We start from the raw sequence: 61,796 nt of genomic DNA on the forward strand, positions 1-61,796 counted from the left end.
TTTAGTCTCCAGTCCCCTAATCATCTTTGTTGCTCTTCTCTGCACTCTTTCTAGAGTCTCCACATCTTTTTTACATCGTGGCGACCAGAACTGAATGCAGTATTCCAAGTGTGGCCTTACCAAGGCATTATAAAGTGGTATTAACACTTCACGTGATCTTGATTCTATCCCTCTGTTGATGCAGCCTAGAACTGTGTTGGCTTTTTTGGCAGCTGCTGCACACTGCTGGCTCATATTTAAATGGTTGTCCACTAGGACTCCAAGATCCCTTTCACAGTTACTACTACTGAGTATGGTATCACCTATACTGTACCTGTGCATTCCGTTTTTGTTGCCTAAATGTAGAACCTTACTCTTTTCACCATTGAATTTCATTTTATTAGATAGTGCCCAATGTTCAAGTTTGTCAAGATCCTTCTGTATCTTAAGCCTATCTTCTGGAGTGTTGGCTATTCCTGCCAGCTTGGTATCATCTGCAAATTTGATGAGTTCCCCATTTATTCCCTCATCCAAATCATTGATGAAGATGTTGAAGAGTACTGGGCCTAAAACAGAGCCTTGGGGTACTCCACTGCATACTTCCCTCCATGTAGATGCAGTTCCATTGAGAACTACACGTTGAGTGCGGTTGGTCAGCCAGTTACCAATCCATCTGGTGGTGATGCTGTCTAACCCACATTCTTCTACTTTATCTAGTAGTAGGTTATGGTCTACCTTATCAAAAGCCTTACTGAAGTCCAAGTAAACTATATCAACGGCATTCCTCTGGTCCACTAATTTTGTCACATTATCAAAGAATGCAATAAGATTAGTCTGGCATGATCTGTTTTTGACAAATCCATGTTGGCTTTTGGCTATTACTTTGTTTGCTTCTAATCTCATCTCATCCTTGCCGTTTTTTAATCCCTGGCTGTCTCAGAGCCAGAATCTTCTGGAATAAATTTAGACCCAGCTGGAAAGATCTCCTCTGGGTATCCCTGGTGGGCGCACTGGAGCAGAGACTAGAAATAGTCTTGATAAATGACCCTAAAAACCGAAGAGCCGGATTTTTTGCAGAAGGAGAAGCACTCAAATTCCCTGCAATTGCCTCGTCTTGAAAGAGGACGCTTAGAAGAAATCCACCCTTTTAAGGCCGAATAATAGGAAACTTTGCTCCAACTGCGGGAGGGAAATTTTAAAGGTTATTTCCTGCATCCTGTCTCTTTGCCCTGGGAGGACATCCAGAGATCCCACTCATGATAAGTGAAAGAAGAAAATAAGCAAGGGCAACAACGGAAGGAGGGAGAAAAAGGAGGGAAAAGAAGAAAGGGTAAAGGAGAGGAAGTAAGGGAGGGGTAGTAAGTAGGAGACAGAGCAAGAAGGAGAAGAAGAGAGGAGGAGTGGGGGGAGAAGGAGGGGAAGAAGAAAAGAGGAAGGAGAGGAGGAAAGAAGAAGGCAGAGAAAGGAGGTCGGGAAGAAAGGTGGAGGGTTGTTGCAAAATAAGATGGATCTACGGGGTGGCAAGAAAACAATTGTGCTTTTTATATTCTTAAAAAATGCTAGAAGCCAACAGGTAAATGTTAATGGTACCTATGAGAATGGAAAGGAAAAATAAAACTTTTCACAAAGATCCAATTCGGCTCCTTTTGCGGGTAATCCTCAACGTACGACCCCAATTGAGCCCAAAAATTTCTTGTTGCAAACATTTGTTAACTGGGTTTTTGGCCCCGTTTTACGACTTTTCCTTGCCACAGTTGTTAAACGAATCCCTGCACTTGTTAAGGTAGTAACCCCGTTGTTAAGTGAATCTGGCTTTTTAATGGGCTTTGCTCATCCGAATCAGGGGATCATCACTTGACCCCAGACACGGTGCGACCGTCGTTAAATATGTTACCAGGCGTCTGAATTTGGATCATGTGGCCTTGGGATGCAGTGACGGTCATAAGTATGAAGCACGGTTCTAAGTCAGTCACTTTTTTCAGTGCCGTTGTAACCTTGGACAGTCACTAAACGAACGGCCGCTAATGCAGGACTGCTTATATGGCTATTTATTTATTTACTTGTATCGTTTATTAAACGTCTATCTTGCCACACAGTAACTCGGGGCAGCTTGCAGTATTAAGAGATAAAAGTTTTCTTTTTTTTTTAGTAATAATATAAATGCAAGGCTATAAAAATCAACCTAGCTCGAAAGATTTTGTTTTGTGTTTGTACATATGTTTTATGTTTTATATGTTCTATTGTACGCCGCCCCGAGTCCTATCTGGAAAGGGAGCGGCTAATAAATTCAAATTTATTAAATTTATTATTATTATTTTGCTTGTGGGTTGGCTTTGGAGGGTGCAATTGCAGGCCGTAAGCATAAAATGCTATTTCCTAGAGAGCAAGCAGGGAGTGTGTTTGTGTGTGTGTGTTTGTGTGTGTGTGTCTGCCTGATGTGAATGTGCTTCGGGGGTTTGGGCCAGATCAACTTGGGTTCTGGGTGATTGCCGTATATCTCCAGCCTTGCGCAGAGGACTTAGGGGGGTATGGAGACAGAAGGGGACTGAGGTGGGGTGGGGTCTTTGCAGATGCTGCCAAGGGGTGCTGAGTGACCCAAGTATTGTTCTGGCACCGCCCCCACTGAGCGGGTGGGAAGGAGGGGAGACCCCCTGGTTAAGCAGGTCTGGCCGAGACAAGAGAGAAACCGTCTTTGGTCAGGAAAAGTGGCAGCCTTCCCAAGTAGCCCCTGAATCCCCTGGAAGGGACGGCCGGAGCGGATATTATGGGCTTCTTGATCCTCTTTGTCTCGTTCATGGCCCTGCGGTGATGTCGTTGCAGGATTAGAATGGAGGTCGGTGCGGGCTGAGTGGAGAAGCTCCCAGGGCCAAAATAGGTTTGACCACCAGTGGTGTGTTCTACCAAGAGCTGGCTTGGGGGGGAGGAGAAGTGAGGTCCAGCTCTAAAGCCCGGCCCCAGATAGCTGACCGCCAGGCAGGGCGTGGGAGACGCCTCTGCTGAAACGGTGGTGGTACGCTGGTCTCATCTCAGCCAGTTCTTGGCTGTGCCGTCAATGGGAGGACTTGGAAGGTGGTCTTAAGGCGCAGCGTCCTCTCCGGCGTGAAGGTGGGGGGCATCTGGAATGGATCTTCAAGAAAACAAGATGGGAAACCCAGGGAGAAGAAAGAAATAACCTCCAAGAAAAGGTAACCCATCTTCAGAAGAGGACCAACCAAACCAATGTTTGTCTTGCCAGGGAGAATCGCGGCTTGTCTTCTCTCCCCAAAGTGCCCGGATTAAACTGAGATTTCACCGCTGAGATGAGCTTGGCCAAGGAGAGGATTTCAAGGTTTATCGAGCTGAGCTGGTCAGTTTCCTGGAATGGCAAAGTTAAAATCTCACTTCGCGGGAGAAGACGGGAGCTGCTCTGTTTGCTGTTCTGGATTAAGGGTTGGTCTTATGTCCTGTGGCTTCTTTCCAGCAGCCGTTTAGGTGGCAACTGGGACACACTCGAAGTGGCCCTCCGGCATCAGAGAATCAGAGGTAGACTTCATTTGAGTTAGGAGGTTCCATTTACTTGTCACCAGATTAATGCTACTGCCAGACAGATGGACCATGGATCAAAGCCAACCCTTTTTCCACTCGTTATTGTCCACCTCCATGAAGTTATGTCGTTTGCTCTTAGACTCCAAGGAGGTGCGCATAAATATTTTTTCTCCTTCCGTCCTCCCCTTGTGTTAAATAATCTTTTAAAGTTATGCCAGAGAAGGAATGATGGTTTGCCCCCTTTCCTCGTTCCGAGCACGGATCTCGTCCAACTCTGCTTGGTTGGGTTTTGTTTCATTTTATTTGGTTTTGTAAAGAGGGCTAAAACATATGAAGAACAGTTGCAGGAACTGGGTATGTTTAGCTTAAGAGAAAGAAGGACTAAGGGAGACATGATAGCAGTCTTCCAATATCTCAGGGGTTGCCACAAAGAAGAGGGAGTCTAGCTATTATCCAAGGCACCTGAGGGTAGAACAAGAAGCAATGGGTGGAAACTAATCAAGGAGAGAAGCAACTTAGGAGAAGTTTCCTGACAGTTAGAACAATTAATCCGTGGAACAGAAGTTGCCTCCAGAAGTTGTGAATGCCCCAACACTGGGAGTCTTTAAGAAGATGTTGGATAACCATTTGTCTGAAACGGTGTAGGGTTTCCTGCCTAGGCAGGGGGTTAGACTAGAAGACCTTCAAGGTCCCTTCCAAATCTACTATTGTATTGTATTGTATTGTTTTATTGTTATATATTTTATTTTATTATTTATTTATTTTATTATTTATTTTATTATTTATTTTATTTATTTTATTTATTTTATTTATTTTATTTATTTTATTTATTTTATTTATTTTATTTATTTTATTTATCATTTATTTCATTTATTTCATTTATTTCATTTATTTCATTTATTTCATTTATTTCATTTATTTCATTTTATTTATTTATTTTATTTATTTATTTTATATTTATTTTATTATTTGTTATAAATCCATTTAAAGCAGCAACAGTCATGCGAGGATCTGCTTTTGGCTTCGGAGGAAATCTTTTCCCAGACCGGATTTTATCTTCGCTGCATTTTCAAAGCTCGGAGGACGAGAGGAGGCTGGCAGATAGAGGACGATTGTGAGTTTTCCGCTTGGCGAATTTTATTTTCTTCTTCTCCAGAATTGCTTCACCGTTTGGGGATGGAAGGTGTTCCTTCCATTCTGTGGGCTGCTGGTTAAAGCTACAGAATAACAGAGATGGGGGGGACCTTGGAGGTCTTCTAGTCCAACCCTCTGCTCAAGCAGGAAACCTTATACCATTTCAGACAAATGTTTTCCAATCTCTTCTTAAAAAGCTCCAGTGATTGAGTGCCCACAACTTCTGTTCCACTGATTAATTGTTCTAACTGTCAGGAAATTTCTCCTCAGTTCTAAGTTGCTTCTCTCCTTGATTAGTTTCCACCCATTGCTTCTTGTTCTACCCTCAGGTGCCTTGGAGAATAGTTTGACTCCTTCTTCTTTGTGGCAACCCCTGAGATATTGGAAGACTGCTATCATGTCTCCCCTAGTCCTTCTTTCTCTTAAACTGGACATACCCAGTTCCTGCAACCATTCTTCATATGTTTTAATCTCCAGTCCCCTAATCCTCTTTCTTGCTCTTCTCTGCACTCTTTCCAGAGTCTCCACATCTTTTCTACATTGTGGCGGCCAAAACTGAATGCTGTATTCCAAGTGTGGCCTTACCAAGGCCTTATAAAGTGGTATTAACACTTCACGTGATCTTGATTCTATCCCTCTGTTGATGCAGCCTAGAACTGTGTTGGCTTTTTTGGCAGCTGCTGCACACGGCTGGCTCATATTTGGTGTTCTTAAAGGGTGTTGGGCAATTCCTATTGTGGCTAATGGCATCCTGTGTTGGATCTTGGGTGAGGGGCTGCTTTCTAATCCTACCAATTTGCCCAGGAGGTTTGAAATATCCTGCCTTGAATGGGCCTGCAGCATTTGCGCTGCTTAATATGAATAGAGCCATCTAGATAGTTGGCGCCTTCTTTCAATAAGCTCTTTATCTCCTTAAGTGCTGGCATCTCCTGTGGGCTCTTAAGAAAAAGTGGGGGATGCTTTCTGCCTCTAAAAACGTATTTCTCCTTTAGGGAAATATAATATTCCGCCTTTTTTAATATTCCTCAAAATATTTCATTCTTACAGGAGTGGGGGGAAGGCTTCCCACACTTGGTCCTTCTCAAGAGGATTCCTGAGCTCCTGGATGGATATGAGGGCTGTGAAACCCCAGGGTGACTTTCCTTCCCCTGCTCTGGCCTGCATGGGACCCATACAACATGGACCGAGGGGGTTTCCCGACTGCGCTGGTTGCCCAGCTCTTATCCCGACCCTCCAACTTTCCACCTGCAGCATTGTCTTTCCTGGATTCCTCTCTTCCCCCCTTTCCAGTTTTTGACCCGTCCTCCGTCTGCAACCAAACTCAGGTAAGTGGTGCTCTGGTGGGGAAGAGGGCTGGGTAGCTCCCCGTAGCTTTAGTGGGAAATTAGGAAAGTCACAGGCGGGGGGGGGGGGGGCAGTTAAATGGCCCAGATTAGAGCTTATTCCAGATGGTGCCAGACGGAGAAGTAGACAAAGAGGCTGTGATGTGGGACCTTTGGGAGAAGTTGCTTCTCTGCCCTCAGGGTGGCGTCTGCCTAGAGCAATGTTTCCCCCCCCCCCACCTTCGGCATGTTAAGATAGGTGGACTCCAACTCCCAGAATTGGACTCCAATTCCCAGAATTCCCCAGCCAGCAAAAGAATTCTGGGAATTGAAGTCCACTCATAGTCACCAAGATAGAGAAATACTGACTCACTGTGGGATAGAGAAGGTTGGCACTTGAAAACACACACACATACACACACGCACACACACACACACACACGCACACTTGTGCATCCTGCACAATCCGATCCTAGCAGGGTTCCCCCCGAAAGAACTCTGGCGCCACCGTGTGGCTCCACAGGGGCTGTGCAACCAAGGAGAAGGGACTGCAGGAGCCAAGGGAGGTAAGGCAAGAGGTGTGTGTGTGTGTGTGTGTCCCTCTCTCTCTCCCACACACACACCCCCTCGGTCCATGTTGTACGGTGTGGGATGGACTTGACCTCTCCTCTCATGCACCCTACCTGTTGGACTGCTGCCTGAACGCTGGGTCTGGATCCTTGGCCCATGCAATCCAGGGTGGCCGGAGAAAGAAGGTGTTGGCTCTCCAGGAGCCTCGCGAAGGATTGGCGCCGTCCTCTGTGGTCTCAGAGTGGCAAAAGCCCCTTTTTCCTCTCCGCCTCTGGAGACCCCGCTCGGCCAATTCCGTCCAGCCGGCACGAAGGAAGGCGGATTTCGGGATTTGGGGATGCTTCCTGATGTAACAGCTGCAACGATTGGGTTCACAACTGTGGCCAGCGAGGAGGCAGGGCTGACTGAAGGACTGCCGTGTTTAGCAACAGGCGTTTTGGGTTCCCTTGTGGTCGTAAGTCGAGGACTGCCTGTGTTTGGCTGAGAGCCAATGGCTTAGATTAGAATCACTTCCCTTTCTATCTTGACTTGCTCTCTCCGTTTCTCCTCCTTGGGCTGCTGTCCTTGCTGGAAATGGCCCCTTGGTTTAATTTTAATTTAGTTCCCAGTTTGTTTTCTTTCCCAGAGGGGAATTATATCCCTCTGGGGTGGGAAGGGAGGGTTCCTGCCCCGTCCCCCCCATCCCCTGCCCCAGGAGCCCTCTTGCAAGGGGCAGGCAATTAGTTATTTGCTGCTGGCAGCTCAGGAGCCTTGAGATATGCCCGACTTTCTAAGACAGAAAGAGACCGTGGCCACATTTCAGGGCAACGCAGCTTGCATTGGTAGCGTGATGCAGCATGGCAGGCTAACTCACTGCCCGCTGCCTGCAGTTCGATCCTGACCGGTCCATGGTTGACTCAGCCTTCTGTCCTTGTGAGGTCGGTCAAACGAGGACCCAGATTGTTGGGGGCAAGAGGCTGACTCTGTAAACCGCTGAGAGAGGGCTGTACAAGCACCATAAAGTGGTATATATGTCTTAAGTGCTATTGATAGAGCGGTATATAAGTTTAAGAGCTTACATATACATACATGCATACACACACACACAAACTCCCTCCCTCCCTCCCTCTTTCTGTCTGTCTGTCTGTCTATCTATCTATCTCCATCCATCCATCCATCCATCCATCCATCCATCCATCCATCCATCCATCCTATCATCTGTATCATCAATCATAGTTGATAGATAAGCTATGGTAGTGCAGCATTAAAGGCTAATTCTGCCCACTGCCAGGAGTTCAATCCTAACCGGCTCAAGGTTGACTTGTCCTTCCGTCCTTCCAAGGTCAGTAAAACGAGGACCCAGATTGTTGGGGCAAGAGGCTGATTCTGTAAACCGCTGAGAGAGGGCCATGAAGCCCTGTGAAGCGGTATATAAGTCTAAGTGCTGTTACTTTTTGTATCAGGGTTTGGAATCCAGGGCAAGCACCGTGTTTGATGCAAGACAAATGCAAAACCAGCTGGTGGGAGAACAACTTTGTTTTTCAGTTGGGTGCATCGTAGATCCCGCAAGGTTTTTGCAAAAGCCGAGGTAGGCGGGTGTGTGTGTGTGTGTGTTAGAGACTCTTTCACATCTGCATTCAACCAACTGAAAGACTGCACAGGTAGTCCTTCAGTTACAACCATGCTCCTGAGTCGGAGGAGAAGGGTTGGTGGGGATACTTGGGGATGGGGTGGGTGGGCTGTACTGAACCTTTGGGGGAGGGGAGGGCCTCCGCTGTAGCCAGTGCGTAAAAGTGCATTTCCAAGCAAAACAGCATCCTTGCTGTGACACCCCCCCCACCCCCACCCCCTGTCTGGAAGCAAACCCAAGGCAGAATAACAGAATTGGGAGGTACCTTGGAGGTCATCTAGTCCAACCCCCTGCCTGAGCAAGAAACCCCTATGCCATTTCAGACAAATGGTTGTCCAATCTGTTCTTAAAAACCTCTAATTTGGGATTACCCGCAATTTCTAGTGGCAAGCAGTTCCACTGATTAATTGTCCTCACTGTCAGGAAATTCTTCTTTATTCCCAGGTTGATTCTCTCCTTGATTGGTTTCCATCCATTGCTTCTTGTCTTACCTTCGGGTGCTTTGGAGAATAATTTGACCCCCTCCTCTTCTTTGGGGCAGCCCCTCCAATACTGGAAGGCTGCTCTCGTGTCTCTCCTGGTCCTTCTTCTCCTTTTCTCTTTTAAGAAAGCCTTAAAGTGGAGCAGAAATCCCTTTTAGATCTCCAGTATTTTCAAGGTTCCCTGGGTGAAGCTCTCCATCTATCGCACGGGGTAAGTGGTGAAGGAGGGGGGGACATCGCCCCAGGCACCTGCGCAATGGGCAGGCCCTCCCTCTGCCTCATTTCACCAGGAGCAGCTCCATCTTATCAGCCACATTTCAGTGGCAGGAGAACCCAGAAGAATAAATGAACAGGGCAGGACTCAACCGTAAACTCCATCAAGGCTGAAACCCTTTGCAGACTTTCTCCATCTTCGCACCCTGCGTGTGGATTTTGGATGACAGAATCCTCCCCCAGATTTGAGAGTGTCGCAGACCGTCCCCCTCCTCCTACATGGCAAAACTGGTGGAGCCCCCCCCCCCGGCTTCTGTGGGCAGGTGGGATTCGGTGCTCCCTCCCCCCCTCGTGGGGCAGGTGGGGGCAGCACCTCCCTCGCCCACTGTGGGCTCTGGCCGCAGCCTCCATCCCCATGCATTATTCATCCCGGGAGCAATTCCAGGGGAAGCCATTGGGGTCGCTGAGCTCTCCGGGGAAGGAGCTCCGCCTTGTGGCAGGCTGGCCGAAGTGAGGACGTGGGAAGCGTGTCCTCCCTGCCTCGCTGTCTGAGTCCTGACCTTTCGGAAGGGGGTGTGGGTGTGCAAGGGGGTGACAACTTCAACTTGTCTAGGGTGGGATGTGAAGGCGGCTGGCCTTTCCTTCTGGCAGGGAGGGAGGCGGGCAAAGGGGCAGTGCCACCCCGGGTGGGGTTTCTTGGAAGAAGGAAATCTGCTGATTTCTTTATGGCTTCATTAATCAAATTTATACGGCTGCCCATCTCGGGGAAGTGGCTTTGGGCAGCGTCCTGCAGTCCCGGCCACGCTCTGCGTTGACTTCCCTGGGCTTCTGTGTGGCCCAACTTCCTGGCAGCCTGGGTCCTTTTCTGCCTGCCTCCCTGCAAATAAATTAAAATTGAGTTAAAGATTAGATGGAAGATTAAAAATGAAATAAATGAAACATTAAAAACCAAATTAAATTGAATTAGGTTAAGGTTAGGTTAAAAATTAAAAATGAAATGAAATGAAATATGAAAAAATTAAATTAAATAAATTAAATTAAATTAATTAAATTAAATTAAAAATAAAAATAAAAATAAAATAAAATAAAATAAAATAAAATTAAATTAAATATTAAATTAAATTAAATTAAATTAAATTAAATTAAATTAAATTAAATTAAATAATTAAATTAATTAAATTAAATTAATTAAATTAAATTAAATTAAATTAAATTAAATTAAATTAAATGACTGGGAGCAGGGGAGGGGACGAGGTGCCCGGGCTGGGTCCCTCGCCCATTCACCCAGCCTGCCTTGTGGGCACCGAGGGCAGAGACCCCAGTATCATCTTACCCAGCTGGTGCCCTTCTTGGTGACCCTGAAGTCATCAAGTGAGAAGCCCCCTGCCAGGCAGGAGCCCTCACTTGCCCCATCTTTGCTGGCTTTGGAATTCTGGGAGTTGAAGTCCACCAGTCTTAAAGTTGCCAAGGTTGGAGGCTTCTATCTTGGACAACAAGTAAGCGAGGACCCTGGTAATATAAGGGAAGGGTCTTCAGGGAGAGGGAGAGCCTGGTTGGAGAGCATCTTAAGGAGCATCTGCCTGGCCCCCTGGACCTTCTTCATCCTATCCAGATAGGTTGGACTACAGTTCCCATCCTCCAAAGGCTGAGTAGCAGGACTGTCCCTTGGCCTCTGCCAAGGCAAGGAGGGCCAAGGTCTCCTTCAACAGAAAAGCCAAGAACATCTTAGGTTGCATCAACAGAGGGATAGAATCAAGATCACGTGAAGGGTTAATGCCACTTTATAAGGCCTTGGTAAGGCCACACTTGGAATACTGCATTCAGTTCTGGTCGCCACGATGTAGAAAAGATGTGGAGACTCTGGAAAGAGTGCAGAGAAGAGCAACAAAGATGATTAGGGGACTGGAGACTAAAACATATGAAGAACGGTTGCAGGAACTGGGTATGTTTAGCTTAAGAGAAAGAAGGACCAGGGGAGACATGATAGCATTGTTCCAATATCTCAGGGGTTGCCACAAAGAAGAGGGAGTCAAACTATTCTCCAAGGCACCTGAGGGTAGAACAAGAAGCAATGGGTGGAAACTAACCAAGGAGAGAAGCAAATCTGGAACTAAGGAGAAAGAGAGAACGGTGAGAACAATTAACCATGGGAACAACTTGCCACCAGGAGTTGTGGTTGCCCCATCACCAGAGGTTTTCAAGAAGAGATTGGATAATGAGAGGGATCTTGGAGTCTTAGTGGACAACCAGATAAATATGAGCCAGCCGTGTGCAGCGGCAGTCAAATAAGCCAACGCAATCCTAAATTGTGTTAACAGAGGGATGCAATCAGGAACAAAGGAGGTACTAATACCACTCTATAAAGCCTTAGTAAAGGCCACACCTAGAGTACTGCATCAGGTTTTGGTCTCCACACTATAAAAAAGACATCGAGACTCTGGAAAGAGTGCAGAGAAGAGCAACCAAGAGGATGAGGGGATTGGAGGTTAAAACATACGACGAACGGTTGCAGGAACTGGGCCTGGCTAGTCGAGGGAAGAGAAGGACCAGGGGAGACACAATAGCAGCCTTCCAATATTGGAGGGGCTGCCAGAGAGAGGAGAGGAGGGGGTCAAGCTATTCTCCAAAGCACCCCAAGGCCAGACAAGGAACAATGGATGGAAACTGAACAAGGAGAGATTCAAGCTAGAAATAAGGAGGCATTTTCTGAAGGTGAGAACATGGAACAGAAGTTGTGGGAGCTTCATCCCTGGAGGATTTCAAGAAGAGACTGGACTGCCATTTGCAGAAATGTTGTAGGGTCTCCAGCTTGAGCAGGGAGTTGGACTGGATGACCTCCAAGGTCCCTTCCAACTCTTATTCTGGGCTTTTCAGTGCTGGATTTAGCAAAGATTCCTTTCCTCCTTGGCTGGAGCATGATTACACCCCCTCCCCGTCTGTTCCAGGCTGCAGCCGCCTCACGTGTCCCCAACCGTGGTGCATTCATGGTTCATGGAGTCCGGCAAGGCTGATCCGAACTGACAGAGAAACCTTTAGCGGAACAAACGGGAATATAGTATCAGGCGAGGCTGACCGAGCCACGAACCGTGGCAACCACCGAGCAAATTAGCATCAACGAAAATAGCAGGCCGTTCAGATCACTTATGTGAGAGGTAACAAATGCAGCTCCCGTGTCAGCCGGCATCAGGGCAGGGATGCAGAAGGAAAGGGTGCCTGGCCCCCGCCCTGCCAAACTCTTGGCCCACGGAAGGGAAAGTTTGCTCCGGTGCCACACCCAACGCTGCCCATTGGCCAGCAGTGGGCAGACCCCCCCCCCCCGTTCCAGAGTGTCCCATTGGAAGGGTTTTTTTTTTCCAGGAAATCCAAAGGTTCACACCGAAGACGTGAAAAAATGTTGGGCTTTGATTTTCTTTTCTTTTTCTTTTTGAAAAGTTTTTTTTTACTTTTTATTCTCTTACATACCATTATAGGAATACATTCACACAGTTAATTCTTCTTCTTCTTTACATTTGTCATCCTTATACGTTTGTTATTCCATTTAAATGGTTATAATATACAGTTTGGGTTGCTTTATTTCCCATCCCTTCCGCCTGTTGTAATCCCACCTTCTTTTCCCTTTCTTTTCTCCCTCCCTCCTTTCTCTCCTTCCTTCCTTCCTCCTCCCCTTCCCCTTCCTTCTTCCCTTACCTCTCCCCTTCCCCTTCCTCCTCCTCCCTTCCACCCTCCTCTCCTTCCCTCTTCCTTCCTTCCCCTCCTCTTCCTCTCCTCCTCTCTCCCTTTCTTTTTCTGTTGTTATAGGTGTCGCTTTCAGATCTCAGTTTCCGTTTTCTTGGGATGGTATTTCCGCAAACCCAAATATAGTTGAGGGTCATTTCTTATTCCCTTCCCTTCGCTAATCTATCCTATGTTTGTTTTCCCCCCTTTATATCTCGCTCTTGAATATATACTTGTATATTTAGTATTTTCTTTTCTGTTTCTCCCCCCCCCCTTCCCATTTAATAGTGTATCTTCTGGGTTCTGTATCTTCCCCTTACTTCTAGATTCCTTTCTCTAGCCAGTCATAAAATCTTCCCCATGTCTTGAAGTAAACTGACTTTGATTTTCTTAAGGGAGTCAACCTGTTCTCCAAAGCACCTGAAGGCAGGATTAGAAGCAACGGATGGAAAGGAGAGAAACTTCCTGACAGTAAGAACAATTAACCAGTGGAACAGCTTGCCACCAGAAGTTGTGGGTGCTTCAACACTGGAGATTTTTAAGAAGAGGTTGGACAGTCATTTGTTAGAAATGTTCTATGGTCTCCTGCTTGAGCAGGGGGTTGGACTAGATGACTTCCAAGGTCCCTTCCAGCTCTGTTATTCTGTCTAGCCTAGAACGGGTTAAAAATCCCATTGGAGGGACATAACTGTCTCCCAATATTTGAGTGAAGGGCTGCCACAAAGAAGAGAGGGTCCACCTATTTTGCAAAGCGCCAAAAGGCAGGACAAGAAATGGATGGAAACTAATCCAGGAGAGAAGTAACCTAATTAAGGAGAAACCTCCTAACAGTGAGGAGAATTAACCAGGGGAACAGGAGTTGTGGGGGCTCCAACCTGGACAGCCTCTTGTCTGCAATGGTAGAGGGTCTCTTGCTCGAGCAGGCGTTGGACTAGATGACCTCAAAAGTCCCTTCCAGTTATTCTGTGGACCTTTTCTGCACGCCCATGTCCCTTGAAGAAGACCACCTCTTGGGCCAGCTGTGAATAAAGCCACCTTGGATAGGATCCGCTGGATTGGAGTCTTCTGCATTGGGGTAGTTCATGACCCGGGGGGGGGGGGACAGGCCTTGGTGTCCCCCCAGAAGTGGCAGCTTCCGTTCCTGACATTCCCAGCTAAAAGCAGAAGAAGAGACAGAAGAAGAAGGGAGTTGGAAACCAGGCAGTGCTAGCTGGAAACACGAGAGGCTGCAACCGAGCACATCTGGAAAACATCTGGTTGGGGGAAAGAGGCTTTCTAGCAGAAATGAAGCCAGAGCTTTTTTTAGGGGAGGGAGGGGGCTGGACTTGGGGATTCCTGTGGGTTCTTCTTCCTCTGGCTCTATTTGGGAGGGATCTTGTCAAGATGGATCCGATGTCCAGCTCTCTCCACCCGTTAACATGAAAAGCACAGCTGATGTCCTCTCTTCTCTCCACTAGGCATCTGCGCTCAAAGCAAGCGGAGGAATCCATCGTACCGCTATTCCTAGACTTGCCCCAGAACGTTTAGTGACCGCTCCCAAGTTACAACAGCACCGGGAAAGTGGGTCTTAATGACCGTTTGGCATGCTTGCAACCACGCGTGGCACCCCCAAAGTCGTGCAATCGGGGCACGTCTGGTTTTTTATTTTTCCCCGTCTCCACCAAGAGTCGTTTTGTTTCTCTGTCTTCTTTCTTGGTTTTGTATTTTAACTTTGGGGGATTGAAAAAGGAAAGCTCCCCCCTCTCATAATCAGGAGGTTGTGAGTTCGATCCTAGGCAGAGGCCGATGTGTGGGGTCTACTGCTTGGGCAGGGGTTTGGACTGGATGGCCTTCAAGGCCCCTTCCAACTGTTAATCTGTTACTTCTCATCCGCTCAGAAGGGACTGTCGATAGGTTTGGGGTGGGCCCTCCTTCCCCCTTTGGCCTCGTCCCTCCTGGACCCCAACAGGGGGTAGCCCTGCCCCACAGTCACCCCCTAACCGAGTTCCCCCCCCCCCCCACTGCCTGACTTTGCTGCAAGAGGCCCAGCCTTGACTTCGGCTGGAGTTCTCCCACCCCTCCTGGACCATCCCTGGGGGGCAGGCTTCTCCACTTCCCTGCACATGTTCTCCTCTGGAGCAGTTTCCGCTCGACTTCCTCCTCCTCCTCCTCCTCCTCCTCTTCTCGAGGCAGAGGGAGGGGGGCGCCCGCCAAGAGCTGCCCTGGGACCACTCCCAGCCTCAATTTCTCGGAGGCGAGAAGAGAAGCAAATATCCCTGCAGATGGAGATGTGCTGTTTCCCGGGCGAACTTCACACTTCCCTTTGATTTCAGCCTCACTCCCCTCCTGATTGGCACAATGGGGTGAGGGGTCTCTGGGGAGGCCCCCTCCCTCCTTCACCCTCCCATCAGCAGAGAAGATGATCGGCGATCTTCCAGCTCAGAAAAAGGGAAGCTGGCAAGAGCAGCCCATACCCTAGAAGATGGGCTCAAGATCCAGATGGATCTGGATCCAGACTTGAATCCTGGGCCTTGTCTAACAACCTGAAATTCAACGTAGAGAAAAGTAGAGTCCTACACTTAGTTAAGAAAAGCCCAAAGGACACATGGAGACCGGGTGAAACCAGGCTTCATAGCAGTGACTGGGAGAGGGATCTTGGGGTCTTAGTGGACAACCAGCTAAATAGGAGCCAGCAGCCAAAAAAGCCAATCCTCAGTTGCATGAACAGAGGGATACAATCAAGATCAAGGGAGGTCCTGATATCACCCTATAAAGCCTTAGAAAGGCCACACCTGGAGTCCTGCATCCAGCTTTGGTCACCACACTATAAAAACAATGCTGAGACTCTAGAAAGAGAGCGGAGAAGATGATTAGGGGACTGAAGGCTAAAACGGATGCAGGCTAGTTTAATCAAAAGAAGGACGACTAGTGACACGATGACAGTCTTACGATATTTGTGGGGCTGCCATAAAGAAGAGGAGGGGGTCCACCTATTCTCCAAAGCCCCTGAAGGCAGGACGAGAAGCAATGGATGGAAAGTCATCAAGGAGAGAAGCAACCTGGAACTCAGGAGAAACTTCCTGATGGTGAGGACAATTAACCAGTGGAACAGCCTGCCACCAGAAGTTGTGGGTGCTCCATCCCTGGAGGTTTTTATAAAGAGAGAGGACAAGGGCCAGAGAGCTCCCTGGGAGGAGAGATTTATCCTCTGGTCAAATGAATTAAATAAATTAATGGCAATAAGGAGATTTACTCTCCCCTGGGCCTTTTTAAGGAGCCTGAAATGGTCTGGGGTTGGACTAGAAGACCTCCAAGGTCCCTTCCACCTCCGTTATTCTGAAGGGAGGACCTTCCAGAGCTGAGGGCGGAGAAGCGGTGGCTCAGGGTGAGAAAATGTGCCATTTGTGCCCTGCACCAAAGGCAACTGCCAGGAATTCTCCAAAGCCCGGAGCACAAACGTACTTTCCTCCGTGTCCCTGGCAGTGTGCGAGAAGGTGCAACGGGTGTGCCCTTGTGGCTCCCTCCACACACAGCCTGAAGGTCAGCCCAGCATCCGTGCGCATGAAGAGGGAGGGGCCGGCGGATGCTTCAGACGCGTCTCCTGGCTTGGCTTCAGTGGCTTCTTCCGATGCCCCAGCGCTGCCTGTGGGGCTGAGAATGTGGTCCCTTCTTGGCCGGCCGTCTGCCGCGCAGGCACGAAGGTCAGCAGGTTCAGCGCACGGTCAGTGAGCAGGAGGGTCGGGCCGGCCTGAGTGCGGGAAGTGCCAGACTGCATTAGTGGAAGAGAAGATCAGGGACAGGGCGACAATCCTCACCCAGGCTTCTTCGCAACTCTCTCACCCATCCATGGGGGGCTTCAGTTGCGACCTCCTTCTCCAGCCCCCCTCTTGCCTCGGGGCTGCCCCACTGAGGCTCGAGGCCAGGCACATCCTTCCCGCAACCCAAGGCACACAGGTAACCAAGGCCCCTTTGGGACCCCCGGAGTGAGTGGCCCAGGGTACAGCACCGGTTGCTGGGGTGCAAGTCAAGGTTTAACAAATTAACAGAGTCGGAAGGGACCTTGGAGGTCATCTAGTCCAACCCCCCTGCTTGAGCAGGTGACCCTATACCTGTGATGGCGAACCTATGGTGCCCGTGCCAGAGGAGGTACCCAGGGCCCCCTCTGTGCACACGGGTGCTGTCGACAGATGCTCTTCTGGTTTCCAGCTGCATGTCAGCTGCTCTTTGTGGGTACCGGAGCGCCTGAAAACAGCCCCCCAAATGGCCTGAAAACCGGCCTGAAAACAGGCGTGCACACCCCAGCCAGCTGGTCTCCAGGTTTCGGTCACTCCAGTGTGCAGACATGCACGGACAATGCACACATGTGTTCCGGTTTGGGCAGTTGGTGCCGAAAAGGTTTGCCATGACTGCCTTATCCGATGTCCAGTCTCTTCTGAAAGGCCTCCAGTGGTGGAGCCCCCACAACTTCCACTGAATAAGAGAAAGCTCTGGGATTCGTGCTGGAGCCCCCGTCCTCAGGGGAGTTCCCCCTACCGGAATATTTATGGTTTCCTTTCAATGTTGTCATCCACCCAGAGTCACCCTGAGGCAAGATGGACGGCAGACGAATTTAATAAATAAAATAAATAAAATGCTTTGATCTTTAATCTTGATCATCTGTGTTTTTATGGTTGTTTTTATAGTATTTTTTTTACCACATTTGTTTGTATAAAAATGTTTATTTGATTGCTGTACACCAGCTGGAATCAATTCTGGTGAGGGCAGATGTGGTATTTTGACTGATAAATCTATCTATACAGTATATAAAAAAGGCAAGTACCGCTCACTAATCACAAAATCTCCACAAGTGCAAAGCCTACAAACCTGAAATTTGGCAGGTATGTTCCTCTTGGCTTCTAGGTGCTGGCTAAAAAAGGATTTTCCGAAATGATCATCAGGTCATTAGTATTTCTTATATAGTAATTAACACACTAATGCTAAGGAGTGAGACGTTCTACTCCCCCTCCCCACCTAAAAGGAACTCTGTTCCAACGGCCAGTTGCCTCACATTCTGCTACCTCAGTTCAAAGTGGCAGACGTTACACTCCTTCACTCAGGAGCCACTGGGGCTCCTTACAGTACTAATCGTCGTACCTCACCAAAATGTCTATGACTCAAGGTGGCAGACCGGATTCCTCCTTCCCCCCGCCACCCCCTCCCCCCCAAACATACACCGGGGCCTTCTTCTTGCAAACGATTCTGGATTTTCTCTCTTAATGGAAGTGGTTCCATGAACCTCTAAGAGAGAGAGGTGGAGAAATATGCCCCCTTGGTGACTTGTGGACCTCAACTCCCAGAATTCCTGAGGCAACCATGCTGGTTTAAGAATTCTGGGAGTTGAAGTCCAGTGATTGGTAGACTTCAACTCCCAGAATGGTATGGCTGGTTCAGGAATTCTGGGAGTTGAGGTCCACAAGCCACAATTCCTCTCCCTCTGAGGGCTCCCATCTCTGCCTGGACCCCTCCCCCCCCCCTTGTCTCTTATGCAGGAGAAGCTCTTTTCCACAGGGCGCCCGTGGGCGCCGGGATGGCAGAGCGGTGCCAGCACCGTCTTGCCGTGCCACCTCCGACCGCCGGGGGCCGCTGTGGGGGAGGGGGGGGAGAGGCGGAGGGTGGCGGCGTTGGCGTTCCAACCGCTTCCGCCTGTGCCGGAAGTGCTGGGCGGGGCCATCGCTGCCAGCCGCCGGGTGAGGCGCGGGAGGGGGGAGGGGGCGACGATGTGGTTCATGTACGCGCTGAGCTGGCTCGCGCTCCTCATCCAGGCCGCCTTCGTCACCCTCGGCATCGGTGAGAGCCCCCCCCGCCCCGAGCGCGATGGTCCCGCCCGCCCCACGTGGCCTCGGTCGCCCCCTCCTGGCCGGAGCCTCCGCCTCCAAGCGCAGTCTACCTCTTCCGCCCCCCCCTCGCCCTTTCACGCCCCCCCCCGGGACGGTTCATGGGTGGGGAGGGGGGCCCTTTGGAGGCGGCTACGCCCGGGCATAGAAGGCAGGCAGGGTGGTTGTTGTAAGGGAGAGAGAAGGAAGGAGGATTATCTGGGTTCTCTCTCTCTTTCTCTCCTTCTCTTTCTTTTACTTTCTTCCTTTTACTTTCTCTCTCTCTCTCTCTCTCTCTCTCTCTCCCTTTACTTCCTTCCTTACTTCTTTCCTTCTTTTACTTTCTTTTACTTTCTTTCCTGACTTTACTTCCTTCCTTCTTTCTTTCTCTCTCTCTCCTTCCTTCCTTACTTTTCTTTCTTGCTTTCTTTCTTTCCTTTTACTTTCTTTTACTTTCTTTCCTGACTTTACTTCCTTCTTTCTTTTCCCTTTCTTCCATTCTTTGCTTCCTCTCACTCTCCTTCTCTTTCTTTCCTTCTTTTACTTTCTTTCTTTCCTGACTTTACTTCCTTACTTCTTTATTTATTTATTTATTTATTTCTCTCTCTCTTTCCTTCCTTCCTTTCCTTCCTTCTTTACTTTTCTTTCTTTCTCTTTCTTTCCTTCTTCCCTTTGCTTCCTCTCTCTCTCCCTTTCTCTTTCTTTCCTTCTTTTACTTTCTTTCCTGAGTTTAATTCCTTTCTTCTCTTTTTCTTTCCTTCCTTCCTTTACTTCTATTCTTTACTTCCATTCTTTAATTCTCTTTCTTTTTTCTTTTTTTCTTTCTTTCTTCCCTCCCTCCCTTACCTCTCTCTCTCTCCTTCCTTCCTTTACTTTCTTCCTTCCTTCCCTTCTTTGCTTCCTCTCTCTCTCACACCACAAACACACACACACACCCCAACCTACACTTATTTATGTATTCAATTTAAATGCCGCCAGTCTTTTTCTCCAGAGAGACGCTGGGTGGCTTACATCAGAAATAGAAATATACATTTAAAAAATTACAAGTGTAGGAACAGTTAAAGTTAACAGGAATTTTTTTCCGGATTTTTGTAATATTATAGATACAGAGCTATAGTTATGTAACAAGAGGTGCTCTTTCTCGTTCCTTCTCTAAATCAGCCATTTATATAACCTATCATCTGTCTATCAAACTATCAGTCTATATCAATCGATCAATCAATATAAAATCTATCAATCAGGGTTTCTCAACCACGACAACTTTAAGACTTCAACTCCCAGAATTCCCCAGCCAACATACCTTGAGCATCCCTTATCTACCTATGTCTCCTATCTTATCTTGTCCCTACCTACGTCAGGGTTTCTTAACAACTTTACGATGGGTGGGCTTCAACTCCCAGAATTCAGAGCATTGAAGTGAACCATCTTAAAATTCCCAAGGTTGACAACACACCTGTCCATCTCTCTCTCATTCTCTCTCTCATTCTCTCTCTCATTCTCTGTCCGTCCGTCCATCCGTCCATCCGTCCATCCATCCATCCATCCATCTATCTATCTGATCTACCTCTCTGTCTCTCCATCACTCCGTCCACCCTCTCTCCCCTGCCAATATCCAGGTGGGGAGAGAGGCGTCAGGCCACCCGTAGCTGCCTGGGTTTTGTGCCTGGGGAGAGGGTCCCAGGGCCCCGCTCTCCTCCACTGGCTCCTGCCTCCCGTCCTGCGGCTGAGATGGGCGCCTGGAGGGAGAGGTGGGCCCTGTCGGAGGCTGCCCTCCCTGCCGGCCCAACCAGGGCTGTGGGAGGAATTGGGCCTTCAGGGACGCTGGTTGTGTTTAGGCAACGTGGCAGGATGGCCTAATGGTTGGGTGTTTCTCCTCTTCCTCCCCCTCCCTCCTCCTCAGCGGCCGGATTGTACTACCTGGCGGAGTTGATAGAAGAGTACACGGTGGCCACAAGTCGGATCATCAAGTACATGATCTGGGTAAGCCTCCCCCTGCCCCTTGAGCTGGGCTTTCTGCAGCTCCCTCTGGCCTGGGAAAGAACCCCCTTTCCCGGCTGCTTTCAGCCGCCCCGTCTCCCCCTCTTCCGTGGAAAGAACCTCTTCTGGTAGTTCTCAACTTACAACCCTTCCTTTAGGCACTGAAAAAAGTGACTTATGACCAATTTTCACACTTGCGGCCATTGCAACATCAAAATTCAGACCCTTGGCAACTGACTCACATTTATGACGGTCGCAGCGTCCCTGGGGGTCACGCAATCCCCTTTGGCCACCTTTGGACGAGCAGAATCTGCGGGGAAGCCAGGCTGACTTCACAACCGCAGTGGTTCCCTTAGCAACTGCGGCCGTAGTGAGGTCGTAGAACGGGGCAAAAAAGTTCAGTGAAGCACCGCCTTGCTTAGCGATGGAAATTTTGGGATCGATGGTGGTCGTACGTCGAGGGCTGGGGGTATAGTGGGGGGACCTCCAGGGCAGCGTTTCTCAACCCCATTAAGTTTGAGGTGGGGGGAATCTTTGGTGGGCAGAATTTGCTGTGGTTGAGAAGCTGAGATGTATTGTGAAGCTTTTCTTCTCCTTTTTGGCTTTCCATGGGGTCACTTTTCCCACCTCCCGTGTGGGCAGAGGTGGTGGTGAGAGCGGCAGGCGCTGGGCAAGGAGGCTGACCTTCCTCTCCCCCCCCCCCCCCCCGCGGGCACCTGATCTGAAGGCTGGATCATGACATTTGGGCTCATTTGGGGCAATTTGAGACATTTCACTCCTCACCATACAAGCAGCTTCAACACTCAGAGCAAGCTAGCTGGGCCGGCGGTCATGGGGGGGGGGGTACCAGCTCCTGTCCACACCCTCCCCAAAACACACTGCGGTATGTGGATTCTCAGTCCTTCCCTGCAAAGGAATTGCTCCATTCCCACAAAGCTTTGCCTGACGAGCTTTCTGTGGCTGAGGAAGCAGCTTGGATGAGAAGGGGACATGATAGGGACATGATAGCGTCTTCCAATATTTGAGGGGCTGCCCCAAAGAAAAGGGGGTCCACCTATTCTCCAAAGCCCCTGAAGGCAGGACGAGAAGAAACGGATGGAAACTAATCAAGGAGAGAAGCAACCTAGAACCAAGGAGGAATTTTCCAACACTGAGGACAATTAGCCAGTGGAACTGCTTGCCACCAGAAAATGTGGGTGCTCCAACAACTGGAGGATTTTAAGAAGAGACTGGACAGCCATTTGTTTGAAATGGTAGAGGGTCTCCTGCTTGAGCAGAGGGTTGGACTAGAAGACCTCCAAGCTCCCCCTTCCCACTCTATTCTGATTGATTAATCAGAGAAGGAGAGTTATGAAGGTTCTGTGGAGATTCTCCGTCATCCAGTCATGGTTGTCCCAAAGGTGCTTTTTCCAAGAGGCCACTGGTTTTTCTTGGAAGACGTTTCCCTCCTCCTCCAAGAAGCTTCTTCGGTTCAACTCTAACCCAGAGCTGAAGAAGCTTCTTGGATGAGGAGCAAAACCTCTTCAAAGAAAACCCAGAAAGTCCAGGGGCCTCTTGAAAAGGAAAAAAGCACCTTTGGGTGAAGAGAGATTGAGTCACCTGATGGCAGGTGAGAATGGCCTTGGGAGGCAGGGAGAGGAGGAGGCACGGAGAGTCCCCGTCCAGCTCTCTTCTGGTGGAAGGACCTTCCCCTCACAAGGAGAAAAGGATGCCGCCTTCCGGGGCCTTTGCCCGGGTGACCTTGACCCCGTTCTCTCTCTCTCTCCTAGTTCTCCACCGCTGTGCTGGTCGGCCTCTACCTCTTTGAGCACTTCCCGGGTCTCGTGGTGGGCGTGGGGCTCTTCACCAACCTGGTCTACTTCGGACTGCTGCAAACTTTCCCTTTCATCATGCTGACCTCTCCAAATTTCATCCTCTCCTGTGGTGAGTGCCCCCTTCCCCCCACCCACCCCTGGCCCTGGAGGGCCACGGCGTCTTCCGCTCGGACAGTGACTTTGTCCTACTCTGCGGCCGTGTCCCCTGCGGCCTTGCCTGAAAGAGATTTCCCCACCCCCACTCATCCCCCCCCTCCCCCGGAAACAGGTCTCCCACTACAGTTCTGATGTTGCTGGTTTATGTCGGGGGTCTCCAAAGTTGGCCTCTGGAAGACCTGTGGACTTCGACTCCCATAATTCCCAGCCAGCATGGGATTCTGGGAGTTGAAGTCCACAGGTCTTCAAGAGGTGGGACACGCTTGAGGTGGGACACAGTGCTGGCTGGGGGATTCTGGGAGTTGAAGTCCAGGAGTCTTCAAGTGGCCAGGCTTGGAGACCCCGGCTTTAGATGACGAGAGGAAATGGGCTCTTGATTAATCCTGCAGCCTCTTGCTTGAGCCATAAAGCATTGAGAGCCTGAATGTTTTGGGGTGTGTCTCTGTCCCCATAAGATATATATAACTATTCTGAAATACCGATCACTCAAAGGCCACCTGCGTTCCCTTCCTTTTCCCCCTCCCATCCAAATCTATCCCCCTATCTACTGTACCTAAGTACCTATCTACCTACCTGCGTATCTCTCTCTCCCCCTCCCTCCTTTTCTTCCTACCTGCCCCTCTCAAGAGCCATGGTGATTGAGTGGTTAGAGTGCAGTACTGCAGGGCTAACTCACTGCCCACTGCCAGGAGTTCGATCCTGACCGGCTGACGGTGGACTCAGCCTTCCGTCCTTCCCAGGTGGGTCCAATGAGGACCCGGATGGTTGAGGAAAGGGGCTGACTCCATAGACCGCCTAGAGAGGGCTGGGAAGCGGCATGGAAGGGCCTTAGGGCTGGTGCTCCCTCTCCCTTCGTTTGGGAAATCTCAGCCCGAGTGACGTGAATCTGAGTGATTCTTGGCTTTAGTTTGGGCCTCGGTTTCCTTTTCCTTCCCCCCTTTCTCAATCCTCTTTCAGGGATTTTGTAATCTTTCGTAACTCTGGCCTTGTTTTGTAAGGTTTCTGGGGTTGGTCCAAGACACGGGATTAACAGGGAAAGGCTGGGAAGGTGGATTGGGCCCAAATTGCATGCTGAGACTTGAAGCCCAGGAGTCTTAAAGTGGCCAAATGTTTTGTTGCAATGAGGACTAGGGACACACTTTAAAAAAAAAAAACATGAGAGCAGGAACCCCTTAAAATCTGAAAATTGAGAGGACCTTGAAGCCCCTTTTCCCACAAACAAACTTCATTGCGAGGCTTAAGCGTTTGGGAGCTGCTGATTTTCTGCCATTGCTGACGGCTTTCCCTCCCTGCGGTGTTTGGGTTCTGAGGGGGGTCTCGGGGTCTGCGCTTGCTGACCGAAGCCCCTTCTCTCTTTCCCCCACCCCATTTTGGCAGTGCTGGTTGTGCTGAACCATTACCTGGCCTTTCAGTACTTTGCAGAAGAATATTATCCCTTCTCAGAGGTAAGAGGGCTCCAGAGAGGGGGGGAGGGGGGAGGGAGGGGGGGGCGGCTGTAAAGCCACGAGACCCTGCTGTGTTTTCCTCCCTGTGTGTGTGTGTGTGGTCCTCGTCTTAATGGCCACAAGCAAGCCCAAAATTTCCACCGCTAAGCAAGACAGTTACTCATTGAGTCATAATAGCTGATGTCAGGAGCTTTTTTTTGGCGCCAGGGTTGTTAAGCGGATCGCTGAGGTTGTTAAGTGAATCACCTGGTCGTTAAGTGCAACCTGGCTTCCCCTGCTGGCTTTGCTGGTCAGAAGGCAAAACTCAGCTGAGAAATACTTTGCTTCGCCACAGAAATGTTGGGCTGAAGGGCAGTCGTAAGCCGAGGACTGCCGGTAGACGTGGGGGGGGGGGAGGGAAGTAGGCTTGGAAGGCAGTCTGGGCTTCCGGCTCCCCCCCCCCAATCTTTTGCTGGCCAGATTAAGCCACTCGGACGCCCCACGCCCATGGTCTGGTTCCTGACTGTGGCCCTGGTGGGATGAACTGGTCCCGGATTCTTTGGGCCTGCAGGGGGCGCTCTGGGGTGGCCTTGGGGGAGGGGGCAGGAACTGGGGCTTGTCTCATGCTCTTTCTCCCCCCCCCCCCCTTCTTTCAGGTCCTGGCCTATTTCACCTTCTGCCTCTGGCTCATCCCCTTCGCCTTCTTCGTCTCCTTGTCGGCTGGCGAAAACGTCCTGCCTTCCACCGTGCAGCCTGGAGGTCAGTTCTCCAGCCAGACTCCCCACCCCACCCCCCTTGTGCCCACAGAAGGGGTCAAGGCGGCCCCCACGCAGAATTCACACCCAGCACAAAATCTGCACAGAATCTTACTTGTCGCTCAGTTCGTGCTGGGTCTCTCCATAAAGAGTGGGGGGGGGGGAGTAGGGGGGCCGTGATGGCTGACATCGAGGAACTCTTGAGGTGGGGTCCTTGGAGCTCTCTGAGCTGGGCTGCTTTCTCGCAGACGTCTCCTGGCCCAACTAGGTAGCCTATTCAATGTGAAAGGGAGTGGGGTTTGCATGGAGGAGGGGAAGAGGAGGGGGAGAACTGTGGGGTCCTTGGGGCTCGCTGAGCTGGGCTGCTTTCTCGCAGACATCTGTGGAGAGGAGGAAGAGGAGGACTTGGTGCTCCTCGAGACGTTTCATTACCCAGCAAAGGGACATCATCAGTGTTAGAAGGGGGCAGGATTTGCTCTCTGTTTATAGGCAGCGTTGGTGGGAATCTGGGGTGGTAGTCGCTCCCCTTCCCTACTGGTTCGCAAATGGGAAAGTGTGTGCGTGTGTGCTCACTTCGCTCCCATGCGCCACCTCCATGCGTGCACACAGCCTCCCACGCATGCGCATTTGGCAAAACAAGGGGCCCAAATGGCATGTCGTGGAGCCGGGGCGAGTGGGTGGGGCCACCCAGGATTTCCGCTACCTGTTCGTGGAACCTTTCCAAACCAGTAGAATACCACCTCTGGTGGGACTGTTCCCAGTATTTCCTCCGTGGGGTTTCTGTTTACTGTTTGATTGAATGGAAAAGAATAATAACAGAGTTGGAAGGGACCTTGGAGGTCTTCTAGTCCAAACTCCTTCTCAGGAGATTGTAGTTAGTCGTTCCTTGATTGGGGTACCGTTTGCTTGTCGGTTGTTGGTCCAGTATTAATCTCTGGATAGCGATTGCTGATATTTTGGTCTTTTTGCTCCCTTTTTGGCTTTGGAATGGTGTGTAAACGTTGCTTACCTCCACGTGCCTGTGGATGGCCGGTTTGTCAGGAGTGCCAGGCTCCCAGGAATTCCCTGCTGGGCTTGGTCTAGGATGGTCACCGTTTCCCAGTTGAAACTCTGGCTGCCTGTGTGTGTTGTGCAGTTGTGAAAATCAAGGGGTTTTCATCACAACGCACGGAGGAGCCAACGGCCTATTCAAGGAACCGGCAACAACATCCCTCCCCTATTCGGCAGGACAATCTGGTCTATCAACAGAGAGCAAAGCCCACTCCCCTGTCCAGCCCCCAGCTACAAATACAGCCCTCAACTTACAGCAGTTTGCTTAGTGACCATCCGAAGGGACTTATGGCCATTGGTCACACTTAACAACCGTTGGCCACGTGGTTTCCATTTGGGTGCTTGACAAACTGACTCGTATTTATGTCCTGAGGTCACGTCATCACCTGACAAGTGAAGTCAAGGGAGGGAAGCCAGATTCACTTAACAAATGTGAAGCCAAGGAAATTCGTCAGGTGGGGGGGGGGGGAAAGCTCCACAAATTCCTCACTTGGCAGCCACAAGTTTGGCCTCAATTGGGGGCCGTAAGTCCGAGGACCCCCTGTATAGAAAGAAGGAGCAAAGCCCACTCCCCCATTCAGCCCTGTGCAGGTGTTTTCCCTTAAGGGTGATCGAGGGGCGTTCCCAGGCCTCCCTGGAGCCGGCAGTGGGTGGGATGGGTGGGGGGGCTGGGGGAGGAGGTCTTTCTCCACAGGTGGGCCCTGGGGGGGGAGGGGCGGTGGTTTTGAACCCCCCTGGCTGACTCTCTCTCTGACCGGCCTCCTTTGCCTCCGCAGACGACGTGGTCTCCAGCTACTTCACCAAAGGCAAGCGAGGGAAACGCTCCGGCATCCTCCTGGTCTTCTCCTTCATCAAGGAAGCCATCTTGCCCAGCCGACAGAAGATGTACTGAGCGCCTCCCCTCCAGAAAACCCCCAGATGCTCTTCTTCCCCCCTTCCTCCTCTTCTGGCCACACGCCTACCTTCCTCCCCGAAAAGGGGGACCGTTCTGAGCCTCCGCATCCCCCTTTTTTCCTTACCCCGGGGTGGAAAAAATGGGGAAGAGCCCCCAGGCGCGTGTGGGGGAGAGCTGGGCCTCCCAAGATCCCCCTCTTTCCTGGGGTGGCTGGGCAAGGGGACGAGGATGGGGACCCCCCTCACCCGCCCTTCTCAGTGGGGTCCCCGATGAGCTCTTAGTGCGCTTTTAAGCCGGGTAGGAAGGGGGGGGGCAACGTTTCCCAAGCTCTCCGCTGCCGGACTTCTTCCGAAGTTTTTGGAAGGAATCTGCCCAGGGCGGAAGGGCCAAGTGGACTTCTTCAGATGCCGCCTTCTTCCGTACCAGACTGTCCGGCTGTCTGGCCAGGAATGAGCCGGAGTCTTCGTTCTCCTTCCTTCCCCGCACTGGGAGGTTCCCATCCGGGAGGCTGACTCAACTTTCGGTTTCGGTTCTTGTTTTTTAAAAAAAGGAAATCGGGAAGGATGGTTCTACGCAAACTTCCCAGGGTCGCGTGAGGTGTGTGTGAAAAGGAAAGCTGCACTTAGCCCAGAAGACTGCTGGCGTCTCCCCCTCTCCCCCACCCCAAAAGCATCCAGGACTTCAACTGTGGGGGTGAAAATCGAACTGTACCAATACCCCGAGGTTGGGGAAGGAACCAAGGTGGCGTGGGGGGAAAAATTGCGAGGTTGTGCTTGGAATGCGGGACACCACGAGGGTCGACTCTGTTCCTTGAGCTAGGCGGCCCCCTGGCTCTCCCTTGGTAGTTGCCTGGCTGCCTGGCCCGTCTAGAGGACCTCCGGAGGCCCCCAGCTGCCTCAATGTTCTGGGCGTCTCTTTTAGCACGGAGTCTGCGTTCAATAAAGGTGTTCATTGACTACACAACAAGGAGACAAACTCTCTTCTCCCCTTTTTTCTTCCCGGGTTTCATTTGGCATCTTTTTGATCGGGGGACAACACAGGTAATCCTTGACTTACGTCCATTCATTTAGTGACCCTTCAAAATTACAACGGTAATAAAAACCCACGGCCCTTTTTCACCCTTAGGACCGTCGCAGCTTCCCTGTGGTCATGTGATCAAAATTCATGTGCTTGGCAACTGACTCAGACTTATGACGGTCACAGCATCCGGGGGTGGGTGGGTGGGTCACATGATCCATTTTGCCCACCTTTTGACAAGGAGGGAAGTCAGGTTCACTTAACGACAGTGTTACTAATTGAACCTCTGCAGCCATTCACTTAATCACGTTGGCGAGAAAGGAGGTGAAACGGGGCAAAACTCGCTTAGGAACTGTCTCGCTTAGCAGCAGAAATTTTGGGCTCGATTGTGGCCGTAAGTCGAGGATTACCTGTATTCGGGAGCCCTCAATTCCTGCTGTGAATGAAGGACTGACGGACGCAGGAGAGAGACTGTCCTTACTGCGCTTTTATTATTAATATTAATTATGAAGTGTTTCTGAGCGTTGAAGCGTTAACCCTGTCAAATGCCTTATATAGAGATGGGGCATTTGAGGGGAAGGGCCTTCCTGCCCCTTTGCTCTCTGGGGCTTCCTCCTACGGGCTGGACGACGTGGACAATTCGCTCTGTGAGGAGAGGGTCTCTTTTGGGGACCCCAAGCTCCCCATCCTTGGGGGGCTCAGAACTTCAGTGCTGCAGTAGGTCGAGACGTGGCTCTGCAGGCTGCGGAGGAACATGGGATCCAGGGTGACCCGGAGGCTGAGGGCCATTTGGTCGGTCCACCAGTGCTCCGGCCCCGGGGCCCGCCGGTGCTTCAGGTTGAAGATGGGCACCGTCTGGAGATCCTGGGGCACCTCCATGCGGGGCGTCCAGGAGCGGGGATAGAGGCTCCGGTGAAGGACCTCGTAGGGCAGGTCTGGCATGGAGGAGACCCGGCCGATGTTGTCGATCTGGATCACTGGCTCCCCAAAAGGATCCTTGAAGAGGAAGAGGAAGGAGGTGAAGTCGTGCTGCGGCAGCTTCTCGGGCTCCACGCCCAGCCGGATGACTTGCGGCCGGAAGATGGACGTGGCCGGCTCCGACTCCAGGTTGGTGCTGAGGTTCCAGGGCTTCTGACGCCGGAACCTGTGTTGCATGCTGAGGACCGAGTCGTCGCCCATGAACAGGGCGCTGAGGGAGGGGATGGGGCTGGCGATCTGGCCGGCCAGTTTGCGGAGGGTCAGCGAGCAGCGCTTGACTTGCGACAGGCCCAGGACGGTCTGCGTGGGCAATGGCAGGCCCTTTTTCAGCAGCCAGCTTTCGAAGGCCATCACGTTGCAGAGGTTGAGCTCCCACTGTGAGGAGAAAGGCAAAGGAGGAGCTGACCCCGGGCGCCTGGCCTTGGGCGTAACAGCCCCCTCCCTGACATGAGGTGACCCCTACCCTCTTGGCCCTCGGGCCCCAAAGACCGGGCCTGGCCACCCAGAGGCATTCACTTGAGACGGGTGGCCATAGGAATGGAACGAAAGGAATCCCTGTAGAATAGTCAATTATTCTCATTATCTCTTGTTCATTAAACATTTAACTTGGTCAAGTGAACATTTAAAAATTTATCACAAATATCAGTGGCTTTTAATAACATACGTGTGTGTGTGTGTGATTGTTGTTATTGTTATATAATTAATCAGAGTAGACCTGGAAGGGACCTTGGAGGTCTTCTAGCCCAACCCCCTCCTACACAAGCAGGAGACCCTCTACCATTCCAGGCAAATGGCTATCTAATCTCTTCTTAAAAACCTCCAGTGATGAAGCAGCACCCACAACTTCTGGTGGCAAGCTGTTCCGCTGGTTAATTGTCCTCACTATCATGAAATTTCTCCTTAATTCCAGGTGGCTTCTCTCTTTGGTGATTTTCCCTCCACTGTTTCCTGTCTGGCCCTCGGGGGCTTTGGAGAACAGGATGCCCCCCTCTTCTTTGGGGCAACCCCTGAGATATTGGAAGGCTGCTAGGGTGTCCGTCACCCCCCCCCCCCGGTCCTTCTTTCCGTTGGATTGGCCGTGCCCAGTTCCTGCGATGGCCCTTGGTGCGTTTCCTATCCATGCCGTCCCATCTGTGAAGGCAGAGGTGGGAGAGCTACCTGTTCTCTTTGAAGGAACTGCCTTTGCTTCATCTCACACTCGGCTTTGATGGACTCCAGTTTGCACATCTGCTGCAGCTGGTGCTTCTTGTCAGCCTTCCACATGGCATGGGAGAGACGCCTGGGGGGGGGGAGGGAAGGGGACGACAGCAGAGCGGTCAGGCAGCCTCATCCGCCCCTCCCTCCCCCCCCATATGACCCTCCCAAGGGTGCTTTTTTCAAGAGGCAACTGGGCTTTCTGGTTTTTCTTTGAAGACGTTTCCCTTCTCCTCCAAGGAGCTTCTTCAGCTCTGACCGGACGGGGGGGAATGGGAGGATTTATACTCCTTGCAGACAGCTGGTCCTTTGCATCCTTTGAGAGGGTCATTGAGGCCACTTGGAGGCTTACCTGTGTCCTCAGGGTCACCTGAGTGGTGCAAGGGGGGGTGGAGCCACCTTGGGACTGCTGAAAGGACTCCTGTGTTGTAGAGTGGAGGTGGATGATTCCCCCCCCCCTCTGTTTAGAGAGGCCCATTTTAATTTGGGCCTAGATGGACTTTTTGACCCCCCTGTTCAAAGCAGCCATTCCTCTAAGGTGGACTTTGCTCTCTTCCAAAGGCAGGTGGGCTGCAGGTAGCTTTGTCCTCCTATGTTGTGCCATGTGTTTGTGAAGTGGCTGTTGTGTTTCCCTCTCTCAAAGGATGCCAAGGACCAGCTGCCTGCAAGGAGTATCCATCCTCCCATTCCCCCCCCCCCCACCCTCCAGTCAGAGCTGAAGAAGCTTCTGGGATGGGAAGCGAAACAACTTCAAAGAAATACCAAGAAAGTCCAGTTGCCCCTTGAAAAAAAAAAAGCACCTTTGGGAGAAGCAGGATCTGGATGACGACGGGGAATCTCCATGGACGTTTAACCAGGGGACCTGCCTCTATGTATGGGGGGGCAGGGGGGGGTTACGTTTTACAGCTGGGATTGTCCTCCATTTTAAAGTGAAACCCCCTGTCTGACGTGCTATAGGGTCTCTTGCTTGAGCAGGGGGTTGGACTAGAAGACCTCCAAGGTCCCTTCCGACTCGGTTGTTCTGTTATGGATAGTCCTTGACTTACTACAGTTTGTTTAGTGACCGTTTTCCACACTTATGACCATTTTGGTCACTTGATCAAAATTGGGACATTCGGCAATGGACTCATCTTTATGTCCTTTATGCACTGTCCTTGGGTGATGTGATGCCCCTTTGGAGACCCTCTAAGGGGCAAAGTCAGTGGGGAAGCCAGCTTCATTTAACGACTGACTCACTTAACAACTGGCTAGGACGGTCATAAAATGAGGCCCAACTCATGTAACTGTCTCGCTGAGCAACACCAATTTTGGGCTCAGTTCTGTTCGTACGTTGAGGACTACCTGTATGCTTATAAATAACTGAAGGGGCTGAGCTCATCCAACATACCTTCCTCCTTTTATTATCCTCACCACAACGACCCTGTGAGGTGGGATGGGCTGAGGGAGGGAGGGAGGGACTGGGCCAAAGTCACCCAGCTGCCTTTCGTAGCTAAGGTGGGATTTGAACTCACAGTCTCTTGCTTTCTAGCCTGGTGCCTTAAACCACTAAGCCTCTAAACTGTCAAGTTCTGGATTCCAGCCCTGGGGCCAGGGTTGGACTAGATGACCTCCAAGGACCTTTCGAACCTGGACATGCCGTGGTTTCCCTCCCTCCCCCCCCCGGCGCTGACTAACTTGGCACACGCTCTGTGGCCCCACGTCCTGCAGAGATCGATGGGCTTCTGTCCCTCATTGTCGTGGGCGTGGACGTTTGCCCCGGCGTCAATCAAAACCTGGAGGCACTTTTCACGCCCCTCACTGGCCGCCTTGTGGAGGGGAGAGACCCCGTTGTAATTCTGCCTGAGAAACGAGAACGGGGGTGGGGGTGGGGGTGGGGGTGGGGGGGTTAGGGAAGCCCCAGAGATTGCTGAAAAGTCCTCCAGAGAGACTGGACAGGACGCGGGTCAAGCGAGACCCTCAGACCAGCATGGCAGGCCAAGAGGCTGCTGGACATTCAGAGTTCAGCCAAAGCTTCCCAGGCCCAGGGATGATATTACTGGGGGGGGGGGGCAGGGGATGTTGGGTGATGGATTTCTTCTTTTGCAGTTGTCTCATGAGCCAACTAGGTAACACCATCAGTGCTGGAAGGGAGGAGAGGGTTGAGCCAAGATCAAGACCTTGTTGGGTCATGAAACGTTTTCAAGGAAACCACCAAGTTCAGAGAATACCAAGGACCCCACAGTTCTCCTCCCCCTCCCCTCTGCAAACCCCTCTCCCTTCTAGCACTGAGGCTGGTACCTAGTTGGGCCATGAAACGTCTGCAAGAAAACCACCCAGCTCAGAGAGCCCCAAGGATCCTCCAGTTTGACCCTGAGCTCCAAAGAGTCCCCCCTGTTTATTAGATTACTGAAAACCTGAAGGTCTCCTGCTTTTGAGCAGGGGGTTGGACTAGAAGACCTCCACAGCCCCTTCCAGCTCCATTCTGGCTCAGTGCCAGTTGTAACTTCGGCCACTCAATGAACTGTTGTAAGTGGAGGACTCCCTGTGCAACAGACCCTCCCCTAGCCAAACCTCCAGAGATGCCCCCCCCCCACCCAGCTTACACGTTGACGTCGGCCCCCTTGCTGAGCAGGTACTGGAGGCACTCCACGGCCATGGCCTTGCTCTCCTGGCCCAGCACTAGGTGGATGGGCCTCCAGCCCCTCAGGCTGCCCAGGTTGATGTCCAGGTTGAATTTCTCGATCAGCATCTTCATGCAGTCCAGCCGTCCGTGCAACGCAGCCGTGTGGAGCGTGGAGAAGCCCTGGCAGAGAAAGGCAGGCGGGACGGACGGACGGTCAGCCAGACTGGGAGGGCCCTTTGGGGGGGGGGGGTTCCCCACGGCAGAACTGAGGAAGGGGGCTTGCTAAGGCAGCCCCCCTCCCCAATGTGGGGTTGTAGGTCTCCTTGGGCTGTCAGACTGTTAAACACAACCACAATCACTCCATGCACACGCGGGAAACGTATGAGTAGTTTTCCCCCCCTTTTCCTTTCTTTTTCCGTTTCCACTATCATTTTGCATCAGTGAGGCTGAAACCAATTTTGTTGTATTTATTTTGTACAAGGACAATAAAGATTATACTATGGATTGGTGAGATGGCCACACTCAGCCAAAGGGTTCAGATGAAAAAGCACCCCTCTTTCCTATGTTTTACATGTATGTATTTATTTGTATCCTGACTTGGTTATTTCTACGAGCAACGCAAGGGGGCAAACCTACACTGCAACCAACACAACACACCAGGAGAAGGAAAAAGTTGTTGGTGTCGGCTGCCTTGTTAGTACCACATTATTCCCCCCTTCCCTACTCATCGTTTTTGGTACTCATCGCGCCTCCTGGAAGCAATTAACGCTGAGTAAGTACCGAGGGCCCACTGTATAGAGGTAGTCCTCGACTTAGGACGCAACGCAGCCCAAAATTTCAATTGTTAAGTGAATTTTTTTTGCCCCGTTTTACGACTTTTCTTCCCATTGTTGTTAAGTGAATCACTATGGTTGATAAGCTAGTCACCTGGTTGTTAAGTGAATCTGGCTTCCCCGTTGACTTTGCTGGTCAGAAGACGGTCGCAAAGAGGGATCACGTGACCCCAGGACCGTCATAAATGTGAACCACTTGCCAAGCGTCTGAATTTTGATCGCCTGACTGTGGGAATCCTACAACGGTCGTAACTCTGGAAAGCCACCCTGTCCCTTTTTCTAGTGCCATTGTAACTTTGAATGGCCACTAAAGGAACTCGTAAGTCGAGGACCACCCATATAAAAGTCTATCCCCAATTCAGACGCCTCCTGCCCTCCCTCCTCTCAGGGGGTCCCGCCAACCGAGCAAAGGAGGGGCACTGAACTGGGGGGAGGGCAGATTCCTGGCAGGAGAAAAGCCCCCCCCCCAGGTATCCAAAGTGGGGTGGGGGATTTACATTAATATCTGCCTGGTTGGGGGTCTCCGCTTTCTGCAGGGTGATCTGGAGCCATTGGGTCTGTCCGGTGCTGGCGGCGTATTGCAGATCCCGGTTCTGTTTAGTGGCGGTCTGTCTTGACGAGTGGGGCTTGACGTTGCTACAACATAAGGCAGAGGGGCTGTTGGGTTCCCCCCCCAGCTCTCCCCCTCCTCTCTTTTGGGAGAAGCTGATGGACATTGAGGAGGGGGGAGGGGGTAGAGATTCTGGGCAGGTGGGGGGGCGCTCAGTCAGGAGGGGGTCTAGAAGCACCTTTCCCGATGACCCCTCCCCCTTTTGATATCCAGGCAAGAGTTGGCGCAGGGGGGGGGTTGTCGGAAAAGGGGCTTCCAGACCTCCCCCTCCCCATCGCTTTCTTAAAGGAGAGAACTTTTGACCAGAATAAAATCAAGGCCATTGTTCAAAAGGCAGGGGTGGATTGGATGACCTCGGAGGTCCCTTCCAGCTCTTTTCGCGGGTGGGGTTGTGCAATCTGTGACGCTCCAGCACCCCTCCCGCTGGGCTGTTTCCCTGGTGGGATCCTTTCCTGGGAGACTGGAGGCTTAAAGCCCCCGCGACGAGCCGAGGCCGAAGGAGATCTGCCCACCCCAGTGACCATCATCCCCAGACACAGGGAAAGGACGGGGGGTGTAGTCCAGGAGCGACCCTGCCTTCCTCCCCCTGGAGATTCTCCCGGCGGGCGCTGTCCCGGTGCTGAAGGTAGCCTGCGCTGGCCACGGGAGGTTCTGGCGCTGGGGAAGCGGTGCGCGGGGAGGGGATGATGGGCGCCGTGGTCCCCCCTCCCGCCCCGCCCCTCCACTGGCCTGAAGGAGACGACGGTGAAGGCGAGGGAGCTGGAGGTGGCCGCGCGGCGCGATCCGGGAGTCCTGGGCCGGCGGCGGCCCGGGCGAGGCGTCTTCCGACCCACCATCGCGGCAACTGCGGAGCGTGGTCAAGGCGTCGCCCGGCAACCGGGCCTGGCTCAACCCCCGGGACGGACGAGCTCTCGCGCGGGAGGGGGGGTGAGAGGAGGAGGAAGGAGGGAAGAAGGGAAGGGAGGCAGAGGAGGAGGACGAAGAAGGAAGAGGAGGACGAAGAGGGGAAAGGGAAGAAAGAAAAGGGGAGAAAGAGGAAGACAGATGGGAGGAGGAAGAAGAAGGAATAAGAGGAGGAAGAGGCAAGAGGAAGAAGAAGGGGGAGGGGAGGAAGAGGAGGAAGGAGAAGAAGGGGGAGAAGAAGAAAAAGGGGAAATGGGAAAGAGGAGGAGGGAAAGGAGGGAGGAGGAGGAGAAAGATGGGAAGGGGAAGAAGGAAAGGGGAGGAAGAGGAAGATGTGGGAGGGGGAGAAGGAGGAGGAATGAGGAAGAGGGAAGAGGAGGAAGAGGGGGGATAAGAGGAAGGGGAAGAAGAGGGGGAAGAAGAAAAAAGGGGGAAGAGGAATGAGGAAGAAGAAGGACAAGGAGGAAGAGGGGAAGGGGAAGGAAGAAAAGAGGAGGAAGAGAAAGGAGGAATAAGAGGAGGAAGAGGGAGGAGGGGGACCCTTTCCGCCTTCCCAGGTCAGCAATCCAAGGCCAGGGCAGAAGTCCCCGTTTCTGTCCGTAAGGCAGGGAGTGGCCTCCCCGGGACGTGAGGAGTTGGATTCCAATCCCATTAAGTGAGCCTTGAACCTTCCCCCACCTGCAGCATTTGGCGCTTTCGAAGTCCGGGTGAAGGGCATTGAGTGCGAATTCTGATGAAATGACGGAAGCTGCCAAACCCCCAGTTCTGCCCCTTGAAGAGATCGTCCTTGAGGTACGACCAACATTGGCCCTGGACTTTCTGTTGCTAAGCAAGGCGGTTAAGTGAGATGCCTGATTTTAGGACCATTTCCGCCATGAGTCCTTAAGCGTTGCTAACCCTAACCCTGAGGCTCTGCAACCATCTTCCATCCAAGCCAGCGGCCAAGTTTGGACCATGTGATGTAGGGACGCTGCAGGAGTCATAAGTGCGAGGACGAGTTCTAAGTCACTATGTTTATTGCTGTTGTAACTTCCAACGGTCAGTAAGCGAGTGGTTTATAAGCTGAGGACTCTACCCATAATAATGCAACTGGGGTGGGAAGGGGATCCTAGCAGTACGAAGACCCCTGCCCAGCTGCTGGATGGAGCCGGTCCTTTGGCTGACCAGAAGGGACGCCACCCGTGGTCAAAGCCAGGCCACCTCAGCCATCTTCAGTCTGGGGTACACGGGGGTTTCGGCAGTTGCCTCGTCCAGTTCACCTTAAGGGAGGAAGGGAAAAGAATGATGGCAGACCAGACAGGAATCACAGAATCCTAGGGCTAAGGAAGGGACCTTAGAGGTCTTCTAGTCCAACCCCCTTCTCAGGCAGGAGACGCTCTACTATACTACTACACTGATGGAGCACCCACTGCTTCAGGTGGCAAGCTGTTCCACTGGTTAAATGGGCTGCCCTTTGTCAAAAATGGTGTAGGGTCTGCTGCCTGGGCAGAGGGTTGGACTAGATGACCTACAAGGTCCCTTCCAACTCACTTAATCTGTTAAATTGTCCTCCCTCTTAGGAATTTTCTCCTTAATTCCAGGTTTCTTCTCTCCTTGGTGAGTTTCCATCTGTTGTTTCTTGTCCTGCCTTCAGGGGCTTTGGAAAATAAATTGATCCCCTCTTTTTGGGGGAAGCCCCTCAAATACTGGGAGACTACTATCACGTCCCTGCAGTCGTCCTTTTCTCTCGACTGGCCAAACCCATTTCCTGCAACCGTTCTATGTGTATTTTATCCTCCTCCAGGCCGCTAATCCTCTTTGTGGCTCTTCTCTGCACTCTTTCCAGAGTCTTTTTCGTATTATGGGGACCAACATTGGAGCCCATAGTCCAGGTGTCGCCTGGCACAACACAACCACAAAGGCTGCTCTGAGTTTGAGATGGTTGGCATCCCATCTGCCAGAGGAAGGGTAAAAAAAAAGGCAAGATGGCAGCCACAACGGTTGTGTATTGGTGTTGTGTATTAGAAGGAGGTGCTTCTACGGACACCCCAGGAGGGGTGGGTCAGAATGGCAACTTTGGAACCTGTGGACTCAGGAAGTCCACAAGTTCTAAAGTGGCCATCGTGGCCCACCCCAGCCCTAGGAAATACCCTCACCCTGAATGTTCCGCAATGAGCAGGGAGTGGCACAAAATGTTTAACACTGTGACTGCACCATGGATGGATTCACACATGCACCTCTTTTCTCATCAAAGGGGCACCCGGAAATTGGACAACTGCCTTCTGCAGGATGAGAGACCCCCAATCGAAGGGCAGGTAGCATCCAGCCCAGAAGGGTAGCCCAAGATCGGTGTCAGGTTTCCAAAAAATGTCCTAATTGATTCATGAGTCTCAAGCCAAATTTCAAAAGAAAATAAGTAATCTATTAGGAGCATTTATTTTGGCAAGGCCTTTTCGCAGTCAGATCTGAGCTTTGTTTGAGTTCTAGCTGAACTCTACCCCTGTTCTTTCCCTCCCCTCAGTCTGTGTCATAAATCACATTCCCCAATGAGGTGCACCCCTCCCAAGCCTGCTGCAGTGATCTGAGATCCGACCTTAGCCGAAAGTATGCATGGAATGTGCTCTTCCCCCCTTCTCTCACTAGGGCAACGTTAGGAGTTGACGCGGTTCTTACCTGGTAAATCTTTGCCGGTCTTGGAGACATTTGCCTGGTTGGGCTGGGGGTTCCTGGGGACCCCCACTGCTGAAGCTGTCTGGTCTTTGTCCCTGGCCCCGGGGACAGAAGGCAGGAGCCCCCCGTCGGCAGGTGGGGCAGTGGGCTCTGGCAAGACCGGGGTCTGGTCCACTATACGCCGCCGTCTCTGCAGGAGCTTCTCCAGCTGGCTGTCCCCCAGGAGCTTCCTCTGGCTGCCCTTACGGCGGCTGGAGCGCCTCCCTGGCCTCCTCGGGGTACTCTGGGGATGGGAACAGGGGACAGGTGGAGGCAGGCAGATCCTGGTGGAGGCCCTGTTTGGTCTCGCAGGGAAGGCACCAGGCTAGAAACCCGGAGACTGGGAGTTCTAGTCCTGCCTTAGGAGTGGGGAAATGGCTGGGTGAACCTTGGGCCAATGAGCAGGAGACTGGGAGTTCTAGTCTCACCTTGGCTATGAAAACTGGTTAGGAGACTCCGGGCTAATCAGCAGGAGTTCAAGTCCTGCCTTAGCCGTGAAAGTCTTCTACTTGACTTTGGGCCATCACCAGGAGACGGTGAGTTCTAGTCCCGGCTTAGGCCTGAAAGCCTGTTGTGGCTCGGCTCTTGCAGCCGTTTGGGGCTGGAGGCAGAAACCAAGGTCACCATAATGGAGAGGAAGCCTTTTGGCCACTCTTTCCATAATGATGTACGCTGGCAGAAGAGTTGGACGGCTTTTAGATTCTCCTAATTATATTTTGAGAGACCCCTTTCCACTTGCTAGGCTTACTCAACGGACTCTGTGGTGAAGGGTCCTGTGGTGCCCTAAACACCCCCCCCCTTGACCAAGGAGAATATGGCATGGAAGGAAGGAAGGGGGAGGGATGGAGAGAGGGAGGAAGGAAGGAGGGAAGGAAAAGGGAGGGAGGGAATGAAGAAGTAAGGAAGGAAAGGAAGGAAGGAAGGAGAGAGGTAGGGAAGGAAAGAGGGGAGGAGGGAAGGAAGGAGGGAGGGAGAGAGGGAAGGAAAAGGGAGGGAGGGAATGAAGGAGGGAAGGAAGGAAGGATCACCTGACCCTGGGGATGTTGGGAATGTCGTTAAGTGTGAAAAACAGCCCTACGCCACTTCGCACAGTGGCACTGGAACGCCGGTCACTAAACAAATTGTTGTACGTTGAGAACTACCCGAAGAGGTTGTGTGCACCCTCCCCCCCCCAAACGAGGCTTACCAGGAGGCCTTGCAGCTCCATGGCTGCACTCCTGCGCTTGATGGCTGCAGCCGACGGAGGCTGAGGACAAAAGAGGAGGGAAACCGGGCTAAGGGGGGCTCCGTGGAAATGCTCCCAGTCCCCCAGCTGCAGGTGCCGAAGGGGGCATGGGAGTTCCCGACTTACAACAGTTCCTTTAGTGACCGTTTCAAGTTACGACGGCACTGGACACGTGATCCATATCGGGATGCTTGGCGGCTGACCCACATTTACATCCCGGGGGTCCCGTGATCCCCTTTGGTGACAAGCGAACGCCAGGGGGAAGACGGATTCACAACCGTGTCGCTTACGTAACCACTGCAGTGATTCATTTAGCAACGGTTGTGAAATGGGGGCGAAACTCGCTTAGCGAAGGTTTTGCTTAGCGATCTAAATTTTGGGCTCCGTTGTGGCCGCATGTTGAGGACTTCCTGTCCTGGCCGAGCCCAGGTGCTTCCCCCTCGGCTGCCCCTCCAGCCCCCCCGCCCCCTCCCTGGCCTTACCTGGGGGGAGGACTGGGGCCCCCTCCTCACCGGGCGCAGAGCCACTCCGCTCTGGATCCGGGCCATCATTTCCGCCACGGCTCTGGCCGCCACATCGTCAGAGCAACGAACTCCTGGACACAAGGATGGGATCAATTCCCCCAACCCCAGCCCACCCCCGGTTTCCTAGTACATTGGGCTTTCCTAATATGCAGGCACTCCTCGGCTTACAACCGTCCATTTAGTGACCGTTGAAAGTTCAAAGTTACAACGGCACTGAAAAAAGGAATTTTTCACACTTACGACCGTCATAGCAACCCCACAACCATGTGATCAAAGTTCAAATGCTTTGGCAGCTGACTCGTATTAATGACGGTCACAGAGTCCCGGGGTTAGTGACTTCCTTGTGTGACCTTCTGACAAGCAAAGTCGATGGGGATTCACTTAACAACGGTGTCCTTCAGTTAACAATTGCAGCGATTCACTTAACAACAGTGGCAAGAAAAATTGCAAAATGAGGCTGAACTCTCTTAAGAACTGTCTTGCTTAGCAACAGAAATTTTGGGCTCAATTGTGGTCATAAGTCAAGGACTACCAGTAGTGTCTCAAAACATGTTCATAGTTTCATACATTCACCAATTCCTTCCTTCCTTCTTCATTTGTTCCCTCCTTCCTTCTTTCCTTCCTTCCCTTCTCCTCCCTTCCTTTTTCCTCCCTTCCTTTTTCCTCCCTTCCTTTTTCTTCCCTTCCTTCCTCTTCCCCTCCTTCCTTCCTTACTTCCTCTCTCTCCTACCCTCCCTCCCTCCCTCCCTCCCTCCCTCCCTTCCTTCCGAACTTCCTCCCTCCCTTCTCTTCCTCCTCCCCTTCTTCCCTCCTTCCCTTCTTCCTTTTTTCCCACCCTCCCTCCTTCCTTCCTTCCTCTCTCTCTCCCTCCTACCCTCCCTTCCTCCCTTCCTTCCTAACTTCCTCCCTCCTCTTCCTCCTCCCCTTCTTCCCTCCCTCCCTCCCTTCCTCTTCCTCCTCCCCTTCTTCCCTCCCTCCCTCCCTTCCTCTTCCTCCTCCCCTTCTTCCCTCCTTCCTTCCTCCTTCCTTCCTCCCTCCCTCCCTCTCTCCCTCCCTCCACATTATGAGAGCAAAAGGCGAGTCCCTTTGGAGAAACGTTGTGAACAGCCCTGTCCCCCCACCCACCCCCCGTAGGTGTGTGGGTGTGGGTGTGGGGGGGGTTTCAGGTGAAAGTGGTCCCCCCCACTTACCCCTTTTCCCCGGAGGCTGTGCTGCTCTCCTCTCCCGCAGGGCCATCAGGGGGCTGCAAACGGCAGGCAAAGCAGGAAGGTGAAGCTTTTTCAAAGGTTGCCCCCCCCACAGCTGGGGGTCCTACTTTCCTGCCCCGCAGCCCCTCCCCCTCCTCCCACGCGGCTTCCCCAAGCTCTCCTGGCAACCTGCGCCCCAAAGTGGCGGATTGGGCTGCTTTCTTGTAGGAATGGATGGGGCACCACTCGGAAATCCTCTCGGCAGCTACAGGTAGTCCTCGATTTACAGACGTTCATTTAGTGACCATTTGAAAATGCAACAGCCCGGAAAAAGTGACTTATGACCAGTTTTCCCACTGTTGTAGCCTCTCCGTGGCCACCTGATCCCAATTCGGATGCTTGGCAACTGACTCGTGTTTACGACAGTCGTAGTGTCCCGGGGTCTCGTGATCTCCTTTTGTGGCCTTCTGACAAACAAAGTCCACGGGGAAGCTGGATTCACTTAACAACCGTGTGACTAACAACGGTGGCCAGAAAGGTCGTAAAATTGAGCAAAACTCACTTAAGGACCGTACCGCTTAGCCACAGTCACTTTGGGGAACTGTCATAAATAGGAGTCGGTGGCTGAATGTCTGGATTTGGAGTAAATGACTACGGGGACGTTGCGACGGCTGCAGGTGTGAAAAGTGGACGTTAGTCATGTGTTTCATTGCCTGTGTTGTCGCTTTGAATGGCCACTAAATGAATGGTTGTAAGTCGAGGATTACCTGAACAACTTCACCAAAGCTGCTGCCTTCCAGATGGGAAGGACCCCCCCCCCACTAGGGTTGCCAGCGTGGCTGAACAGAGGGACAAAAGGCTGCCAATTGTTGGGGGGGGGAAGATACTCACTCTGTCTTTGCTGGCCAGGTGGGGGGTGGCAGAGGGGGTGGGGGTGGAGGGGGAAGCGGGACCACCGGATGCTCCTCTGGGGTGTGGAGGGCCTTAGCCCCCTCCTCCAGGGCTTTCACTGCAAGAGAAGGCGGAGTTTAGGAGGGAAGTCCTTCATGGGCGTTGCTTTCTATGGGATCAGGAGTGACAAGAGGTGGTCTTCCTTCCCCTGCAGAAATTTATTATTGGGGCGCGCCTGTCCTGCCTTACAGGCCTCGGATACTGACGGAGGGGAATGGGTCTCGCTGACGGTTGAACTCTGGGCTCCTTGGGGCTCTCGGAGCTCGGTGGGTTTTTGGCAGGCGTTTCATTGCCCAACTGGGTTATATCATCAGGGCTAGAAGGAGGTGGGGTGTGTGGAGAGGAGGAAGAAGAGGAAGAGGAGGAAAAGGAAGAGGAGGAGGAGGAGGAGACAACTGCAGTGTCCTTGGTGCTAGCTGAGCTTGGTGGTTTTCTGGCAGACGTTTCATTACCCATCTGGGTTATATCATCAGTATTAGAAGGGAGGAGGAGGAGGAGGAGGATTGAGGGGTCCTTGGTGCTCCCTGAGCTTGGTTGTTTTCTTGCGCACATTTCATTACCCAACTAGGTAACGTCATCAGTACTAGAAGGGAATGGGGTGTGTGGAGAGGAGGAGGAGGAGGACAACTGTAGGGACCTTGGTGCTCTCTGAGCTGGGTTACTTTCTGGCAGACGTTTCATTACCTGACTAGAGAACATCATCAGTGCTAGAAGGGAGGAGGAGGAGGAGGAGGAGGAGGAGGAGGAGGAGGAGGAGGAGGAGGAGGAGGAGGAGGAGGAAGAGGAGGAGGAATAATTGTGGTGTCCTTGATGCTCTCGGAGCTTGGTGGTTTTCTGATTGACATTTCATTCCTCAACTATTGCACTGATGATGTTACCTAGTTGGGTAATGAAATGTCTCCAAGAAAACCCCCCAGCTCAGAGAGCCCCAGGGACTCTGGCAGAGGGAGAGATTCCTCCACGGTGGAAGGAGACAGAGCTTACTCAACAGAGCCCAAACGGGAAGCTGGGAGGGGGCTGAGTTCCCACAACGGGCGAGGCTGAGACCTCATTGGCTGCTTGGGGTTCGGCATCTGAGGGCAACCCAGCCTGGTCGTCGCTTTCACGCCTCCTTTCCCCAGAATTTTTTGCGCTCTGCGCAAGACCAGCCAACCTCTGACCTTGGCGCTCCAGGGCGGCGCATTTCTCCTCTGCCCGGAGGAGTCGCTCCTCCAGGTGGGCCTTTCCTTCCTCCACGGTGGCCAATGTGGCCTGCAACGTGGCCAGCTCCTCTGGCAGCGGCCGTCCCACCAACTGGGCCTGCAGATCCTTCACCTGGAAAAGTCAAAGGGCCGGCGGCTGAATCCTTGGGAAGAAGCTCCACCAGGAAGGCTGGGCATCTTATGGGTCCCATTGATTGGGAAGGATGCCCGTCTGGTTGGTAGGACCACGAGAACAAGGGCCTTCGCGGTGGTGGCCCCTTCTCTACAGGGCTTCCTTCCCCTCCTGGTACAAGGCAAGGGAGAGAGCCGATGTCCCTGAGCTCACTTTGGCCTGGTGCTCCGCCTTGGCTTCCTCCGACTCCTTGGTCATCTTGGCCACTTCCTGCAGGGCCAGAAGAAGCTGCGCATCGGCTCCAACGCCCTCCAGGAGGATCAGGCTCTGCCGGTTGGCCTCCTTTTGCTTCACCAGCATCTACGGAGGGAGGAAACCAGGGTGAGGATTCCCTCTCTGTCTCGAAACTGCTTGTCGGGGAGGGTCTTCCTGATGCCCTTGAGAGTTAAACCCCACAAATGCCTCTCCCAGAGCCTAAAAAAAGAGGAAGCGGAACTGGCATCCCACCTGATGGGCGAAGATTTCTGCTTGCTGCCTCAGTTTCTCCTCCAGATCCAGCTGCAGCGATATCCGACTGTACTCCTCGGTCACCAAACGGGACGCTGGGAGGGTTAGAGAAGGCAAATGCATGGGCTCTGGGGTCACCTGGGTCAGATCCCACCCAGGGGTAGGTTTCAATTTTTTTTACTACCAGTTTTGTGGGCGTGGATTTTTTGGTGGGTGTGACTTGATGGTCATGTGACTGGGTGGGCGTGGCTTCATGGTCATGTAACTGGTTGGTCGTGTGACTGGTTGGGCGTAGCTGGTGGGTCGTGTGACTAGGAAAATGTGACACACATTTAACTATAACTTCTGTACATTAGAACATTGCACATGCCTCCAGAGGTTATTCCCTAGCTTGCACATGACTGTTAGGTGGTGAAAATGTGGTGAAGCTCACTTAACAATGCTCTTGCTTAGCAACCAAAATTTTGGGCTCAATTGTAGTCATAGGTCAAGGACTATCTCGGCCTTCCTCTGCACAGTAGCCTTGTCGTAGTAAACTCCTTCTCCTTTCTGGCAATTTTCCTCTCTGTTAGAGGCACCCAAATAATCCAGATGATATAAGGTTTCCTGTTGGGGCAGGGGGTTGGAGATCCCTTCCAGCCCTAGATTACTGTGCTGTTTCAAAGCGTCTTCTGAAGCCAGGTCTTGTGTCAGGGTTAGCTGTCCTTCCTGCCTCTCTCTCTCCCCCACCCCTCTCTGTATATCTCTGTCTCTGTCTCTCTGTCTCTGTCTCTCTCTCTCACTCACTCACACACACACACACACACTGGTTCATGGGCATGGCCAGGCTGCCATTACTACCGGTTCAGAGAGGTACGCCAGATTTCCATTAGCTATTCAGTCGAACCTTTGGAGTTTTACAAGAGACCCTCTCTTAAATAAACAGGTGTTTTGTGAATTTTCCCCTGTGGTTTTCACCCATCACTTCCCACGGAAAAGGAATCCTATCTGGATCAGCCTTTATCAATACTCTTCTCTCCCCAACAGCCACCAAGGAGACCCCATTTAAGTAGCGGATAAATAGGTAGAAAGTTGAGCTCCACACTCACCGCGTTTGACCCTCTTCAACATTGTCTGGTTGTATTCCTTCAAAGCTTTCAGAGACTGCTTCTCAGCACGCTCCTCCTCCAGCTTTGTTCAGAAAGAAAGAAAGAAAGAAAGGAAGGAAGGAAGGAAGGAAGAAAGAAAGGAAGGAAGGAAGGAAGGAAGGAAAGAAAGAAGAGAGAAAAAGAAAAGTGATCCTCTTTTCATAGTTTTCCACTTAGAAAACCTTCAGAATGTTAATAAATTATATATATATATATATATTAAAAACGAGGCTGCCTCAACCAGAAGGAAATGGCCGCCTTCCCCACCAGGGCCAGACCTGCTTGAGGAGCCAATGGGGCCAAGGGTCCAGGGCCTTGAACCAAGCCTGCTTTGCTTCGGAGGAGAGGTGCCCTGAGATGGCCCTCTTGGTCTCCTTGGGCTTCCACATCTTTCCCTCCGTCTTCCCCCCATCAACCTCTAGGCCAGCGTTACTCAACCTCCGGCCCTTTAAGATGGGGTGGACTTCAACTCCCAGAATTCCCCAGCCAGTTGCAGTCTCCCCATCTTAAAGGGCCCGAAGATGAGAAAAGACGGGTGTAGGGTCCATAATCCATACCTGGTGCTGGAGCTCCTTCACTTGAGCCGTCAATTCCTTCTTCTCCTCCAGCAGCCATGAAACCCTGAGCTGAAGGTCTGGAGGAAAAGGGGGCCAAGTTATCTTTAGAAACATCTGGCCCCCAGGAGGGCCAACCCCTCAGGGGGGTCTCTCTTGCAGGCCAAGAGGGGGCGAGGCTGGTGGGCCTCCTTTTGCAGCGCATCCCTTCCCGTTTTGAAGGATAAAGCTTCTTTTTTAAAAAAGAATGGGGAGAGGGTTCGTTTGGATTGGTAAGAAAAACACCACATCAAGGAAGGAAAGGAGGATGGGAGAGAAAAGGAAAAGTAGAAAGAAGAGAGGAGAAAGAAGGAAGGGAGAGGGAGGGAGGAAAGAAGGAAAGATGAAAAGAAAGAAGAAAGCTAGGAAGAAAAAAGAAAAGGAGAAATAAGAAGGAAGGGAGGGAGGGAGGAAGAAAAAGAAAAGGAGAGATAAAAAGGAAGGGAGGGAGGAAGAGAAAAGGAAAGGTAGAAAGAAAGGAGCAAGGGAGAGGCAGGGAGGAAAGCAGGAAGAAAGGAAGAAAAAAAGAAAAAGATAAAAAGGAAGGGAGGGAGGGAGGAAGAGAAAAGGAAAGGTAGAAAGAAGAGAGGAGAAAGAAGGAAGGGAGAGTAAGGGAAGAAAGAAGGAAAGAAGAAAAGAAGGAAGAAAGCTATGAAGAAAAAAGAAAAGGAAAGAGAAAAAGGAAGGGTTGAAGGGAGGAAGGGAAGAGGGAAAGGAGGAAGAAAAAAGGAAGGAGTGAGAAGAAGGAAGGAGGGGATGGTTGTGGTGGTCCTAAGGCTATTATTCAGTTTACCTTCTTTTACCTTTTATTTCTAGATCTGTATACTCCTCTCCCCTCCCCTCTATTCCTCTCTGGCTGCACTGCTCCTCCCCTCTCTCTCTGCAACGTTCCCTTCTTTTTCTGCTTGGTTCCTCCAAAGGTCGGGAGGGGGTGCTCCTTCCTGCCTCCCTCCCTTTTCTATTCCTTCCTTCTGTCTATCTTTTCCTTCCTTCCTTTTCTCTCTCCTCCCTCCCTCCCTTCTTTCTCTGAGGCCAATCTCCATTTGGCCCAGCATGTTCTGTGAATTCCGCCCCCCCTCTTCCTGCTTCGGGGGGGGGGGTTCCCCAAATCCCGATTCCCCGAGAAGAAAGCAGGATGACCTTCGGTGCCACCCAAGTGCCCCCTGAGATTGTAGGATTGCATCCGCCCACTGTGCCCCGAGCATGGGAGGGAGGGGCCTGGGCAGAAGAGAGGGGGGGAGGGCTCCCTGGCTCACCTTTGACCTGCTGAAGGCTGCTGCCCATAGGATCCAGGCCAGAGTCCGGAGCGGCCTCTTCTCCGCTGCTCAGGAAGGCCAACTCTTCCTGGTGGAGACCCAGCTTGGGCAGCAGTGCCAGGCTGATGCGCTTCAGCTTCTTGTTCTCCCGGCTGACCTGTGGGGGTCAAGAGGAGAGGGCAGGGCGGAGGGGCCTCTGGGGAGAAGGCCCCACCCGGTCCTCGGGCAGAGGGGGGGAGGGAGGGGGGACCCCTCCTCACCTGAATGGCGAAGGCCTCGGCCTGTGTGCGGCAGCTCTTCTCAATCTCATACTCAGCTTCCATGCTGGACAACTCGGCCAAGAGGGCTTGAGACGCTGGGGACGGAAAGAGTGGGACAAGGGGGTCAGAGCAAGGACCCCCCCCAAAACCCTCCCCAGGAGTGCCCACAGAAGTTGGGCCCAAATGCCAGGAGGATGGCTCTGACGGGGCAGACGAAGCCCTGCCAGTTTTCATGCCACGCTTGCATCTCTTTAGCGAAGGGCCTGTAGGAAGCCTCCTGAGAAAGTCATACATTTAGGCCGTTTCAAAGGAGGCATTTTGAAGTACTCCATGGCCAAAGGGGGGCATTTGGGTGGCCTTATCTGGACTGCCGGATGTTAGGTGGTCACCTAAAACCCAGAACCTCTTAACTCCAAGGTTGAGGTTTCTTAGACTTCTATGCTGCATTCCAGAGGGAAAGGGCTCCCACAGAGAAAGCTCTCCCCCTGGGGGTCCCCAGCCGACACTGCCTGGCCAACGGCACCCTGAGGAGGCCAACTCTGTGGGATCGTACTGGACAGTGGGAGGCTACTGGTGGCAGTAGGTGGTCTCGCAGGTACCCTGGGCCTAAGCCATGGAGCGCTTTAAAGGTCATAATTAACACCTTGAATCGTACCCGGAAGACAACCGGCAACCAGTGCAGGCCGCCTAAAAGGGGTGTAACATGGGAGCATCTAGGAATGACAACCCTCGCGGCCGCATTCTGGACCAGCAGAACCTCAGGGTGCTCTTCAAGGGCAGCCCCATTTAGAGAGCGTTGCAGTAGTCCAGGCGAGAAAGGACAAGGGCATGAGTTACTGTGCACAGAGCATCCCGATCCAGGAAGTGGCGCAACTGACGTACAGGCGAACCTGGTAAAAGGCCCCCCTGGTCACTGCCATCAGATGTTCTTCTAAACTAAGCCGCATGTCCAGGATTCCTTGAAAAATCAAGGTTTATTCTTCTTCCTTTCACTTCAGAACGACAGAGCTGGAAGGGACCTTGGAGGTCTTCTAGTCCAACCTCCAGCTCAGGCAAGAGACCCTCTACTATTCCAGACACATGGCTGTCCAATCTCTTCTTAAAAGCCTTCAGTGATGGAGCACCCAAAACCTCTGGTGGCAAGCTGTTCCACTGGCTAATTGTTAGGAAGTTCCTCCTTAGTTCCAGGTTGCTTCTCCCCTTGATTAGTTTCCATCCATCACTTCTTCTCCTTCTTCAGCGGCTTTGGAGAATAGCTTGACCCCCTCCCTCTTCTTTGGGGCAGCCCCTCAGGGGTAAAATTCAGCAGGTTCTGACAGGTTCTGGAGAACCGATAGCGGAAATTTTGAGTAGTTCACAGAACCGGCAAATGCCACCTCTGGCTGGTCCCACAGTGGGGTGGGAATGGGGATTTTGCAGTATCCTTCCCCTGCCAGGCCCATCAGAACCAGTAGTTTAAAAAATGGACTTTCCCCACTGCAGCCCCTCAAATATTGAAGCCCTGCTATCTGCTCCCCGTTAGTCTTTCTTTTCATTAAATGAGACCTTCCCAACTTCCTATCAATTGTGGGCCTCCATTTCTAGATGGGGAGAAATGACCCACTTCTTTTGAGCGGCCCATTTCTCCCCCCCCCCCGGACCCACAGATTTTCCTTCTTCCAACCCCAGAACCCGAACCGAGAGCCTTGTGCGTCCTTCCCCTTAGAGGAGCAGAAAAGGTAAGTTCCCCCCCCCACTCCACATCTCTTCGCAGGAGACGCACCTTGCTCAATTTCTGCGATTTTTTCTTTGGCTTCCTGGGAAGGATCCGTCTCCTGCAAAAAATGAACCAAGCTTCACATTTGTCTGCTCTCCGTTGGGTTTTTAAAACACAAACCTCTTTTTTAAATTCTGGGAGTTGAGATCCACAAGTCATCAAGTTGCCAAGTTGGGAGACCCCCTAGTCTAGAGGAGTGAAAGTGAGGGAGGGGTTGATTTGAATTATTAGCCAGATTAGATCGTGAGATTCTGTGTGATGTGGCCTCTTCTGAAGATGGAAGTGGAGTGGGTGCTGCAGGAGATCACCTACCTGCTCATCTCCATCTTCCTCCGAATTTGAATCGCTCTCCGATTCCCAAATGACTGCGGTGGGAAAATATATATATATAAAGAAAGTTTAGTCAGTATACAGCTGGAAGGGACCTTGGAGGTCTTCTAGTCCAACCCCCTGCTCAATAGGAGACCCTGTAACATTTCAGACAAACGGCTTTCCATTTTTTTTCTTTAAAAACCTCCAGTGATGAAGCAGCACCCACAACCTCTGGTGGCAAGGAGTTCCACTGGTTAATTGTCCCCACTGTCAGGAAGTTTCTCCTTAATTCCAGGTTGCTTGTTTAGTTTCCCTCCATTCTTTCCTGTCCTGCCTTCAGGTGCTTTGGAGAATAGCTTGATCCCCTCTTCTTTGGGGCAGCCCCTCAAAAACTGGAAGGCTGCTCTCATGTCCCCTCTAGTCCTTCTTTTCTTTAGACTGGCCAAACTCAATTCTGCAACCGTCCGTCGTATGTTTTAGTTTCCCGGCCTTTGATCATCCTAGTTGCTCTTCTCTGCCCTTTTTCCAAAGTCTCAACATCTTTTTTGTAATGTGGGGACCAGTTCGAATGCTCACACCTGAAGTCCAGGTCTCCTTCAAGCAGAGTGTATGGGTGTGTTTGTGCAAGGAGACACACATTGGGAGCAGAGGGGGGATTCAGCAGATTCTGGCCGGTTCTGGAGAATCAGTAGCGGAAATTGTGAGTAGTTTGGAGAAACGGCAATTACCACCTCTGGCTGGCCCCGCCCCCATCTATTCTCTGCCTCCCGAGTCCCAGCTGATGGGGAGGGAATGGGGATTTTGCAGTATCCTTCCCCTGCCACGCCCCCCCTAGCCACACCCACAGAACCCGTAGTAAATGTGAATCCCATCACTGATTGGGAAGGAAGGAATTGTATGGGAAGTTCTCCTGCACAAGCCCAACTGAGATCAGTGGGAGCCTGGCCCTGGGAGATCAACCTGGGAGGAGGAGAAGCGCTTGCTGATTTAGGAATAGCATTTCCCTTTCCGGGGGGTAAAACGGCTGATTTGAAACAGGTAGTCCTTGAGTTACGATGCTACTTCGTTTTGTGATCTGTGCTACGTAGAAGGGGTGGGTGGGTCTCATTTTAGCTCTCATTTTATCTACTGCTTGATTCAAGGGACCACCAAGGCAACTCCCGCTAAAACGGACAGGGCAAGGCACTGATATATAAAATGAGGGCAAGCCACACTCCCTCCTGGCATTGATGACATTACCTAGTTGGGTCATGAAATGTCTGCAAAAAAACCACCAAGCTCAGAGAGCACCAAGCACCCCCCCCCCCCAGTCCTTTACTTCTTCCTCGTCCCCAGCTCCTCCTCCTCCTCTTCTTCTTCTTCTTCTTCTCCCCCCCTCCTCTAGCACTGATGATATTACCTAGCTTGGTCATGAAGTGTCTGCAAATAACCCACTGAACTCCGAGAGCACCAAGAACCCCACAGTCTTCCTCCTCCTCCTCCTCCTTCTTCCTCCCCACCCTCCTCCTCTCCCGCCCACTCCCTCCTAGCACTGATGATGTTCCCTAGTTGGGTCCTGAAACGCCTGCAAGAAAACCACCGAGTTCAGAAAGGACCAGAGACCCCCCTCTCTCCCGTTCACAGTTCAGCCCTGAGCTCCAAAGATTCTCTTCCCTTTGCTGTCGTGTTTCGTATCTTTTCTTCTCTTGGGACGGCAATCTTTCCGTCCTCCGGGCCCTCCTTCTGGGAGCGACTTCCTCTTCCGTGTTGGAGACGAGCGAGAGTGCAAGGGGAAGAGCCCACACCCCACATAAAGGTCCCCGTCCCTCCAGTAGATACACACCCATCGTCATCAAATGTCAGCAACTTCCTTCCCTTTAGAAAGCAGATGAGCATGAAAGTCTCCTTCTGACTGGTAAACAAATGAAACAATTATCTGCTTCTAGATTGAGCTAAAAGAGAAGCTGGATGACTTTAATGGGAAAGGATTAAATAATGAGCCAAATCTGTCCATCAGTGGAGGTTTTTATGAAGAAGCTGGAGAGCCACCTGTCCAGAATGGTACTTATAGGCTTCCCTGCCTGAGCAGGGGGTTGGACTAGAAGACCTCCAAGGTCCCATTCCAACTCCATGATTCGGTATTCCCTTATAGCCTTGATGGCAGCGTGAAGGCCTCTCTTATTCTACACAGGCAATCCTCCACTTACAACCGTCCATTTAGTGACCGATCAAAAGTCAGAACAGCATTGGAGAAAGTGGCTTTCACACTTATGACCGCTGCAGCATTCCCCATGGCCATGTGATCAAAATTGAGTGGGCCGGTTCCTATTTATGACGGCCGCCGTGTCCCCGGCTCATGTGATCCCCCTTTGCGACCTTCTCATGAGCCAAGAGAGAAGCCAGATTCACAACTAACTGTGTCACTAGCTTAACCAACTGCAGGGGTTCACTTAACAACGGTGGCAAGGAAGGTCGTAAAAAGGGGCAAAACTCAATAACTGTCTTGCTTAGCAACAGAAATGTTGTGGCCCTAAGCTGAGGTTTATCTGCAATTGTCCCTTCCTTCTAAAGATGTTTTGCCCTTCCAGCGCAGCCCCCCCTTACCTCTAAATGGGGCGAAATCAGCCTCAGGACATTCCATGGGGCAGAAACCCCCAGATCCCTCTTTGCCTTTTCTGCTGGAGTGTCTCCGCCGCTTTCTCTCTCTCTCTCTCTCGCTGTCCTTCTCCCTCATCCAACAAAAGTGAAGCTGGGCTCTTCCTCCCGAGAAGGTCACATGCTGGAATGATCTTGCCTTCACCCCACATGCTTAGCAGAAGTGAAACCCTCCTCCCCCCAGCAGCCCGTCACAAGGCTGAGCAGCATCACTCTTGTGTGGTTGCGTGGTTTGATGTCCTCTGTGTCAACTATCCCACCCAAAACAAGGAAACACCCTCGGGAGCTTTGAATCCCCAAAACTTTACTGGATACCCCATTTTGGGACTGAAGAGTCAAAACCAGCTCTGGTTTTCCCGTGCGAATGCTTGCCTAGGTAAACACTTGTTTTCCCTTTCTCCCCACCCCCGAGTGATTACACGGTCCAATTATGAGACACCCTTTTGTTATGGGAACAGTCCATCTTCTCTAGCACCTGCAGTCGTGACCTTGATGGTTTCCAGGCTCTCCCCATCCGATCCGTGCACAAATTCTCAGCACTCCATGCCACCCCTCCCTCCCTCCCTCCCTCCCCTCCTCCCTCCAGGTCATTGGCAAGTTGAATAGTGATAAGGTTTGACACTCCCAACTGAATGGGGTCAGCTAAGGGCCTTTCCTTGGGCAGACTGTCCAAACTGCTCAAAGTTTCTGCTACCAGTTCTCCAGAACCCGTTAGAACCTGCTGGAGTTCACCCCTGGATATATATTACTTGGAAGCCTGACATTAAACCGGCTCTAAGTTCCCACCGGTTTAAAAGCTTTGTAGTTTGCCAAGCCTGTGAGTGAGAGTGTGGGAAGGAAAGGAAGTCTAATGACAGAGACTAGAAGAAGTTCTCAGAAGTTTGTTTGTTTTTATTTGGAGTGGGACACTGTGTGTGTCCCCAATTGTTGCGCAGCCTGAAAAGCGAGTGGGTGGTCTTTTTGGACAGCTGCCAAGCAGGAAATGAGATATGGGACTCAGGGACCTTTGCAAAATGGAGTTTGGATTGGATTCCAACGCAAGAAACGGGCTTTGTATCCCGAGAGGGGTCTTCTCCCCATCTGCCGAGCACGTTTGAGCCCAGCTCTCTCCTGAAGCGGGGTTCGGACAGTCTGGGGTTCAGAGGGCTGTGTCGGAGCCTGGATTCCCTTTGGCCTCCCGGGGGTAATATTCAGCCAAGATGCTTTCTGGGATCCTTTTCAGCAGTTCTTTGGGGAAGATACGGAGCAACTGCCATCCTATGTCCAGGGACTCGAAGATGGTCCTGTTTTCATAGGCGCCTGGGAGAAGCCGGCCACAAACACATTACAAAGTGCGCAAAGTTTTATATCAAAATAGCACTAGTATTGCCCTTAGATTTTTATACCACTTCACAATGCTTTCTAGCCCTCTCTAAGGTGGTTTACAGAGTCAGCCTCTTGCCCCCAACCATCTGGGTCCTCATTTTACTGACCTCGGAAGGACGGAAGGCTGAGCTAATCTTGAGCCGGTCAGGATTGAACACCTGGCAGTTGGCAGAGTCAGCCTGCAATGCTGCAGTCTCACCACTGGGCCACCAGGGATCATAAAATGTATTTTATTCCTTATGCCAGGGGTGTCCAAACTTGGGAACTTTAAGACTTGTGGACTTCAACTCCCAGAATTCCCCAGCCAGCTGGCTAGGGAATTCTGGGAGTTGAAGTCCACAAGCCTTAAAGTTCTCAAGTTTGGACACCCCTGCCTTATGCTGTCTCTCTCTTTCCTTACAACATTAACAGACTCCACAATGGACTGGGAACCAGTGCTTCCGCCAGAGAAATGACAGTCACGCTGAAACGTGAGTTAATCGAGTAAAAATAGCAAAGGGGAGGAAATATTTTACTCGGACTTCCTCCACCCATTCCACCCCAAATAGGTTACCCGACCTCATCCACGCATCAGAGAAGAAGGTGGGTAAGTTCTAAGCAAGGATGGGAAGAAGCTTCTGAAGAGCTGAAGAAGCTTCTTGGACGATGAGGAGCAAAGCACCTTCAGAGGAAAACCAGAAGATCCAGTTGTCTCTTGGGGGGGGGGGCAAGGCACTTTTTGGGGGCCCTTGTCCATGGCTTTCTCCCCCATACCTTGAGCAATGAACTGCTTCTCAAACTTCTGCAGGAACTCCAAGTAGAGGAGGTCGTCAGCCGAGAGGGCTTCTTCTCCCACCACAGCTTTCATGGCCTGCACATCTTTGCCGATGGCGTAACACGCATACTGGGCGCAAAGCAAGAGAGTCACGCGGAATCTTCACCTGGGTCACATCAAGAAACCGGGGGGGGGGGCAGACAGCAGCCCCTCTGGACAGATGTGTGTGTGTCTGTCTGTCTTCCAGATGTACCCCCAAAATTATCTCGGTTAGGTAATGCTAACCTTGTATGGTATAGGTCAGGGGTGTCCAAACTTGGCAACTTTAAGACTTGTGGACTTCAACTCCCAGAATTCCCCAGCCAGCTGCTGGCTGGGGAATTCTGGGAGTTGAAGTCCACAAGTCTTAAAGTTGCCAAGTTTGGACACCCCTGGTATAGGTGGTCCTTGACTTAAATTGAGCTCAACATTTCGGTTGCTAAGGGAGAGCTTGTTGAGCCGGCTTTGCCCCATTTCACAACCTTTCTTGCCATCGTTGTAAAGTGAATTCCCTACAGTTCTTAAGTGGGTCATGCGTTGTTTACATACAGTACAATACAATACAATACAATAGCAGAGTTGGAAGGGACCTTGGAGGTCTTCTAGTCCAACCCTCTGCCTAGGCTGTTGTTAAGCCTAGATTGTTAAGTGACTCGGGCTTGTCCCTTTTGACTCTGCTTGTCAGACTGTCACAAAAGGGGATCACATAACCCCGGGACACTGCGACCGTCATAAATAGGAACCAGGAAATGATAAATTTAGTTTATCTCTAAAGGGAAGAAAAAATGACGTTGTTTGTGTATATAATAAAAATTAAAAGCTGGAAAATATGAGAAGAAAAGTAATACGGCTAAAATTGGAAATAATGGAAATAATATAAAATGAATTATAAATATATGAAAATGTTAAAGGGGAAATCGGGACAGCACTTTGTTCATAAAATAATTTTTAATTATCTAACAAAAAAAACCCTTTGTTTTAAAAAATTAAATAAATACGAACCAGTTGCCAAGTATCTGAATTTTATTTTATTTTTATCTTGTGACTGTGGGAATGCTGCAATGGTCGTAAGTGTGAAAAATGGCTGTAAGTCAACTTTCCTCAGTTGTAACTTTGAATAGTTCCTAAATGAACTTTCATAAGTCAAGGACTACCTCTGTTCTCTTAGTTTGAGCTTTTAGCACTTCCAATCCAGAGAATCTGCTCATTTTCCGAACCAGCTTGAGAAGGAAGAGTCTCCCCCTGCTCTGTTTCAGGGGGAGCGTGGCCCCCTCCCCTCCCAGGGTCTGCCTCCCCCCCCCGACCCTCCCACCCCATCTAGGGCACCTCAGATGTGTCAGGCCTGCATTTTTTCTTTTGGATCTCTGGCCTGCCACACTTTCTATTCTTCTGCTATGCATTTTCTATTGTAGGAAAATGGGAGGGGGGATGGTACGGAGTGAGATGCGATGTAGCCATAACAAAATCCTTTCTAGAAAGCCAAGGTCATCCTTTGTCTCTGAACCTCTGCGCCTGACTGGAACTGGATGGGTGGAACTGCCAGCATGACGGTGGGAGATTGGAAACATGTGATGGACTTGTGTGTGTGTGGGGGGGTCGAGATCTTGAACTTTCAACTGGGTGGGGAAAACGAGGAAGCCTTCAGATTCGGGTTTTCCCAGATGTGCCAACATGGCTCTCTTCATCAATTGTAATTTTGAGCAATACTTTGCCTTGGACTCTGGTTTACTTTTAGATGCTATTTGGAACCCTGACAAGATGCTTACTAACTTCAGATAATACAGCATTTTATTCAGAGGTCCTTAAAGTGGAAGGGTGGCTTCATGCGTCACGCAGAAGAGAACAGCAGAGCTGGGAGGGACCTTACAGGTCATCTAGTCCAACCCCCCCCCCCCCAGCCCAAGCAGGGGACCTTACACCATTTCGGACCCGTGTTTTTTTTTTACCAATTGATTGGAAACATCCCCGTGGTCCTTCCTGGTCATGCCTTCTCCAATAGCTGATTTCATCAGACGGGAGAGAGAGGGCAGCACGTTGATGGGAGGATAGATCTGTGGCCCAAGAAAACACAAAGTCACAAAGGGACAACAACGAGGAATCTGTTTTGGTGAGAGCTAAGATCCCTAGATCAAATGGGAGGGGAGGGGAAGAAGATCCTTAGAGCTCCTAAAACTCTTTATATAGTCATCCAAAGCACAACCTCACCCTCTTTTAATGGCCCCATAATCCCTTACGGGGTGGAATGTGGGCAACTGAGTGGAGCTGGGTGCTTACTGGCCAGATGCCCTTCCTGTTGCCAATGCAGAGTTTTTTTCAGCAGATATATCCTCAGTCTACCCAGAGAGAGAGAGAGAGAGAGAGACCTGCCTCTACTTAGGATCTAAAGCACAACAATCCATGAGTTGAATTCCTGGTAGAAGGTTTGAAGGCACCAGGCTAGAAACCAGGAGACAATGAGTTCTAGTCTCTCGTTGACATGGAAACTGGTTAGGGCACATTGGACCAATCACCAGGAGATGGTGAGTTCTAGTCCTGCCTTAAGCCTGAAAACGGGCTGGGTGACTTTAGGTCAATCACTAGGAGACGGTGAGTTCTAGTCTCTCCTTAGGCATGAAATCTGGTTGGGTTTCTTTTGGCCAGTCCTTCTCTGTCTCTTTCAGTCCAAACTCACCTCACTGAGTTGTTGTGCAGAAAACAGAAGAAGGAAGGAGGCCCAAGAATTATATATATATATAATTAAATTTAGAAAGGTCTGCTCTGTGAATCTGATGGTTCCTGGAGGGGATGAAACTGGCCCCATGGTGCCTTGTCTCCTGCTGGTCCCAGGAGGTGGTGATGGAGCAGGAGGACCTCTGGACTTTCCAGAATCTCTGATGCACCCGCAAGGACGGGAGGAGGAAGAGCAAGACCATTTACCTGCCTATTGTGAAGCTGTCGGTCCACATAAATTTGCCCTTCCGTTATGAAGCCGGTCAAATCCGGAATGGGATGGGTGATATCTGCAAGGAGACACAAGATGATGCCACTAGCCATGAGCAGGGTCAGAATGACAGAGTTGGAAGGGGCCTTGGAGGTCTTCTAGTCCAGCCCCCTGCTCAGGCAGGAAACCCCTTACCATTGCAGAGAAATGCCTTCTCTTCTTGAAAGCCTCCAACATCTGAAGGCAAGCTCTTCCATTGAATAATTGTTCTTACTGCCTCCTTCCTTTTAGGTTGCTTCTCTCCACCCGTTGCTTCTTCTCCTGCCTTCGGGTCCCCTCCTTGATGACTTTTCCACCCACCACAACCTTGAACCCAGCAGAGTCAAGAGACCTCAGATCCACAAACGAAAGTCTCTCTCTGGAATCTCCCCTGCCTCGGCTTCCTCCTCAGAACCATCACCATCTCAACTCATAATCCATCCAGCTGCTGTAGAGGTTCCTCTCTGGTTTCAGAGTCCCTTGAGAATTAGGAGAACCTGTGGGGCACTGAGGAGGAACTGGGACCGGTGTCTTATGGCCTGCTTCCCCATTCCCATATCCCATCACGACTTTGGACTGGAGTGCAGAGGTCCAGATTAGAGCACCTAGATAGGTTGTGCTTGAAGGCATCTGGAGGAGAAAGAGGCCAGGAGACAGCAGAGTCCCAGCCCTCTCGGTGGGTTGGTGGGTTGGTCTGTTCCCCAGGAGAGCATCCCTCAACATCATTTGCAGGGTTGGGACGCAGGAGGATTCTTGGGGAGCCCTCTGTCTGGGGCGACACCGAATGATGGAGCACGAGGAATTCTCTCCATCCAAAGAGGCCAGGATTGTTTGGTGTTCAAGTTAAAAAGCATCGGCCTTGTGGTTGGAGGAGGGGGTGCACTTGATACATCTATCTATCTATCTATCTATCTATCTATCTATCTATCTATCTATCTATCTATCATCTATCTATCTATCTATCTATCTATCTATCTATCATCTATCTATCTATCTATCTATCATCTATCTATCTATCATCTATCTATCTATCTATCTATCTATCTATCTATCTATCTATCTATCATCTATCTATCTATCTATCTATCTATCATCTATCTATCTATCATCTATCTATCTATCTATCTATCTATCTATCATCTATCTATCTATCTATCTATCATCTATCTATCTATCTATCTATCTATCTATCTATCATCTATCTATCTATCATCTATCTATCTATCTATCTATCTATCTATCTATCTATCTATCTATCTATCTATCTATCTATCTATCTATCCTTGTGGGTCATCCAGTCCAACCCTCCACCCAAGCAGGAGACCCTTGCCATTTCTGACAGATGGCTGTCCATCTCTTCTTGAAAGCTTCCAGTGATGAAGCTCCCACAACTTCTGAAGGCAACTTCTGTCCCATCAGTTCTCACTGTCAGGAAATTTCTCCTTATTTCCAGGTTGAATCTCTCTTTGATCAGTTCCCATCCATTCTTCCTTGTCTGGCTTTCGGGTCCTTTGGAAAGTAGCTGGACCCCCTATCTCCTCTCAGTGGCAGCCCCTCAAATATTGGAAGACTGCTCTCCTGTCTCCCCTGGCCCTTCTCTTCTCCGGACTAGCCATGCCCAGTTCCTGCAATCGTTCATCGTATGTTTTAGTCCCCAGTCCCCCCCATCATCCTGGTTGCTCTTCTCTGCAGATAGACTGAGAGGTGATAGATAGATATGATAGAGATATAGATTTTTGTGTGTGTCCATGTGATATAGATTTAGATATATTTTACTAGTCCTATTGATGTATTTTCTTTGTGGTTTTTTTTTGCCTTGATTATTTTATTGTTCAATTAGTTTACTTTTGCTTTGTTTGTTTTTCCTTCTTAATTTTGATGACCGATCTTCCTTTCTCAACAAAAGAACCTCAAGGCAGACCATAGTAAGTTAGAGCCCCGGGTGCAGAAGCTTGTAAACATGGACAAAACTCACAACTGTCTTGTTTAGCAATGGAAATTTGAGAGCCAATTGTGGTCGTACGTCGAGGACTACTCCCAGTTGCATTTTCCATCCTTTGTGGTCCCAGAGGCCCCCCTCCCCTCTCCCAGCACGGCGTCTCCAGACCCCCCCATGGATTTCTACCCCAGGGGTCAGCTATCTTGGCCGAGAGTTTGACCTCTTGCTGCCCTTCCTCACCATCGTTGGGCATAGTCAAGATGGGAATCTGCGTGATGGAGCCATTCCTGCCCTCCACCCGTCCTGCCCGCTCGTAGATGGTGGCCAGGTCGGTGTACATGTAGCCGGGAAACCCCCGTCGTCCAGGCACCTCTTCTCTGGCCGCGGAGACCTGTGGAGGGAAGTCCAAGAGAGAAGATCTCACGGGGCAGAGAGGGAGCCAGGTCTGACCCTTGACCCCATCTCCGTCCAGGAGACTCTGGCCCAGCACTGACCCACTGACCTCCCGCAGGGCCTCGGCGTAGGAACTCATGTCGGTCAAGATCACCAGGACGTGCTTCTCACACTGATAGGCCAAGAACTCGGCAGTGGTCAGAGCCAGACGGGGCGTGATAATCCGCTCGATTCTGCAGGAGAATACCACAGTGGGAAGGGACCTCGGAGGTCTTCTAGTCCAGCCCCCCCCCACTCAAGGAGGAAACCCTAAACCTCTTCAGACAAAGGGCTCTCCAATCAATTCTTAAAAGCCTCCAGTGATGGAGCATTCACAAGTTCTGGAGGCAACTTCTGTTCCACTGATTAATTGTTCCAACTGTCAGGAAATTCCTCCTTAGTTCCAGGTTGCTTCTCTCCTTCATTAGTTTCCACCCATTGCTTCTTGTTCTACCCTCAGGTGCTTTGGAGAATAGCTTGAGCCCCTCAAATATTGGAAGACTGCCATCATGTCACCCCTAGTCCTTCTGTTCATTAGGCAGGACACACCCCATTCCTGCAACTGTTCTTCAGAAGTTGTGGGAGCTTCATCACTGGAAGCTTTCTAGAAGAGACTGGGCTGCCATTGGACAGAAATTGTGTAGGGTCCCTTCCAACTGTGATTCTATTTTGTTCTGTCCTATCCATTCATTCTTTATTCTATTCTATTCCATTCCATTCCATTCATTCTTTATTCTATTCTATTCCATTCCATTCCATTCATTCTTTATTCTATTCTATTCCATTCCATTCATTCTTTAATCTATTCTATTCTATTCCATTCCATTCCATTCATTCTTTAATCTATTCTATTCTATTCTATTCAATTCCATTCATTCTTATTCTTATTCTTATTCTTATTCTATTCTATTCTATTCTATTCTATTCCATTCCATTCCATTCCATTCCATTCCATTCATTCTTTATTCTGTTCTATTCTCTGCCTATCTATCTATAGAGAGGGAGGTCTACAGTGCATCCCCCACCCCAATGTCACTGGAGGCTTTCAAGAAGAGACTGGACTGCCATCAGTCAGAAATGGTGTATGGTCTCCTGTTTGGGTGGAGGGGGGGTTGGACTAGGTGACCTCCAAGGTCCCTTCCAACTCTGTTAATCTAATCCTAGCCTCCAAGCCTCCGGGGTCTGGGCATGCTGTGGTTGCCATCACCCTGTTCCCCAGGACCCAGAGGCTGTGACTCACGTGGGGTCGTTAGCCAAGTTGAGGAAGAGGCAGACGTTCTCCATGGACCCGTTCTCCTCAAAGTCCGACTTGAAGTACCGAGCCGTTTCCATGTTGACCTGCCAACGAAGAAGACTCTCATGGAGCCGTTTGCCAGAAGACGAGGACCATCTCCCCCTCCCCGCTACTCCTCCGTTTCAAGCTTTCATGGATTCAGTTTAGGGTATCCAACCAAAACACAGAAAGTGAAGGAAAAGGAAAATAATTGAGCTGTTGTTGTTGTTGTTGTTTTTAAGTCTATTGGGGGGGGGGGTGTATTTCTCTTGCTGGATCAGCCAAAGATGTTCTGATTTGGGTTAATGTCATGGTTCCAAATAGCATCCAAAATTAAATCAGAATCTGAGGCAAAGGAATCCTCAAAGTTCCCATTTATGAAGAGAGCCATGTTGGCACATCTGAGAAAACCCAAATCCGAAAGCTTCCCGGTTTCCCCCCCCAGTTGAAAGTTCAGGATCCTGCCCCCACCCACCCACAAGCCCATCCCATGCTCCAATCTCCCACTGCCATGCTGGCATCTTCCACCCATCCAGTTCCTGTCAGGTGCAGAGACAAAGGATGACCTTGGCTTTCCAGAAAGGATTTTGTTATGGCTACATCGCATCTCACTCCGTACAATCCCCCCTCCCATTTCCCCACCATAGAAAAGGCATAGCAGAAGAATAGAAAGTGTGGCAGGCCAAAGATCCAAAAGAAAAGGTGGCTGCAGGCCTGACAGATGTAAGATTGTAGACTGATTCTCCAAAAGTCTTTATTGGGGTGTTTCTCAACTTTAGCAACTCTAAGATGTACGAACTTCAACTCCCAGAATTCCCCAGCCAGCAAGCTGGAAGTTAAAGTCCACACATCCTAAGAGTTGTGAAAAACAACAATAAAATACATTCCTAGAATCCCAGCACACTCGTTTCTTAATTTGCCTATGCTGAATATCAATCTTAAAATCCCATCTAAGTTTTCACTCTAGTTGTGTGATTTCTGCACTAAAGAAAATGAAAGCAGGTTTCCTTCCTTCAGCAAACTTCCCTAATGCCGGCTCTAAATTCTTGCACAGATAACTTTGTCAAAGACCAAAATAAGGGGAACCTAACTAGTTCCCCAAACTCTAAACATCTATCAAGAAATGATCCTTTTTTTTTTTTTTTGCAATATGGTTATTTACGATTGGCCCCCAAAATTGGGGAGATTTTTTAGAGTTCCTTTAACAAAATGCATTGAAAAATTCAGGAAAAGCAGATTTTCTTTTAAAAGTGAGGGGATTTTCAGGTCCTGAGTGTTTATGTGGGGGGAGGGGGGATACATAAGACTCAAGTAAGAAGGAAATTCAGCCTTTTTCAGGCTTCGGTCCTATACACTGTATATATTTGTCCACTTGAGGGCACAATCACTTGCTGTGGAATTAAAAACAAGGGTTGTGTGAATTATTGCTCCAAAACCCCAGCGAGATGGAAATTATTTCCTCCATTTTGGAAGTGAAAGTTTTGTCAAGAATTCTTCTCTTCTCCTCTTCCTCCTCTATTCTATTCTGTTCTGTTCTGTTCTGTTCTATTCTATTCTATTAATTTTCTATTCTATTTGGTATTATCTTCTCTTCAATCTTCTCTTCCTCTCCTGTTCCTCTTCTCTTCTATTAATTTTCCATTCTATTCAGCATTATCTTCTCTTTTATATTATCTTTTCTTCTCTTCTATTCATTTTCTATTCTATTTGGCATTCTCTTCTCTTCTGTATTCTCTTCCTTTCTATTCTCTGTCACAAAGGTGCTTTTTTCAAAAGGCAACTGGACTTTCTTGATGTTTTCCTTGAAAACCTTTCGCTTCTCATCCAAGAAGCTTATTCAGTTCTTTAGTTCAGTTCTTCAGAAGGAGGAGGAGGAGGAGGGAGAAGGGGAGGAGGGAGGAGGAAAAAGACTGGGGGCTCCTTGGTGCTTTCTAAGCTGGGTTGTTGTCTTGGAGGGCGTTTCACGACCCAACTAGATAATATCATCAGTACTAGAAGGGAAGGGGGTTTGCTCTCTGTTTAGATACAGTGTCTGCAGCTTGGAGGGTTGGTGGTAGTCCCAGCCTTAATTGATTAGGCATCTGTTTACTCTTGAATTGTTTGTCTGAGTTGGG

The 61,796-nt window shown here is 50.8% G+C and overlaps 4 protein-coding genes across 6 annotated transcripts; 1 reads left to right on the forward strand and 3 right to left on the reverse strand.

The window, feature by feature from the left end:
* The first annotated feature begins 18,214 nt into the window (after positions 1-18,214).
* On the forward strand, positions 18,215-27,425 carry TEX261 (testis expressed 261). Its single transcript, XM_081959159.1, has 6 exons — positions 18,215-18,353; positions 20,280-20,359; positions 22,126-22,279; positions 23,704-23,771; positions 24,407-24,509; positions 26,332-27,425. The coding sequence occupies exons 1-6, from the start codon at positions 18,284-18,286 to the stop codon at positions 26,445-26,447; spliced, it is 591 nt and encodes a 196-aa protein (XP_081815285.1). The 5' UTR covers positions 18,215-18,283; the 3' UTR covers positions 26,448-27,425.
* A 521-nt stretch (positions 27,426-27,946) lies between these two features.
* ANKRD53 (ankyrin repeat domain 53) lies at positions 27,947-34,507 on the reverse strand. Of its 2 annotated transcripts, XM_081959173.1 has the most exons (5): positions 33,572-34,507; positions 32,222-32,421; positions 31,314-31,478; positions 29,604-29,724; positions 27,947-28,820 (listed from the first exon to the last, which is right to left on the reverse strand). In XM_081959173.1, exons 1-5 carry the CDS (start codon positions 33,788-33,790, stop codon positions 28,083-28,085), a joined length of 1,443 nt encoding a protein of 480 aa, XP_081815299.1. In that variant the 5' UTR covers positions 33,791-34,507; the 3' UTR covers positions 27,947-28,082. The 2 variants fall into 2 exon arrangements, with proteins under 2 accessions (XP_081815299.1, XP_081815300.1); XM_081959174.1 differs by lacking the exon at positions 31,314-31,478.
* Positions 34,508-35,599: 1,092 nt separating this feature from the next.
* LOC309395514 (shootin-1-like) lies at positions 35,600-51,036 on the reverse strand. Of its 2 annotated transcripts, none has more exons than XM_081959833.1 (16): positions 50,871-51,036; positions 48,288-48,340; positions 47,982-48,033; positions 46,220-46,314; positions 45,960-46,116; positions 44,668-44,744; positions 44,072-44,153; positions 42,984-43,078; positions 42,690-42,836; positions 42,323-42,476; positions 41,103-41,220; positions 40,215-40,267; positions 38,983-39,092; positions 38,462-38,521; positions 37,240-37,519; positions 35,600-35,846 (listed from the first exon to the last, which is right to left on the reverse strand). In XM_081959833.1, exons 1-16 carry the CDS (start codon positions 50,998-51,000, stop codon positions 35,773-35,775), a joined length of 1,737 nt encoding a protein of 578 aa, XP_081815959.1. In that variant the 5' UTR covers positions 51,001-51,036; the 3' UTR covers positions 35,600-35,772. The 2 variants fall into 2 exon arrangements, with proteins under 2 accessions (XP_081815959.1, XP_081815958.1); XM_081959832.1 differs by having other exon boundaries at positions 38,983-39,095.
* Positions 51,037-51,838: 802 nt separating this feature from the next.
* Positions 51,839-59,798, reverse strand: ATP6V1B1 (ATPase H+ transporting V1 subunit B1). Its single transcript, XM_081960048.1, has 7 exons — positions 59,650-59,798; positions 58,480-58,603; positions 58,218-58,368; positions 55,996-56,078; positions 55,026-55,130; positions 53,040-53,169; positions 51,839-52,220 (listed from the first exon to the last, which is right to left on the reverse strand). The coding sequence occupies exons 1-7, from the start codon at positions 59,739-59,741 to the stop codon at positions 52,060-52,062; spliced, it is 846 nt and encodes a 281-aa protein (XP_081816174.1). The 5' UTR covers positions 59,742-59,798; the 3' UTR covers positions 51,839-52,059.
* Between the last annotated feature and the right edge of the window lie 1,998 nt (positions 59,799-61,796).

The sequence above is a fragment of the Natrix helvetica genome (assembly GCF_964273705.1).
Source record: "Natrix helvetica genome assembly, chromosome: 7".
Taxonomy (NCBI): Eukaryota; Metazoa; Chordata; class Lepidosauria; order Squamata; family Natricidae; genus Natrix; species Natrix helvetica.

Coding starts and splice junctions, on each gene's coding strand:
- TEX261 (XM_081959159.1), top strand. CDS start 18,284: ATGTGGTTCATGTACGCGCTGAGCTGGCTCGCGCTCCTCATCCAGGCC. Junction 23,772..24,406: donor AATATTATCCCTTCTCAGAG/GTAAGAGGGCTC, acceptor CCCTTCTTTCAG/GTCCTGGCCTATTTCACCTT. Junction 24,510..26,331: donor TTCCACCGTGCAGCCTGGAG/GTCAGTTCTCCA, acceptor TTGCCTCCGCAG/ACGACGTGGTCTCCAGCTAC.
- ANKRD53 (XM_081959173.1), bottom strand. CDS start 33,790: ATGTCCATCAGCTTCTCCCAAAAGAGAGGAGGGGGAGAGCTGGGGGGG. Junction 29,725..31,313: donor GGCCACAGAGCGTGTGCCAA/GTTAGTCAGCGC, acceptor CCCCCCCCCCAG/GCGTCTCTCCCATGCCATGT. Junction 28,821..29,603: donor AGTTCCTTCAAAGAGAACAG/GTAGCTCTCCCA, acceptor TTCTCCTCACAG/TGGGAGCTCAACCTCTGCAA.
- LOC309395514 (XM_081959832.1), bottom strand. CDS start 51,000: ATGAGGGAGAAGGACAGCGAGAGAGAGAGAGAGAGAAAGCGGCGGAGA. Junction 46,117..46,219: donor CCGAGGCCTTCGCCATTCAG/GTGAGGAGGGGT, acceptor TGACCCCCACAG/GTCAGCCGGGAGAACAAGAA. Junction 40,268..41,102: donor ACCTGGCCAGCAAAGACAGA/GTGAGTATCTTC, acceptor TGCCGTTTGCAG/CCCCCTGATGGCCCTGCGGG.
- ATP6V1B1 (XM_081960048.1), bottom strand. CDS start 59,741: ATGGAAACGGCTCGGTACTTCAAGTCGGACTTTGAGGAGAACGGGTCC. Junction 56,079..58,217: donor CTTGACTATGCCCAACGATG/GTGAGGAAGGGC, acceptor GTCTCCTTGCAG/ATATCACCCATCCCATTCCG. Junction 53,170..55,025: donor GGGATGTTTCCAATCAATTG/GTAAAAAAAAAA, acceptor CTTTGCGCCCAG/TATGCGTGTTACGCCATCGG.